General features: G+C 42.3%; 1 protein-coding gene across 1 annotated transcript; it reads right to left on the reverse strand.

The window, feature by feature from the left end:
* Positions 1 to 14,181: 14,181 nt before the first annotated feature.
* desma (desmin a) lies at positions 14,182 to 56,114 on the reverse strand. Its single transcript, XM_020924557.2, has 11 exons — positions 55,855 to 56,114; positions 52,144 to 52,524; positions 41,783 to 41,843; positions 40,464 to 40,559; positions 36,590 to 36,751; positions 35,176 to 35,301; positions 33,757 to 33,867; positions 29,836 to 29,945; positions 27,383 to 27,435; positions 18,979 to 19,070; positions 14,182 to 15,784 (listed from the first exon to the last, which is right to left on the reverse strand). Exons 1-11 carry the CDS (start codon positions 56,043 to 56,045, stop codon positions 15,743 to 15,745), a joined length of 1,425 nt encoding a protein of 474 aa, XP_020780216.1. The 5' UTR covers positions 56,046 to 56,114; the 3' UTR covers positions 14,182 to 15,742.
* Positions 56,115 to 57,003: the final 889 nt, after the last annotated feature.

The following is a 57,003-nucleotide window of genomic DNA, read 5'->3' on the forward strand; positions in this document are numbered from 1 at the left end:
GTGTGACGGGCGAAACTTTCTGTAGCTACAAACTGTGCCATTCAAACAAAAAGGTGCGCCGCAAAAACGGAATATTTACACGAGTTAAAATCACTTGAATTCGAAATCTTACTCCAGATTTTTTTGAAGGATTCATCTATTTTATATTTTACATTTTTAACACTTTATCTGACTCCACCAATTGTTTTTTGTTTGTTTGTTGTTTTTTTTATTACAAAATCTACTGTACCTAAAATAACAAGTCACTACTGAATTCAAGACATTTTATCAACATGTGCCGATATTCTTTTTTGTACTGTAACATTTAAAGATGCACTGTGTAACTTTTCTGGTGTGTCCGTCACCCGCTCATCCCGTGAAAAAGTTATTGCTTCACCAGGAATGTTCCACAGTACGGTAAATTTTGCTGTTTAATCCCACAAAATGACTTGGTTTTCATCGAGTTACCTGCTTGTTTCCATGGAGATTTTTAAAGATGCACTACGTATCTTTTCGGTTAAGGGTTCTTGGGATTAGGGCTGAGTATCGTTAAGAAATTGCCGATACGATACACTTTCGGTTCGGTACGATATGTTTCAAATCAATTCGATACGGTTCAATAAAAATAAAGGCTAAATTTTGTGCTGCTCGATTATGAAAAAAAATCATTATCACGATTATTTTGGTCAGTATTGAAATCACGATTATTCCGACGATTATTTGTTTAGTTACACGATGCATTTATTCAGCATTTCTCTCTAAAAAAAGCACTCTAGTATTGATAATTTACGCAAAACTTTCAAACTGAGGACCATGTGTGGGTAAAAACGACAAAAGTATTTTATGGGAAGTGCCTTTCGTTTGGACGGCGTTTTTTGGGACTTAAAAACACTCAAAAAAACTAACAATTAAGTAAAATTTACCATAAAATACTCTTGGCCATGTATAGATACAGCAGCCCACGATATCGATACTGTATCATCACATTAAATGATATAATATTTCGATATTTTTGCACATCGCTCTGTCCGGAATGTTCCGCAGTGTGACATTAAACAGCTCAAACTTACATTTATACAATTACAGGTGGTTTTACAGCTCAAAAATACCCCGAAAAACATTGATTTTGACTGTGAGCGGCGTCGCCTCTCCACAGATCTGACCTGTAACTTGGTCTGGTTGGGTTTCCGTGACGATAGAAAGGTTTAAAGCCATACTGTGGAACATTCCAGAGAAAAGAACAACATCTCCCTGGGGAAAAGCAATGTGCAAAAATATCAAAATATCGATACACCAGTCCATGACATCGATACTGTATCATCACATTAATACGATATTTTGATATTTTTGCAAACCCCTACTATGGATACGTCTTTCCTCTGTCTGGAATGTTCCGCAGTATGACTTTAAACAGCTCTAACTTACATTTATACAATTACAGGTGGTATTATAGCTCAAAAATACCTTGGAAAACATTGATTTTGACAGTGAGTGTGGTCGCCTCTCCACAGATCTGACCTGTAACCTAGTCTGGTTTGGTCTCCGTGAAGATAGAAAGGTTTAAAGCTACACTGTGAAACATTCCAGACAAAGTAATAACCGTAAACTCCATGGAGAAAAGCGTTTGACGAAGTTTTAGGCCATTTTGTGAAACATTCCGGGCAAAAAACCCCAAAAACGACATCTTCTTGGTGAACAGAAGGTAACGGACCCTTCATCTAAAATGTTACACAGTGCGTCTTTAATACATGAAAAACTCCAGTCTTCAGTCGAGTCCATGACCTGTTTCTAAGTGCCCTCTTCTGTAAATGTCGCCGTCTTTGTGTTTTTGTCCCGTCCTCGTGCGTTCTGACGGTGAAAAGTGCAGTTTGAAGAGAGCGTCTGTTCCCGTCTGTGAGTGGACCTGATGTTCGGGCCTACGGCAACGTGGGCCGTACCAAACGCTGTCGAAAGACGGGGGTGTTCTCCTGTGAATGTGAATGTAGCACGCGCTGGAATAACGTGGTTTCAAATGCAAAAAGTGTGGAAAAAGTCAGACTCAACACTGGACGTTCAGGTAGGATTCTACGGCGGTATTTTTGTCTCATAAATATTCACAAACGCACAGATGTGTTTTGATCCACACATGCAAATTTAATGTCTGTAACTTGTATTTTGGGATTTAAAAATAGATGTGTATTTGTAAATATATCTTTTTTCACTTGCAAAACAGTAATTTCATTTGTAGAACTGAAAATTCTGTTTGTAAAATGTGATTTGCATTTGTGGGTCATCAGTTACACGAATTCAACAATTTCCAGTATGACGTAATTTTGAGATACTCGTTTTGAGGAATCCACAAACTCAGTCAGAGTCACAAACTTAGATCCACAAATTCAGATCCACAAACTCAGTCAGATCCACAAACTCCGATCCACAAACTCAGATTCACGAACTCAGATCCACAAACTCAGATCCACAAACTCAGATCCACAAACTCAGATCCACAAACTCAGTCAGATCCACAAACTCAGATCCACAAACTCAGATCCACAAACTCAGTCAGATCCACAAACTCAGATCCACAAACTCAAGATCCACAAACTCAGTCAGATCCACAAACTCAGATCCACAAACTCAGATCCACAAACTCAGTCAGATCCACAAACTCAGTCAGATCCACAAACTCAGTCAGATCCACAAACTCAGACAGATCCACAAACTCGGTCAGATCCATAAACTCAGATCCACAAACTCAGATCCACAAACTCAATCAGATCCACAAACTCAGTCAGATCCACAAACTCAGATCAACAAACTCAGATCCACAAACTCGGTCAGATCCACAAACTCACATCAGATCACAAAACTCAGTCAGTCCACAAACTCAGTCAGATCCACAAACTCGGTCAGATCCACAAACTCAGTCAGATCCACAAACTCAGATCCACAAACTCAGTCAGATCCACAAACTCGGTCAGATCCACAAACTCAGATCCACAAACTCAGTCAGATCCACAAATTCAATCAGATCCACAAACTCAGTCAGATCCACAAACTCAGTCAGGTCCACAAACTCATCAGGATCCACAAACTCAGTCTGATCCACAAACTCAGTCAGATCCACAAACTCAGATCCACAAAACTCAGTCAGATCCACAAACTCAGATCCACAAACTCAGTCAGATCCACAAACTCAAGAAAAAAAAAGAATTTGTGTAACTGATGATCCACAAATGCGAATCACATTTTACAAACAGAATTTTCAGTTTTACAAATGAAAACATTTTTTGCAAATGAAAAAAGATATATTTGTAAAGACCAAAATACAAGTTATAGATATTAAACTTGCATCTGTGGATATCAAAATAGATCTTTGCATTTGTGAATATTACTGAGACAAAAGTACCTCCATAGGATTCGGCATTTCACGGGTCTTGGTTTAATTTATGAGCAGTGGTTTCAGCTGCGTCTCGTTTCTCTTTCCTCGCTTCCTTCTCCTTGATTCCTAGGCTCGATTCTCGTCAAATGTGTCATGTTAAATGTCATCCCAAAGAAAACCGAGGAAAGAAAGAGGAAACCTGAGGGAGTCTTCAGGAGCAGACGCCAGAGAAAAGAAAGATAAAGCATAAAAAAGATCTTCTCTCCTCTCTGGGCGCGTCTAATATCTCCTTCCTCACTTCCTTCTACTCAATTCTGCAGGAAATGGGTGAGGAAGTCCCGGGAGGATCTAAACTCCTCACTGAGACCGAAGTTTGATTCTTTTCTCTGGCGTCTGCTCCTGAAAACTCCTTCAGGTTTACTCTTTCGTTCCGCGGTTTTCTTTGGGACGACACTTAACTGACAGCTGAAAAACGGAGAATCGAGGAGAGGAATCGAGGAGAAGGAAGCGAGGAAGGAGAAATGGGACGTGGCCTTCAAACTTTTAAAGCAAAGTGGACGCACTGGAAAAACAACACAAAATTTTGTATTAGGTCAAGTGTTCAATCTAACGAAGAATAAATAAAACATTGCAGTCAATAAAATAAAATCATAATCTGTTTTTTAAGATTTTTCCTGTCTGAATTTAGATTATTATTTTTTTAAATAGCTAACCTAAACCTAAATCACCACTAAAATAACATTAACACTTTTTGACACTTAATGATAATGCCTAAAACTAATAAAGACTTGACTAAAACTATGTTCAGACTGCAGGGCTTAAGGCTCACTTTAAACGTCACATTTAATTGGAAATGTGGACGACCTCGCGAAAAAATCTGATTTCGCAAAAAAATCCAAATTGAGCATAAAGAATTACTCAGACAAAACATAACTCCAGGTCTGTTTTTGAGGAGATACAAACTTTCCAACATGACTGAAAGCGCACACGAGTACATTTTGCGTAATATGGGACCTTTTAATGACTTTGTATTTGAGTTTGTTTTAAATCCACGTTCTTTTTTTACGCATTAATGTTTATTTTCACGCACAATTTCGCTATGTTTACTCAGAATCGTCCTTTTACCTGAGCCAACGCAAAACTGCCGATCGTGTTCCACAAAACGACGATTATAGAAAACATTCCATAACAAGGCCGTTCATGTCGAAATGAAGTCGCCAATTTTCCTGTTTACAGTTCCAGAACTCAAGGGCTTGGAAAAGACGTTCGGAAAACCACTCCTCTGCTGTAATTACACGTCATATCTCTTTTCGTCTGTTCGTTTCGTCCGTGCGTTTCGTAGTGCAATTTTGAATTTTGGGATTTTCGCCAACGTCCGTGTCCGTTTGTTTAAGCTGTAGATATTATCCTGTAAATATTTTCGATTGTAAAATTATTGTTTACGCCAATGCTGTTACTGTAAATGACCCTTTTGAGCTGTTTCACTGCTGTAGTTTAATTTTTTTATTTCAATTTTTAATGACTTTTAATGATTTTGTTGTGACTGTATGTGAGATTTTTTTGGCTCGTCAGCAGAGATCGTGTATAGAAATGGACAGAGGTGACCCGCTCGCCGTTTCAAACAGGAAGTGGGCATGGGCGCGCGTTCCGGCTCCATCGACTCTGGCTCTGGTTCGCTTTCTACTGAAAAATCGTGGTTCCTTTTTCTGCAACTGCTGCTGTCAGGATTCTTATTTTGGTCTTAAAATGTTCGTATTAACTCGCTCTACACGATCCTGGCGTTTTTATTTTGCTATTTTGCCCGTGAATCAATGCATGCATCCTGAATTTTGAACTTCAGGTCATGGCGCAATGCAAACTGGGAAGGATCCTCTGAAAAAAATGAGCATCAAACCTCCATGTTTGTTTTCCCAGTGGATTGACAAAGTCGATCTTTTCAAGTCTTTTGAACCATATCACTTTTGTTTCTGGTTCTGATATTGTCATATTTTAGTTTTGGGATTCGGACATCGTTAATTGTGTGGTTGTTGGATCCTAACAGCGGAAAACGGCTCGAGAAAATGTGTTTTGGAAGTTTGCGAACTCCATAAATGCAAAAGGGAATCAGATGTGTGTGACGTCAAACCTCTGTTCAAACTGTTTCTCTTCCCAACGGAATTGAAAAATAGTGAAAGGTGAAGGTGATGGGCAGGATTGATCCACAGGAAGAACCAAAAAGGAAACATTTGTCTGCCTAAGAAATCATCCTGAGTTTGCAAAGAACATTTTGTACGTGGAGCAACGACAAAACAAAATCCTGATCTCTCGTTCAACCTCGGTTACGAATTTAAAAAAAGTCATCGTCAAAGCGAAAGGCTCCAACTGTTCACCAAGAAACACCTTCCACTGCAAAGAGAGAAAGAAAGTGCAGCTCAGTCTGTTTGTCTTCTGCTCCTCTCCATTAACAAACGGGATTTTGTTTTGTTGTCGCTCCACGTACAAAATGTTCTCTGCAAACTCGAGATGATTTAGTCAGACAAATGTTTCCTTTTTGGTCCTTCCCGTGGATCAATCCTGCCCATCGCCTTCACCTTTCACTATTTTTCAATTCCGTTGGGAAGAGAAACAGTTTGAACCGAGGTTTTCAGTCACACACATCTGATTCACTTTTGCATTTATGAAGTTCGCAAACAGATTTCTCGAACTGTTTTCCGCAGTTAGGATCCAACAACCACACAAAACTAAAATATGACAATATCAGAACCAGAAACAAAAGTGATATGGTTCAAAAGACTTGGAAAAGATCGACTTTGACAATAGACACATCCCACTGGGAAAACAAACATCGCAGTTCGATGCTCACTTTTTCTGTTTTACTGCTGTCAGGCTCCTCATTTTGGTCTTAAAATGTTCGTATTAACCCGCGCTACACGATCCTGGCATTTTTATTTTGCTATTTTGTCCGTGAACCAATTGCTGTTCCTAAAATGGAGCTCCAAAATCGCCCGTTTAACTGCAAGCCTCGCTGAGCTTCGTTTGACTGGAGCCGAGCGTCACATGATCTCAGTCCGTTTCTTTACACAGTCTGTGATCTGTCAGCAACTGCACTTTTTCCTCAGCCTTTATTCCATTAGCTCATTGTACTGTACTTAAAACTGGTACTAAGTTTTACAGTTAAAACATTATTATTATTATTATTATTATTATTATTATTATTATTATTATTATTATTATTATTGAAGCATGGATTGTCATGGACCTGTCAATAAACGTTGTGATTCTACAGAGGTCTCGTGGTCTTGTCATAACGAGGAAGATCAAATCCTGGAACTCAGACTAGAGCCGCTGCTACAAAACTTTTTTTTTTTTTTTTTTTCTGGGTGGAGTTTGCATCTTCTTCCTGTGCATGGGCGGGTTTTTCTAAGGTCCTGACCAAGACTAACCCAAGATCTGGAGATAGGAAGGAAGGGAGAAAGAAAGGAAGGAAGTCTGGAAGGAAGGAAGTACGTAAGTAAGAAACGAAGACCGGGACCAAACCAGGAAAGAGACCGGGACCTGGTTCAGTCCTGGTTTAGACCTGGTTTAGTCCTGATTTAGACCTGGTTTAGTCTTGGTTCACTCCTGGTTTAGTCCTGGTTTAAACTTGGTTTAGACCTGGTTTAGGCCTGATTTAGTCCTGGTTAAGACCTGGTTTAGTCCTGATTTAGACCTGGTTTAGTCCTGGTTCAGTCCTGGTTTAGTCCTGGTTTAGACCTGGTTTAGTCCTGATTTAGACCTGGTTTAGTCCTGGTTCAGTCCTGGTTTAGTCCTGGTTTAGACCTGGTTTAGTCCTGATTTAGACCTGGTTTAGTCCTGGTTTAGATCTGGTTTAGACCTGTTTTAGTCCTGGTTCAGTCCTGGTTTAATAACTGTCTTATTCTCTCTCCTGAACTTCGGACCACTCATTGTTTTATCCTCCTCCTCTTCCTCCTCTTCCTCTTCTTCCTCTTTCGTCTTTATCAGTCTGACATTTCCAGTTCAGCGAAGGCGGGACTCGCTCTTATTTCTCTGTGTTCGGTTCAATCTGCCGCTCGGGCCACAAAACAAAGCGCGGCCTCGACGAGCTCGTTAGGGGCCATTGTTCAGTCCGGTCTGCGGCGGCGCTCCTCTGATAACACCACAGATACACTCCGACGACGACTCCTGCGGCTCTGGGGAAACATTTGTCTCCTGAATGTCCTTGTGCCGTTGTTTTATAAGAACGACGTGTGTGATCTACAAAAGAAAGTGAACTAAACAGCAGGAGGACGAAAGCGAGAGAATAGACATGGTATTTCACTGCATATACTGTATTTTTCAGACTACAGTCCCTGACAAAAGTCTTGTCTCTTATCCATTTTGTAGAAACAAAAGTTTATAACCTGACTTTAAATTAATCGATTGGTTTTAGAAATGTCTCATATGAAGCTAAAACCCTCCCAAATTATGCTCAATATACTAAAATAAATTTGCTTCACTGAAGAAAGATTGATCATTTAATGAACACAGAAAGGTCAGATTTTGGCAAGACAAAAGTCTTGTCGACTTGTCATATGATGCACCAATCCTAGATTACAGCTTCACCTGTGATCAGTTACTGATCAATCAATTAGTGGGTGTGTATAAAAAGAACCTCAGCACACCAGACCTTCACATCAACTGCAACTTGACCTCTGACAACATGCCTAAGATCCACCCTGAGACCAAAGCCTTAATTATCAAGAGGCTGAAGACCAGATCCACTGCTGAGGTGGTGACACCTTCAATGTGTCTCAGCGTCAAGTACAAAGAATAAGAAAAAGATCTGAAATGACTGGAGATGTTTTTGACAAGCCCAGGTCCAGCAGACGCCGCAAGACAACTGCTCGGGAGGACCGTTTGTTGATTCCAAAATCCAAGGCCCCTTTTCCACTGCAGCAGACTCCACCAGGCCTGGTCACCTCAAGTCCCTGTGTCAACCACAACAGTTTGTAGAATTCTGTCTGGAAATGGCCTCCATGGTCGAATCAGTGCACAGAAACCAGCACTAAACAAAAGGCAATTAAAAAACCGTGTGGCATTTGCCAAGGCCCACAGCCTGATAAAAGGATGGACACTGGAAAAGTGGCAGAAGGTGGATTTATGGGGGTGTGCGAGACATTTGCAGGGTGGAAGGCAAATATCAATAACCTAAAATATCAAGAAGTATTAGCTCCTCTTACATTTCCAACCATAAAAGGGTCAGATTTTGCAGCAGGATGGTGCTCCATCACATACTTCTATCTCTACATCAAAGTTTGTCAAGGTGAAGAAGATCAAGGTGCTCCAGGACTGACCAGCCCAGTCACCAGACATGAACATCATTGAGCAGGTCTGGGGTAGAATGAAAGAGGAAACATGGAAGACAAAACCAAAGAATCTTGATGAACTCTGGGAGGCTGTAAGACGCTTTCTTTGCTATTCCTGATGACTTCATCAACAAATTGTATGAATCATTGTTGAACCGCATGGATGTGTCCTTCAAGCTCATGGAGTCATATAAGATATTAAATATGGATCTCACAGCACCACTACTTCATTCACTGACGTTATGCAACATATTTTTGTATTTGAAGTAAATTATTTGTTCAATTTTCTGTAGGCGACAAAACTTTTGTCTTGCCAAAATCTGACCTTTCTGTGTTCATTAAATGATCAATCTTTCTTCAGTGAAGCAAATTTATTTTAGTATATTGAACATAATTTGGGAGGGATTTAGCTTCATATGAGACATTTCTAAAACCAATCGATTAATTTAAAGTCAAGTTATAAGCTTTTGTTTCTACAAAATGGATAAGCGAGACAAGACTTTTGTCAGGGACTGTGTACGTGTGACTTTTTTTCATGGTTTGTGTGTTTCCTGTGACTTATTTTCCGGTGTGACTTCTATATTAAAATGTTTTTGAGTGAAGTGTGGAGAGGCTCTAGTCTTGTGTGTGAGTATCTGCTGCTCCTGTTCCTCCTGTACCACTGTCACTTGGCTCTACTGCGCATGTCTCCTGCAGAAAGAGCCTCTGTCCTGTCTGTAAATCGTGAAATATTCAGCCGAAAACGGTAATCGAGCAGCAGAAAGAAAGTTTGGAGTGAGCGAGAAACCTGTGACACCGGGAGGATGCACCATGAAACTTTCCTGAAGTCACTGGATGGATGGACAAAGCCTGGACTTCAGTGACACCGAAACCATCCTGTCGGGATTCAGAAAGACCCAATAATTCTAACTGGAACTGATGCTGAGTCTGACGACAGCGACACAGAAGAGGAAGCGGCGCTCTGTTTACCTCCAGATTTCGGTGGATCTATAATAATTTATTATAATTCTATGGGAGTTGCTCAGAAGTGACACCGAGGATGAAGAACTGAATGGATTTATCTGCAGGAGAGATGCGCAGAAGAGCCAAGTGTTTTGCCTTACTTATGGTGGCTTGTGTTGTTGCCAGATTGAATGTTTTTCCACTAAATATTAAAGACTCTTTACAGTGTGCAGCCGGGTTTCTGCCTGGAACATGAAAGAAATCTGACACCCTATTGATCGAAGTTAAATAGAAGCGCCTGCTGTTCACAGACACCAGAATGAACACGGTCACAGTTCATTCATCAGGCAGGAATACAGTGTGTTCAGTTCAGGTTCACCCAAAATATGAATGAAGGATGTTGAAGGACGTCTTCCTTTTTGGCATTTATTTATTCAACAGCAGCCAGTTTCAATCATTGCTATCGCAGCATCGCAGGTGCAACGTGGGTGGGATTTGTGGTGATGCTTTCATCTGTGGCAGCCGAGGGTCCGAAATGAGGACAAAATATCAAAAATGAGGACGTGTAACAGAGGTCCGGACAGAAGGTTCTACAACTGTACCAGTGGTCGAGCTTGTCGAAGCCTGATCCCGTCAGATCAGACCAGACACTGGGAAAATCAGGAGCCACAGGAGGCGCCAGAGCAAAAACTGTCATTGTGTCCTTAGGCAAGACACTTCACCCATATTGCCTATGTAACGTCGGTTGACCGTGAGCGGCTTGGGGTTCAGTGAGCAAGGTAAAAAAAAACAAATCCAGACACAGACCGGTACTTGTGGTCCACAGTTTACTTTTGGTTTTTTTTCAATGATTACAAAAGTGCAAGTGCAAAAAGTGCAGGGTGCAAAACGGAGGCAGGCAGCAGTTTCCTCTCCAGCAGCAGAACACAGACTGATCTTGAAGGCGCCTTTTATGCCGGTCCTACTGATTGGATAAAACCACTATGCTAAAACAGGGATGGTTAAAATTATCATTAGCGTAAAATTAAAACCTAAACCTCCATAAAACAACCCAAAACCCAGATAACTATTAAAACCACCAACTATATACATAAAACCCTAAAACCATTACACCAATTAAATGTTAAAACCCATAAACCAATAAAACACCTAACCTAAAACCCCTGTACAAAATGTTACACGTGGTCCAGCCCGGAACCATAAAAGAGGGAGCTCGTTTCCGGGGGACTCTTTTCACACCTGGACAGAAGATAAAAAGGGGAGGTAAGTAAAAGCAGATCACACCGTTCATTAAAACACAATAAAATACACTAAACACATCAACACTTCAAACATTCTAAAACAGATATTGCACCATATTTATTGCACAAAGTCAATTTAAAATGTAATTTGTTATTGTCTCCCTTTTCCTCCAGGGACAAGCAACTTCCAATTAAAGTGCTGTGCCTCAGGAATAAAAAATGGTTAAAGGAAAGACAATAAATATTTTTTAAAACCAATTGTGTGCAATTTATTTTGTGATGTGCAAATATGTTAAAAGTGCTGTGTGCAAGGAAAGTGCAGTGTTTTAAAGTGCTCTAGTGAAGGGTGAAGGTGCTAAGTGTGGTTCTAGGGTAACAAATAGTGATGGGCAGATGAAGCTTCATGAAGCATTGAAGCCTTTCATCCAGTTGCTTCACTCTGGTGCAAAGCTTCCTGAAGCTTCATTTGCTCTAGTAGGACGTCTACTGGATGCAAAAAATATCAGTTGACATGAATTTGAAGTGTGTTGCATTTTGCAGAAAGCCTGTGAATAAAACTGTCAGCAAAGTAAAGAAGTATGCAAAACATGTATATTGTAGTGATGTATACTGTGTGTGTATATATATATAAATATATATAAATATAAATACTTTTATATATGTATATAGTATGGAGAATTATTATTTGGAAATTATGAAAAAGCTAATGATCATTTCCAGTGAGGTGAGGGGGGTTGGGGTTGGAGTTTGGACAGTGATTGTGCTTTTGTAACGTTGGGTGATTATGGTTCAGGGACACATCATTGGTTTTTATTTAAAAACAACAGTTTCTCCACTGTGGCAGGTCTCAGGCCATTTCTTTTTTTTTGACAATATTTCTCCTGCTTTCGAAAACACGAGCTCACAGGGCACAGATGAGGCAGGCGGACACAAGAATGCCACTGCTAATTTATATAAATGGGGATAGACATATTTCTGTCCTCCAGCCTTCCAGTATTTGGCTCCATCATGCACCGTTGGACCTCAGTATGTGCGTCTGCTATTACATTTTGTGTTTGTGTCTGTCTGACTCTGTCATTCCAGGCGACGCCACAGGTTGTTACCTAAGAAATAAGAATTGTTTTTTTGTGAGTTTAAACTGTCTCCAAACTTCCAAACTCTCACTGATCGCAACTCTCCATCAAACACCCACATTTTGAATGAAGACTGAGCAGTTTATGTCGCTGTTAAAACTCGCGGCAAAACCCGAACCACTTCCTGAATCAGTCACGTGGTACAGCCGGGCAGCGAGGCTTCGGACGTCATCATTTTCAGCTCCTCCCCTAAATGAATCAAGCCTCGATAAGCGCTTCGCGGAAACGCCCCCTCCTCTACTCGACACACGCCTCGAAGACTCGACACGGAACGTCACATCACTAGTAACAAACCAGCCTGTTTGTTACAGCCTAGTATGAAAGTGGTGTGTGTGTGTGTGTGTGTGTGTGAGTGATGGAGGTGATCGGAGGGGCGCAGATTGGCATGGCAGCGGCGCTTCGTTAGTCTGCCCCAGGGCAACTGTGGCTACAATAGTAGTTTACCACCACTGGGTCTGGAGTGAATGAATATTGATCTGTAAAGTGTCTTTGTTCAAATGTCAGTGAAAAGTCCTATATAAATAAAAGCTTAATTTCTTACTTAGTTACTTAAAACTGGACTGTCGGGCCAAAATCTGGATGGACGGTCACCCTAGGTCCACAAATATGGATTAGACAACAGTATTAAACAGTCTGCATCATTATCCATGTTTATAATCAATTGAAAGCATAAACTGATGGATAAAGATGGTGTTTGACTGAGTACAGCTGATGTTCTTCTTTTGTGTGTTGATCTGAACATACAAACCCATATACAAATAAACAGACACAAGTCAATTCATTATTTTATATTTAACTAATCTAAATCCAGTGTCGGGGAGTAACAGATTACATGTACCAGAGTAATCAGAGTACAAATGATGAGTAACTGTATTCAGTTACAGTTACTGTTTCAGTGAGTGGTAATTGGATTACAGTTACTTTGTTGAAATAAATGGATTACACAGAGGGATTTAACTGTTTTCACATTTGGGGCTAAATCCAAAATGTGATTTAAACATTTTTTTTCTCAGTAATTCCACTCATTGCCGGACACTAAACCAGGTCTAAAACCAGGTCTAAACCAGGTCTAAACTAGGACTAAACAGGACTAAACCAGGACTAAAACCAGATCTAAACTAGGTCTAAACTAGGACTAAACCAAAACTAAACCAGGACTAAAATCAGGTCTAAACTAGGTCTAAACCAGGTCTAAAACCAGGTTTAAACTAGGTCTGAACTAGGACTAAACCAGGACTAAACCAGGACTAAAACCAGGTCTAAACTAGGACTAAACCAGGTCTAAACCAGGACTAAACCAAAACTAAACCAGGACTAAAATCAGGTCTAAACTAGGTCTAAACTAGGTCTAAACCAGGTCTAAAACCAGGTCTAAACCAGGACTAAAACCAGGTCTAAACCAGGTCTAAAACCATGTCTAAACCAGGTCTGAACTAGGACTAAACCAGGACTAAACAAGGACTAATCCAGGACTAAAACCAGGTCTAAAGTAGGTCTAAAACCAGGTCTAAACCTGGTCTAAACCAGGTCTAAAACCAGGTCTAAACTAGGTCTAAACTAGGTCTAAACCAGGTCTAAAACCAGGTCTAAACCTGGTCTAAACCAGGTCTAAAACCAGGTCTAAACCTGGTCTAAACCAGGTCTAAAACCAAGTCTAAACTAGGTCTGAACTAGGTCTGAACTAGGACTAAACCAGGACTAAACCAGGACTAAACCAGGATTAAACCAGGATTAAAACCAGGTCTAAACCAGGACTAAAACCAGGTCTAAACCAGGTCTAAATCCAGGTCTAAACTAGGTCTGAACTAGGACTAAACCAGGTCTAAACCAGGTCTAAAACCAGGTCTAAACTATGTCTCTAACAGGATTTAACAGGACTAAATCCTGCTGCGTGGACCATGTCTCTTCTATCCATAATATTTTGAATTTGGTTCAGTAAAGTTTGGGCTTTTTATTTTCTTTTATCAGACAAAACATTTAATGTTACTATTTCCTCGAGGGTCTTTGTTTCTCTACAGCAAATCAAGTAATCCAAAGTAATCAGATTACATCACTCACTTTAAGTAAATTAATAGGTTACGTTACAAACTACATTTTGGGGTGTGTAATCTGTAATCTGTAGGGAAATACATTTTAAAAGTAAACTTCCCAACACGGTCTAAATCGAGCAGATGACCAAAGACGACACGGAGAGTTTAAAGTTATTATCAAATGTGTTTATTTGAATTGGGGCAGTGATGCAGCGTCGCGTGGACTCACACAGACCACGTGCTTAGAGTCACGATCGTTTCCATCAGCGGACAACGTCAAGCTTCAACTCGAGACCAACAACATCGTACAACCTTCTGTGTTCAACCGTTTAAAGCTGCACTGTGGAACTTCATGATCTGGGGTCCGTCATTTGCTCGTTTCTGTGGAAAAATCACTGCAATGCCTGGAATTTACAGCTGGTTTTATCGCTCAAAAACACCTAGAAAAACGACATTCTGACTGCGCGCGGCGTCGCCTCTCCACAGACGCGACCTGTAACTTAACTTGCTCTGGTTTGGTCTCCATGGTGACAGAAAGGTTTAACTTCCCTGTGGATCAAATAAACTCCGTCTAAGTTTACGCCGAACTGTGAAAAATTCCGGACGAAGCGACAACATTTCCACAAAAAAAAAAAAAAAAAAAAAAGCATTTGACGGACCTTCCACCAGAAAAGTTACACAATGCAGCTTTAATAATCGCACAAAATGACATCGATTTTCTACATTGTTTATATTTCTTTATAACTGACATGAAAAAAAAATAAAAACAGAGAACTTTAAAGAGTTTTTTTTTTTTTTTTTGGAATGCCCTTATTTAAAACCGTAGTAACCGTAGTAACGCCTCCTGCTCGTACATACCGTTTGCATTCACTTAAAGGTCGTATGGAGGATTTTTTTTTTTGTTTCAAATTGTCAATGAAAGTTTAAAATACCATTAGAGACGCAACAGCCTTGTAATTATGATGACCAAAAAAAGAAAATCTCTCAACTGTGGACGTAGTGAGGCCAGATAAACATCAGCCAATAGAAAACGAGGCTGTCTCATTTTCTATTGGCTGTTAAGTTGTCAATCAAACTCCTTACGTTTCTAGTGTAACTGACTCGTTGGCGCGCTGGTAATTACGTGGTTTACGCAGCGGTTCTTAGAGGCTTTTTCAAACTGTAGCTTCCTCGCAGTTCGCACAAAGTTTGTTGCGAAGGCGGACGAGAATCCACGGCCGGTTCGCCGCAAAAGAAAGTCTGTTTTTGAGGTCGCTGAAAGAAGAAGAGAAGGGGAAAACAAACTGAGGTGATTTTTGGAGATTTCTTCCAGCGATGGCGCGACTGAAGCAGACGAAGAGTCTAAAAACTGATGTTACGTAAATTACTTCTAGACAGGTCACTTCAACAGTGATTCTGAATGTGCACTGGATGTAAACAAGTGTGATTTCTAGAGTAAAGAGGCGGAGCTGTGGAGGAGGAAGGTGGTGTGACTTATGCACAACATTTGAAAAAGAACGTCGCTGTATTTCTCTTCCCTTAAAAAATCCTCTATACAACCTTTAACGTTTCTTATTCGCATGAGATAAAACGCCTTGGACTGCGGCCCTAAACGCTAAACATGTCGTCGTCTTTACATAAGGGGGATTATCCGAGGTTCTGTTCTGTTCTGTTCTGCGGTGGGATTTTGAAAACGGACGTGGGCGGAATATGCATTTTTATTCGGCTTTTGTCGGGCGGCCATCTTGTTTGTTTACATGATGTCCTGCTGGTGCTGCGTGGACTCGCTCACCACCTGAAAAACAAAAATAAATACGGCGTTAATTTATGGAGGTTTTTTGTTTTTTTTAGGAAGGGTGCGCGGGTTTGTGCGTGGGCAGTCGGAAAAAACGTGGAATTTAGTGAACCAAAGCGACATTTCGGCCGCTGGAAATACAAAAACGGCCTCATGTCGCTGTCATTAAAGACGGGGTGTAACATATTTAGATCAACTTGTAATATTTAATAAGATTTAATAAGATCGCAGGCCGGAAAATACCAGATAATAGCCTGGGCGTGTATTTGTTTCAATCACGTAACAGACCAGGCTTTTATTTGAGACCAGGCAGCAATTTGGAGCTGGCGATTAAATCCTTTCTCACAAAAATCCTTCTCAGCAAAACTGGGAAAATATTGAACTCAAATTCCTTTAACCGGTATAATCCGTGTGTCATTCGTTTATTCGTTTTTCAAAATAAAATCAAAAATAAGAAAATGAAAAAAACAACAATTTTCTTCATTATTTGTCTCCAAAACCAAAATGAAAAAAAAATAGATAATGATTTGTTTTTTCAGTTTTTGATTTTGTGTTTAAATGAAGAATGGAAAAAAATGGATAACGGACTGAACCAGACCAGAACAATCCGTGTATCATTCGTTCATTCGTTTTTCAATATAAAACTAAAAATAAGAAAACGAAAAAACAACAGTTTTCTTCGTTATTTGTCTCCAAAACCAAAATGAAAAAACGGATAACGATTCGTTTTTTCAGTTTTCGATTTTGTGTTTAAATGAAGAATGGAAAAAACAGATAACGGCCGTTTCCCGTTTACGTGACTTCCGTGACTGTGATACCGAACTTTTGCACCGGGTACGGACTGAACCAGGACTGATCCAGGTCCGAGACCAGAGCGGGACTGAGACCGGACCAGACCGGACCAGAGCGGGACTGAGACCGGGACCAGACCGGGACCAGGGACCAGGCGGACTCCGAGCTTTGACTCCGAGCCTCCACGGGGTCCGAGCCTCAGCTTCGAGCTCCGGCCCTGCCATGGGCTCTGAGCCTCCGGTCTGGTCCCGGTCTGGTCCTAGTCTTGTCTCGGTCTCGGTCTCAGGCCCGCTCTGGTCCCGGTTTGTGGGCGGAGCGTTGCACAGAATCGTACTTCTAATTTTAAGGGTGAGTTGTAAATGTAAAACCTTTTCCGGTGTGTTTTTGATGAGTGATTTTTTGTAATACCCCGTTTTTAATAGTTTAAGAGTGAATAAAGTGAAGTTGAAAACATAAACAGTGGTTCAGAGGTGAATAAGTGAAACGAGTGAGTTAGTTTGAGAATAACACGCAGGGCCGGTTCTAGTTTTCTGGGGGTCACCATTTTAAAAAACTACAATGACAAGATTCTTACGTAATACAGTAAAACTCAAAAACAGTGGGAGGCTTCTGGTTCTGCAAAATTGACCAGACTTTCCCCTCAGACTAGTGGAAAAAATGTAGAATAAGAGTTTGAATGTTTGAGTCCACAATTCATGACAAACAACAATTTTAATTTTTGTTTTGGGTTGATTATAATCTTTCTTTATATTAAATATTTTTGTATTTTTATGTGTTTATTTTTAACATGGAAAAAAACTGGTTTTAGTCCTGATTTTAGTCTGGTTTAAACCTGGTTCAGTCCTGGTTTAGTTCTGGTTTAGACCTGGTTTAGTTCTAGTTTAGACCTGGTTTAGTCCTGGTTTAGTCCTGGTTTAGTCATGGTTTAGTCCTGGTTTTAGTCCTGTTTTAGTCCTAGTTTAGTCCTGGTTTAGTCCTGGTTCAGTCCTGTTTTAGTCCTGTTTTTTTCCCCTGGTTTAGTCCTGCTTTAGTCCTGGTTTAGTCCTGCTTTAGTCCTGGTTTAGTCCTGTTTTAGTCCTGTTTTAGTCCTGTTTTAGCCCTGGTTTAGCCTGGTTTAGTCCTGGTTCAGTCCTGGTTTTAGACCTGTTTTAGTCCTGGTTTAGTCCTGGTTTAGACCTGGTTTAGACCTGGTTTAGTCCTGGCTTAGACCTGGTTTAGTCCTATTTTAGTCCTCTTTTAGTCCTGTTTTAGTCCTGGTTTAGTCCTGGTTCAGTCCTGGTTTAGACCTGTTTTAGTCCTGGTTCAGTCCTGGTTTTAGACCTGTTTTAGTCCTGGTTCAGTCCTGGTTTAGACCTGTTTTAGTCCTGGTTCAGTCCTGGTTTTAGACCTGTTTTAGTCCTGGTTTAGACCTGGTTTAGACCTGATTTAGTCCAAAATCTGTTCCTCCTGAAGCTGAATATTTCACTGTGGCGCCCCCTGGTGGTTCGTGAGGCTCGGTGCATGAACCTGGAGCTAGAAACGGCCCTGGAGACAAACTCGTGAACTCTTTTATTTTTTTTTATTTTTTTTAAAATTTGTTTTCATGTTGTGTCCGTAGTTTTTCAGTGTTACTCTCAGTGAGGATGGACTTACAGCGTGGGCACCCTGGCTCACAGAGTACTTCATCTGACGGGCACAACACACGGGCATGAAGAGGAGGGCATGAGGGGGGTATGGGGGCAGGTTCTGGTCCTGGTCCTGGTCTGGGTCCTGTTCCAGCTCTGGTCTACTTCTGGTCTGGTTTTAGTCTGGTTTTAGTCTGGTTCTGGTCCAATACTGGTCTACTTTTAGTCTACTTGTGGTTTGATTCTTGTCTGGTCCTGGCTTGGTTCTAGTCTGCTTCTGGTCTGGTTGTGGTTTAGTCTAGTCTAGTTCTGGCCTGGTTCTTGTCTGCTTCTGGTCTGCTTCTAGTCTAGTTATGGTCTAATCTGGTTCTGGTCTTCTTCAAGTCTGGTTATGGTTCTGGACTAGTTATCGTCTAGCCTGATCCTGGGCTACGCCTGACTTGGTTCTAGTCTGGTGCTGGTCTAATTTTAGTCTGGTTCTGACCTGGTTCTGATTCTTGTCTGGTCTTACTATGGGTCTGGTTGTAGTCTAGTCCTAGACTGGTTGTAGTCCTAGTCTGATCCCAGTGTAGTCCTGATATAACCTTGGTTTGCTTCAGTTCTAGTCCTGGTTGAGTTCCAGGTTTAGTCCTGATGTAGACTCAGTTTAGTCCAGTTCTAGTCCTGGTTTAGTCCTGTTGTAGACTCAGTTTAGCCCAGTTCTAGTCCTGGTTTAGTCCTGTTGTAGACTCAGTTTAGTCCAGTTGTAGTCCTGGTTGAGTTCCAGGTTTAGTCCGGGGTTTTGGGGAGCACACACACCTCTCCGTCGCGGGTCTCGATGGTTTTGATGAGCACAGTTTTCTTGGAGTGAACCTCAGAGGAACGCTGCTTCTGGGACTCTGGACTAGTCTCTGCAGATACACACAAAACACACACAAACACACACACAAAACACACACAAACACACACAAAACACACACACACACAAAACACACACACACACAACACACACACACACACACACACACAAAACACACACAACACACACACAAAACACACACACACACACACACACAACACACACACACACACAAAACACACACAAAACACACACAAACACACACACACACACAACACACACAAACACACAAAACACACACATACACACAAACACACAAACATACACACAAAACACACAAACACACACAAACAAACACAAAACACACACAAACACACAAACATACACACAAACACACAAACATACACACAAAACACACAAACACACACAAAACAAACACAAAACACACACAAACACACAAACACACACAAACACACACAAACAAAACACACACAAACACACACAAAGACACACACAAACACACACGTTAGAAAATCTGGTCTGAGATGACATTTCTAGTTATAAATCTAATATACATGAATAAATATTACACTTTTTTGTATTTAGATTTAAAGGTGCACTGCGTAACTTTTTGACTGGGGGTCCATCACCTGCTTGTTTCTATGGAGATGTCACTGCTGAGCCTGGAATGTTCCACAGTGTGACATTAAACAACTCTACTTTACATTTACACGTCCTAACTTGTCTTGTCATGTTGTCCTAGTGTTCTCCAGTATACGCATTATTGGTTGTGCACATGCAAGGTTGTAGGGTCAAGCACAGTCATTGCATATTCTGTTTTACATAAGGTGTGTAACAGGTGTTACGGGAGTATTATTGCACCATGTCCAGACCGTATCCTGAGAAGTACCAGATTCAAATACTTGCTCGGCTACATATGGTGTACATATCAGAGATGCATAGGTAACAAGGATGGTATTAAAGCTGCGCCTATCGATATCATGATAACACGTACCTATAATGTGAGTTAACGGATAATGATCTTTATGGTCTCTACACTGTACTATATTGAACCTATATGTAGACAGATCTCAGCATAGTTCGCCTCATCTATATATACAAGCATTAACCTATCAGTTATAGAACAGTATCTAATACTCACTCTAAACTTTGTACACGCACGAACTACTGTAACCCAGTTAAATATCATCTCACAACTACATATAGACAACAACACTTAGTGTAGACTAGAATAATATTCTTCCTACAAATCTGTACAATCAAACTCTTAGATTTTAATCGATTGAATACTTCCGCTACTACTGTTACAGCACAGACAATCTTATGTATTCCGTTATTAACAGTTGGTCGTCACCTTATCTTGGAGCGTGTTATGCTAGTAGCAACCTTATGTATTGTACGAGAGTTAATGGACCTTGTCCTCGTGCTACAGTGATCTTGTTACACAGCTCTTATGTGTTAAGCTAGATAGATACTGCTCGCGCGTACGAGTACTGGTACTATACATTCAACTTGTATGTATACAGTTAGAGATCTCTCTGATCATCTTGTTGATTCATGAGCGATTCTATACTTTGAGTTATAGCAGATAGAGACTCTTCGTGAGAGTGTGTGTATTCAGCGAGATTCACTACTATGTTGTATATAGATTAGTTCGTCTTCTACAGTGACATACATTATTGGTAATTCGAGTGATTAATATCGTGTGCCTCTAAGTCATTACTGTTAGCAACAATTGTGTTTTTCTACAGCTTAGTGTAATGCATGTTATAGTAGTGTGTATCTTTTTGCCTATCAGACTATATGGTTTGGTGTGCATACAATTTGCACTAGCTCACTTATGTAAGCTAGATGTGATATATTTCGCCCGTAGCAACTGTTATTCAAGTTTCACGTTTAGTGTTTCAACAGATAATGAGCTTCCGCTATGATATCTGTTGAGAGCGTTATACTCGCTCTTTGTAGTTTTGTTTCTGAGTGTTTATTTTAAGCTTTGGTATCATTTTATTCATTTAATAAATGAGTTGTTATATTTGACGAAATTTTTTTGCTAGCTGTTATTTTAGTGAGATGTTATTTACATTTCGTTCTGTTTTGTGTTATTAATGTTTAGTTGGTGTTATGTATTATGCGTGAGGCTTACTTGTGTTTCTAAGTGAGTATTTTGATAGTTTTTAAATTGTGTGAGCAGGTGGGTTTTTATTGCTCAAAAACATACCTAAAAATACAAACAAAACCAAAAATAAAAAAATGTAATGCCATACTGTGGGTTTTTTGTGTGTGTTTGATCATTGATAGAGACATAAGCAATATACAGCATACTCTGAGGGAGAGAATGCGTTTGATAAGTAGGAGCTCTCCTACCAAGAATAAGTTAGCGCTATGAGATGCACTTTTAAAGCTGGTAGTATGTGTAGACTTTTTCACTGTGCATAGATTAAGAGTCGGGTCGTGGAGAGGCAAGCCGATACATACAAGTAATCATTTAATTGAACTATGAATAAATTAGCATGTTTTGTTGTGTAAAATCAGACACGATGCTGGTTATCCTAGAACCCTCGCGCCTTCACACGAACGTCCTCCCTGTGGTCCACACCACCGACGAGACACGCCATGCGCAGGACCGTGACCAGTGTGCCAAAAGTACAGGTCATTTTCGAGTTATCATTTAGACTTCAGACATGTATGATGGGGATGCACACAATGTAAAAATAGATGCCTGTGTTGGTGGAGACTTTCACGCGGACCTTCATGGTGATAAACCTGACTAGTAGCAGACTGCGCTGTGTATAGCTTTAAGTGCAGCAGGCCACAGCCAAGACGAGAAAGGAGATCAGCGCACGAGATTGTGCTCAGCGTCGTTTGCTCACTCGCTCTCACTGTAATCCGTTTTAGAACCTAGGTTTTAAGATTTTAATTGCTATTAATGTCCTGTTGTCAAAAGCACTTTTGAATAGGAACCCACAATGGATACTATCAGAAAACCATCATCCAGCTCGTGCGGCGTTACTAGGCCCATTTTAACTAGCGTTCGATTTCCTTCCCAAATCGGTTTTTTCCGAGAAAGTTTGCCTAGTGACACACACGCCGAACACGAGTCCTCGGGGAAAAAACGTCACCGAGCAAAGATTCTGAAGATCAGACTCCAGGCTGACTGCGCCCACATGTGACGTGTAAAGATATGAAGGTGATTTTGCCATGTGTGTTTGGACACTTTGGTTGGTTATAAATGACTATTATCACACTGAGGTACTTTCTGGAGTACTCTATTACCAGAAATCTGTTATCACTCAGTACTTTACTGCGGTCTGTAATCACTGCAGTACTTTAACTGCGTCTGTGATCACGTATGTACTTTTACCACACCGGACTCGGGATTGTCTGTATCACTGCAATGTAGCTTATAACTCTGGGTAATACGTGTCTGGTATCAGTCTGCAGTACCTATTAACCCAGCGTCTGTTCATCGGACTGCAGTTTACTAACTATTTAACCCTGGAACTTCTAACCAAGGACTCATGAACTGAAGGCGTTCTCGTAATATACTGCAGTAATAACTGTGGTCTCTCGTGGATTACTTGCAGTACTTACGCGTCTGTTATTAGAAGCTAGTTACCTTATACCGGCATCTGTACCTAGCATTAACTCATCTACCGCATCGGGAGTGAGGTTAGTCACGTAACTTTAGTCCGCGATCTGCTCTAATTACTGCGAGAAATACTCTATTACCGTCTCCGTATTAACTGCAGTACTTTACATGTGCTCTGAGTATGCGGACTGCAGTACTACTTAGAACGATCTCGCTATACTTACTGACAGTACTCTTAACTGATAGTCTGTATCACACTGCAGTAAAGGTTTACTCAACGTCTGTAGTTACTGCAGCTACATTGTACTGTGTCTCATCTATTACTGCAAGATTACTTTACTGACGTCTATCACACCTTGGAGCTAGTACTTTACGTGGTCTGATATTACTAGCAGTACATGACCCTTAACCAAGACATCTGTATTACTGCAGTAAAGCTTTACTGTCAATCTGCTCTAATCAACTGGAGCACGTTAACTTTACCGCGTCCCTGTAATCAAAATGACGCAAGGTGACTTTATCCAGGGCACTCCTGTATCATACTGACAGTACCTATGTACCCGATGCGTCTCAGTATTCTCAGAGAAGTACATTTAAAACCAGATTGAAGAGAACAGAGCATCCTTATATACATATTAGCAGTACTTTACCGCGATCTAACTGTAAAGACAACTTAGGCAGTACTTTGATACACCAGGATCTGTATCCACTCGCAGTATAACTGCTTAGACAAGAACAGGCCCAGAACTAAGACTAGACTTAGCAGCTCTGTATCACTGCAGTTACTTTACAACCCAGACCAGAAGCAGACTAGAACCAAAGCCCAGGACAGTACAATATACCCAATCAACGTCTAGTATCACTGCACAGGTACTATGTTAACCGGAGCGTCTGTAATAAGAGCAAGTACGTATTACCGCATCTGTATGCAATATGCAGTACTTTACCGCGTCGTGGACTCAATCACTGCGAAGTAACATATTATCTCGATAAACATTACTCACATGAGCATGAGTACTTATTAACAGAGGGAAGAGCGTCGTGTATCAGTGCAGCTCGACTATATAACCGCGTCTGTGATTAACTAGGCACCTCAGACCAGGCAGGACAACCTTGCCCCTAATACACACACCCCTCATGCCCCTCTCTTCATGCCCTGTGTAGTTGTGGCTACAACGTAACAGATAAGAGGTACTATACCCACTTCTGTATCACTCGCATGTACTTTAGACCGCGACTCTGTATTAAGAGCAGTACTGGTTGACTGCCATCTCGTGCATCTGTAGTACCTTGTTATACCAGGTCCCGTACTGTACTCACAATACAGTTAACTGAATTATCACAGTGCTGTTAATCACACCTCTGACAATAAACTCTTTATACGGAGATCTAGCTCTTAATTGCACTGACTAACTTTTACCGACGATCTGTATTACTATAGCAGTTACTTTACCACATCTGTATAATATAGGCGTACTATATTACCGGCGCTTGTAACTGCACTGCAGACGTATTTAACCTGCTCCTGTTATCCACTGACAGTAGCTTGTACCCTTTCTGACGGTCTGTATTCAGAGCTGCACGTAATTTTACCTTCGTCTGATCACCTGACGTACGATTACCCGCATCTGTTACTCTCGAGAGAGTACCAACTTCTCACCGCATCTGGTATGTACTGCGCGAGCGTCATTACCATCACGTGCGTGTATTAACTGTCAGTATCTTTACTACGAGTCTGTATCAGGAGGAACACTAGCAGTACTTTGGATCTACCAAATCGCGTACGTGATACTAGCAAAGCTCAAGCGTTGTCATACACACCACGAGTGATATTACTAAAAGCGTACTAGTACTAACCTTAAGGCACCTGAGAGCGTCTGTATCAAGCTGCACCTGATTACCATTATATCGTGAGCGTGGTAATTTAAACTCGAGCACGTAGACTATTCACCGAGCGCTGTATTGAGCACTCTGCAGTAAGGCTTTACCATGTCTGTATTTACTGAGCAGATCACCCTATAACGCAGCTGTCGTGATTACACTGAGAGGTACCTAAATATTACACGTTCGCATCCTAATCTACTGCAAGTAACTGACTTACCGAACGAGAGCGTAGAACCATGTATGAGCCTAGTAACTAAACTTACCACGTCTGACTAAATTAAGACGGTGCAAGTCACTTATACCGCATCTGTTATATAACAACGTGCAACAGTACTTATACCAACCAGGTCTAGGCGCCAGGACTCAAATGGCCTATGGGTTCATACAGCAAGTACTTTAACCACGGGTCTCGTTATGACTGCAGTCTATTACACGCGTCATTAGTATTACAATAACAGTACCTTTAACGCCGCAGCACGTTAAATTAAACTCCAGGTTCTAAAAACAGGACTGCAGAGTACTTTCACCAGGGCGCTGTATATACTTAAGCCAGCTAATTGTTACGCAGCTGATATTACAGCCACGTAAGCGTTCACCTGAGTCTGTAATATACCAAACTTGCAGTACTTTACCGCATCTGTATTATGCAAGTACTTTACCGCGTCGTGTATTAACTTGGACAAAACGTACATGGTTAACTCGGCGTCTAGTAACACTGAGCAAGTGGAAGCTTTCATCGCGTCTGTATTACACTGCAAATACCTCAATTAGCCGAGCGAAACGGCGAAATTGGACTGAGTACTTAACGCGCCTCAGATAATTACGCTACTGAGACAGTAAGCTTTCAGCCGACTAAAACCAGCGTCTGTATCTACTGCAAGTACTTTACCGGCGCTCTAGTATGGGAAAACTGAGAGATAGCAGTACATTCCTCAAAGGACGTACAAATAGTACTCATGAGCTTGCACCGTAACACTTGGATCACCGCCGTCTGATATATCCAATGCAGTACTTTACCACATCTGTATTACTGCAGTACTTTACCGCGTCTGTATCACTTCAGACTTTACCCGTCTGATCACTGCAGTACTTACCGCGTCTCTTACTACTATCAGTACTTACTTTACCGCATCTGTATTATCTGCATTAAACATCTTATCACGTCTGTATTACGCATACCGCTACCTATATCTTACTCTTTAAACTAAGGACCACATCTGAAGGAGTACATAAAAAAAACACACCAAGCAGTACTTATCGGTCTGTAACTAAAAAAAAAAAAAAAAAAAAAAAAAAAAAAAAAAAAAAAAAAAAAAAAAAAAAAAAAAAAAAAAAAAAAAAAAAAAAAAAAAAAAAAAAAAGCCAGTACTTTACCGCGTCTTATCACTGCGTACTTTACCGCGTCTGTACTACTGCAAGTACTTTATCTGTCTTACTGCGTACTTCTGTATATCTGTATTACTGCAGTACTTTAACTTTACGCGTCTGTATTCACTGCAGTACTTACTTTCGCGTCTGTAGTCTTTACTGCAGTACTTTATCGCGTACTGTACTTTACCGCGTCTGTATACTGCAGTACTTTATCGTCTGTACTGCAGTACTTTATCTGTTACTGCAGTACTTTACTGCGTCTGTATTACTGCAGTACTTTATCGTCTGTCTGCAGTATTACTGCAGTACTTTACTGCGTCTGTATTACTGCAGTACTTTACCGCGTCTGTATTACTGCAGTACTTTTGTATACTACTATTACTGCAGTACTTTACCGCGTCTGTATTACTGCAGTACTTTACCGCGTCTGTATTACTGCAGTACTTTATCGTGTCTGTATTTCTGCCTGTGGGTTTGGTCTGTGTTGTGGTGAGGCCAATATCCCTAAGGACATAATGCTGAAAAGAAATCATAACATAAAATAAAGAGCAAATTTCAAAAATCTAATTAATTAATTGGCAGCGTTTTCATAAAATGAGGGAATATTCATGATCATGATCCACGCAGTCCGACTCGCCAAACATAATATTACACTTCAAGCTCGGACGTGACTTCAAACTCCGAGGTCTAAGTGGGAGTCGGAAGAAAATCGAACGCAGGATCATTTCTTTTCTTGGCTGTCTTCATTTCTGCTGTGAGAGCCCTCGCAGATGATTGGTGGACTGCTCTCCTGACTGGTCCTGATTGGCCGTTGGATTCTGGCCCGTGATTGGTGGGGCTTGTCTACGCCCGCCTCACCTCCAGGCTCCTCCCCCTATTTAAGGAGAGTCCCAGCACCTGTTCAGGGCCGTGGTGTTTGTGGTCAGTCTGACATTTTGTGTTTGTGTCTCTTTCGCGTCAGTCGTTTTGTTTTCGTACTAGTTCGTGTCTGACGTTTGTTTGTTTGTGCTGAGACACTTGTTTAGTTTAGTTCTGTTTTGTGCCTTTTTGTTTTGTTTTGTTTTTACTTTGGGACACTTGTGATTTAGTTTTGTTGTATGTCCTTTGGTTTAGTTACTCGTTTTTGTATGTCTATGTGATTCGTTTTTGGCCCAAAACTTGTTATTTTTTCTTTTTTTCATAGTTTAGGTTATTTAATGTGCATATTTAGTACATAGTTTGTTAATTTACCCTTTTACATTCTTTTTAATTAAACATTACTTAATTTATACTAGTTTCTACCTTGTGTTTTTGTTACTTCTTTAAGTCTCGTGAGTTTTGTGGTCCTCTGTGTCTTTTATTTAACTTTTTTTCTTGATTTTGTTCATTTTTTTAAATCATTTTGTATAGCTTTACGCACTTTAACACTTTTTATTTATTGATTTACTTATGATTTTGTGTCTTTTATTGCACTTTGGAAAGCGTCACGTTTATAAAAAGTGGACTGGGTTGAGTTTTACCTCTGAAGCCGATGGAGGAGAAGGCGGACGGCAGGGGCACTGTGGTCGTGATCCTAGAACGTAACACAATTATGTTTACAGGTCAGCAAAAAGTGAACAAAAAGAATAAAACAAAACAAAATAAAGTCATGAAGTTGATTAAAACGATAATTATAATTTTCTGAAATGAACGTACACTCAAGAAAAACAGTGTAAGCGATTATTATTATTAGTGTTGGGAGTAACGAGTTATAAAAGTCACGAATTACTGTAATGTGTCGCTTTTTGCTGTAATGCAGTAATGTTACGGCATTACAGGGGAAAAAAATATAATATTTTACTCGGTACAAATGTCAGTATCGCGCGTTACAATGCATTTTAAACCTGGATTGAAGTGGTGGGTTTTTCGTTTTTCTTCATACAAATTTGCTAAAATCACGGCGATATCAGCAGCGGTGAAATGTGGGAGGTGCGCCCACGTAGACCGTCAGGTGACCGCGGGCGAAAGGACCGACGCAGAACTCCACACTACACTGGGCGAAGTTTAGTTCTGGTTTAGATCTTGTTCAGTTCTGGTTTAGTCCTAGTTTAGTCCTGGTTTAGTCCTGGTTCAGTCCTGGTCCAGTCCTGGTTCAGTCCTGGTTAAGTCCTGGTTTAGACCTGGTTCAGTTCTGGTTTAGTCCTGGTTCAGTCCTGGTTTAGTCCTGGTTTACTCCTGGTTCAGTCCTGGTTAAGTCCTGGTTCAGTCCTGGTTCAGTCCTGGTTTAGACCTGGTTCAGTTCTGGTTTAGTCCTGGTTTAGTCCTGGTTCAGACCTGGTTCAGTCCTGGTTCAGTTCTGGTTCAGTCCTGGTTTAGTCCCGGTTCAGTTCTGGTCCAGACCTGGTTTAGTCCTGGTTCAGTCCTGGTTCAGTCCTGGTCCAGACCTTGTTCAGTCCTGGTTTAGATCTGGTTTAGTCCTAGTTTAGACCTGGTTCAGTTCTGGTTCAGTCCTGGTTTAGACCTGGTTTACTCCTGGTTCAGTCCTGGTTTAGTCCTCGGTTCAGTCCTGGTTTAGACCTGGTTCAGTCCTGGTTTAGTCCTCAGTTCAGTCCTGGTTTAGACCTGGTTCAGTCCTGGTTTAGTCCTGGTTTTCTCCTGGTTCAGTCCTGGTCCAGTCCTGGTTTACTCCTGGTTCAGTCCTGGTCCAGACCTGGTTTAGTCCTGGTTCAGTCCTGGTTCAGTCCTGGTCCAGACCTTGTTCAGTCCTGGTTTAGATCTGGTTTAGTCCTAGTTTAGACCTGGTTCAGTTCTGGTTTAGTCCTGGTTTAGACCTGGTTCAGTCCTGGTTTAGTCCTGATTTGGCCCTGGTTCAGTCCTGGTTCAGTCCTGGTTTAGACCTGGTTTAGTCCTGGTTCAGTCCTGGTTTAGACCTGGTTTACTCCTGGTTCAGTCCTGGTTTAGTCCTGATTTGGACCTGGTTCAGTTCTATTTTAGACCTGGTTCAGTTCTGGTTCAGTTCTGGTTCAGTCCTGGTTTTAGACCTGGTTCAGTCCTGGTTTACTCCTGGTTCAGTCCTGGTTTAGTCCTGATTTGGACCTGGTTCAGTTCTATTTTAGACCTGGTTCAGTTCTGGTTCAGTTCTGGTTCAGTTCTGGTTCAGACCTGGTTCAGTCCTGGTTTAGTCCTGGTTCAGTCCTGGTTTAGACCTGGTTCAGTCCTGGTTTAGACCTGGTTCAGTCCTGGTTTAGTCCTGATTTGGCCCTGGTTCAGTCCTGGTTCAGTCCTGGTTTAGACCTGGTTTAGTCCTGGTTCAGTCCTGGTTTAGACCTGGTTTACTCCTGGTTCAGTCCTGGTTTAGTCCCTGATTTGGACCTGGTTCAGTTCTATTTTAGCCTGGTTCAGTCCTGGTTTACTCCTGGTTCAGTCCTGGTTTAGTCCTGATTTGGACCTGGTTCAGTTCTATTTTAGACCTGGTTCAGTTCTGGTTCAGTTCTGGTTCAGTTCTGGTTCAGACCTGGTTCAGTCCTGGTTTAGTCCTGGTTCAGTTCTGGTTTAGACCTGGTTCAGTCCTGGTTTAGTCCTGGTTCAGTCCTGGTTTAGTCCTGGTTCAGTTCTGGTTTAGACCTGGTTCAGTCCTGGTTTAGTCCTGGTTCAGTCCTGGTTTAGACCTGGTTCAGTCCTGGTTTAGTCCTGATTCAGTCCACATACGGTACAAAAGTTCACCATCTTCGCAGTTATTTTGCTGAGAGTAAATTAAAAGTGCTGCAATAGTCGCGTCACGTTTTATATTTTAAACGCAGTAATATTGTAATGAAACAAATTAATCTGAAACGACTTGCCCACACTCGTCACACCCGAACGTTTACTCATATTTCATCGAGTCTCCGGGTAAGAAACAGTTTTCGAGGAGAAGGAATCGAGGAGCGAGGATTGCGACGCGGCCCGTGAACGCCACAAAACGGGGAAGCGTGGGGGGGGGGGGGGGGGGGCGTACCTGCTCTCCTCTCCTTCCAGCAGCTTCCTGTAGGTGGCGATCTCGATGTCCAGAGCCATCTTCACATTGAGCAGGTCCTGGTACTCCCTCAGGTGACGCGCCATGTCGTCCTGGAACGGAAACAAAACACGCGTCAATCCACGATCACGCCGTTTAAGCCCCGACGCGCGATAAATATAAAACGGCTCGTCCCACGCACACTTGTGATGGTCTTTTCTTAGACTAACCTTGGACCGAAGCCACTTTTCAGAACGTTATTCGTGAAGATAAACGAGAAGAGTTTAAAAGAGTTACACCTGGCTTTAGACCTGGTTTAGTCCTGGTTTAGTCCTGGTTTAGACCTGGTTTAGACCTGGTTTAGTCCTGGTTTAGACCTGGTTTAGACCTGGTTTAGTCCTGGTTTTAGTCCTGGTTTTTAGTCCTGGTTTAGTCCTGGTTTAGACCTGGTTTAGTCCTGGTTTTAGTTCTGGTCTAGACGTGGTTTTAGTCCTGGTTTAGTCCTGGTTTAGACCTGGTTTAGTCCTGGTTTAGTCCTGGTTTACCTGGTTTTCCTGGTTTTAGTTCTGGCTAGACTTGATTTTTAGTCCTGGCTTTAGTCCTAGTTTAGACCTGGTTTTAGTCCTGGTTTTAGTCCTGACTTTAGTCCTGGTTTAGACCTGTTTAGACCTGGTTTACCTGGTTAGTCCTGTCCTGGTTTAGTCCTGGTTTTAGTTCTGGTCTAGACGTGGTTTTAGTCCTGGTTTAGACCTGGTTTAGTCCTGGTTTTAGTTCTGGTCTAGACTTGGTTTTAGTCCTGGTTTAGACCTGGTTTATTCCTGGTTTTAGTCCTGAATTTAGTCCTGGATTAGACCTGGTTTAGTCCTGCTTTTAGTTCTGGTCTAGACTTGGTTTTAGTCCTGGCTTTAGTCCTAGTTTAGACCTGGTTTAGTCCTGGTTTTAGTCCTGACTTTAGTCCTGGTTTAGACCTGGTTTAGACCTGGTTTAGTCCTGGTTTAGTCCTGGTTTTTAGTCCTGACTTTAGTCCTGGTTTAGACCTGGTTTAGACCTGGTTTTAGTCCTGACTTTAGTCCTGGTTTAGACCTGGTTTAGACCTGGTTTTAGTCCTGACTTTAGTCCTGGTTTAGACCTGGTTTAGTCCTGGTTTTAGACCTGGTTAAGTTCTGGTTTAGACCTGGTTTAGTCCTGGTTTAGACCTGGTTTAGTCCTGGTTTATTCCTGGTTTTAGACCTGGTTAAGTTCTGGTTTAGACCTGGTTTAGTCCTGGTTGTTGTTCTTAGACTAACCTTGGACCGAAGCCACTTTTCAGAACGTTATTCATGAAGTTAAACGAGTTTAAAAGAGTTACTTCCTCCGTGGCGCTGATGTTACAGGAAGCACAGAACTCGCAGCAGTCGCGTCTACGGTTACAGAGATTCATGCCGAAGTCTTTCTATTCATATCATAACATAAACACGTTACACTCTGAGGACACACTCGTCAGTCTGGTCCCCACAGAGATAAAGAACATGACCTCTGTCCAGAGCTTTAGGACAGGAGTCTCCAACCTCAAGCTCTGGAACTAACGGCAGCTTTCCTCCCAATCAAAGAAAATAAAAAAATTAAGTGCCGGACTAACACCAAAAGTAGATTTTTATCAGTTAGAGGAGCAGATCTATGGAATAATCTGGATGGCAGGTTAAAAAGATCGGTATCAATTAAGGCAGGGGTGTCAAACGTACGGCCTGGGGGCCAGATTCGGACCTTCAAGACCTTTAATCTGGCCCTGGGCTGATTTTCTACTAAAATATTTTGATTATATTTTCTGCGGTGCTGAGCAGAGCAGCGTCTCCAGCGTCTCTGTACGTGGCCCCTCCCACCCAGCGTCTCCAGCGTCTCTGTACGTGGCCCCTCCCACCAGAGCAGCACAAATGAAGACTTGTCTCTTTTCAAACGCTCTTAACCCTCTCAGGCTCAAATTAAATTTTAGTAACAGGAAAAAATCTGATATTTGGGGAAAATGATCATGTGGGGTAGTGATATACAATCCTGACTTTTTTTTTGAGAGACCTTCACATCCAGTGTGTCTGGGATGTTTTAGATTTGCAACATTGGTTCAGTGTCGTAAATTAACACTGAAGACTGAAAATGACATGAACACTAACTTTATGTGTAAACCACTTTTCATAACAATGAAAACATAAAGCAGAGTGTAACAGCTTTACAAATGCAGAACAAATCACTTTTTCAAGAAACAATTTTTATCCTTTGTAAAGCACAAAAGTATTTTGCACTTCTGGCAGGTCGTTTGTGTGTAGTCGTTCTTGCACAGTTTGCATCGTCCACGTTTATCAGCATGGATGAGAAAAAAGGCTCCTGAGTAAAAAGAAAAAAACTCATAAAATATAGATGTGGAGTAAGTAGGTAATTGGCATTTAGCTGTTGCAAATCTACAACGTCTGCCTGGAGAGGGATAAAGGACGATCGTTTTGACTGTTGACCGTGACACCCTCGTCAGAAAAATGTCCAAAATAAGAAAAGTGGAGCCGAGTGCAGAATTTTACAACAAAAATGGACTTATTCCTATTTACATAAAAGTTCATGTTAAAACTTTGTGTTGAAATTGTATTTTTCTTAAACTTTCAGGTTGTTCATAATATTATAATATTTTGTAAAAGAAAGAGTTCATCAATTAAAAAAGATTTCTGTAATAGATTTGTGTTTCTCTGCACAAATATTTGAACTTATTGTTATTTTTGGGGTTTATATGACATGAGTTTTCTGATCTGGCCCCTTCCCGATCAAAGTTGGTTGGATACGGCCCCCGGACCAAAATGAGTTTGACACCCCTGAATTAAGGCATTTAAAAAATTACACATTTAATTCTGTAGACAAACACAGAGCACTAGAATGATTTAAAGACATATTCTTATTACACAGAGAAATAATAAGGCAAAGCAACAGAAGCAAGTCAGTGTACAGGACTAATGTTGATGATTTTGAAGGAATAAACATGTATATTTTTTCTTAAAGGTTGTATAGAGGATTTTTTAAGCAGCTCCCTCAGTAGAAACATCCCCTCCCGCCTCTTTACTCTAGAAATCACGCTTGTTTACATCCAGTGCGCTTTCAGAATTACCGTTGAAGTGACCTGTCTAGAAATATTTTAGCGACCGACGCGTCAGTTTTTAGACCCTTCGTCAGCTTCATTCGCGCAAGTTTTCGCAGTTCGCAGTTTGGCATCGCTCCTTTTCCCCTTCGCTTCTTCTTTCAGTGATTTCAAAAACTGACTTTCTTTTGCAGCAAACGAGTTGTCGATTCTCTTCCTCCATCGCAACAAACTTTGTGCAAACTGCGAGGACAGTTTGAAAAAGCCTCTAAGAACCACTGCATAAACCACGTGATCCCCGCACGCCGACGAGTCAGTTACACTAGAAACGTAGGGAGTTTGATTGACAACCTGACAGCCAATAGAAAATGAGGTAGCCTTGTTTTCTATTGGCTGATCTTTATCTGGCCTCACTACGTCCACAGTTGATAGATTTTCATTCTTTTTTTTTTTTTGGTCATCATAATTACAAGGCTGCTGCATCTCTGTAATGGTATTTTAAACTTTCAATGACAATTTGAAAAAAAAATAAAAAATCCTCCATACAACCTTTAAGTGTAGGAAGTAGAATTGAGGTTTTTTTTTCCTTTTTTCTCTGTGTTATCCAAGTAATAATAGTAATAATAATGATGATCATTTTAATATAAAAACATTAATGATTAATTGATAATCGATCTTTAATTCTTCCGACGATCGATTAAGAAAATTTCATCGAATGCCCGTCCCTAGAGTGTGAACCGTCCCATATTTAATAAATAAACATAAATATTCATATGTACGTTACACCTTTGGTCACGTCGGAGTAAAGAATCAGGGAGTTGGGGAGACGTTTGTACCTTCATCTTGGCGATGTCCTCCTCCAGGCGAGTGATGGTTTCCTGGTACGATCCAGCCTCACGTCCCATGCGGTCCTCAAGATCCCTCATCTGACGCAGCAGGGACTCGTTCTGCTCGGACACAGGAGGTCAGAGGAGGTCAGAGGAGGTCAGAGGAGGTCAGAGGAGGTCAGAGGTGGTCAGAGGAGGTCAGAGGTCAGAGGTGGTCAGAGGTCAGAGGTCAGAGAGGTCAGAGGTAGGAGGTCAGAGGTGGTCAGGTCAGGAGGTCAGGTCAGGAGGTCAGGTCAGGTCAGGAGAGGTCAGAGGAGGTCAGAGGTGGTCAGAGGTGGTCAGAGGAGGTCAGAGGAGGTCAGAGGTGGTCAGAGGTGGTCAGAGAGGTCAGAGGTGGTCAGAGAGGTCAGAGGTGGTCAGAGAGTCAGAGAGGTCAGAGGAGGTCAGAGAAGGTCAGAGAGGTCAGAGGAGGTCAGAGGAGGTCAGAGGTGGTCAGAGAGAGGTCAGAGGAGGTCAGAGGAGGTCAGAGGTGGTCAGAGGAGGTCAGAGGAGGAGGTCAGAGGTGGTCAGAGGTGGTCAGAGGAGGTCAGAGGAGGTCAGAGGTGGTCAGAGGAGGTCAGAGGAGGTCAGAGGTGGTCAGAGGTGGTCAGAGGTGGTCAGAGAGGTGGTCAGAGGAGGTCAGAGGAGGTCAGAGGTGGTCAGAGAGGTCAGAGGAGTCAGAGGTCAGAAGGTCAGAGGAGGTCAGAGGTCAGAGTCAGAGGTGGTCAGAGGAGGTCAGAGGTCAGAGGTCAGAGTCAGAGGTCAGGAGGTCAGAGGTCAGGTCAGAGGTCAGGAGGTCAGAGGAGGTCAGAGGTGGTCAGAGGTCAGGTCAGAGGTGGTCAGGTCAGAGGTCAGAGGTCAGAGGTAGAGGTCAGAGAGGTCAGAGGTCAGAGGTCAGAGGAGGTCAGAGGAGGAGGTCAGAGGTGGTCAGAGGAGGTCAGAGGTGGTCAGAGGTGGTCAGAGGTCAGAGGTGGTCAGGAGGTCAGTCAGAGGAGTCAGAGGTGGAGGTCAGGAGGTCAAGAGGTGGTCAGAGAGGTCAGAGAGGTCAGAGGTGGTCAGAGGTCAGAGGTGGTCAGAGGAGGTCAGAGGTGGTCAGAGGTCAGAGAGGTCAGAGGTAGGTCAGAGGAGGTCAGAGAGAGGTCAGAGGTCAGGAGGTCAGAGGAGGTCAGAGGTGGTCAGAGAGGTCAGAGGTGGTCAGAGGTCAGAGGAGGTCAGAGAGGTCAGAGGAGGTCAGAGGTGGTCAGAGGAGGGAGAGGTCAGAGGAGGTCAGAGGAGGTCAGAGGTGGTCAGAGGAGGTCAGAGGTGGTCAGAGTGGTCAGAGGAGGTCAGAGGAGGTCAGAGGAGGTCAGAGGTGGTCAGAGTCAGAGGTGGTCAGAGGTGTGTACTCACGGTGCCTTTGAGGGAGTCGATCTCGCAGGTGTAGGACTGGATCTGGTGCCTGTACTCCATGCTCTCCTGCTTGGCCTGGCGCAGGGCGTCGTTGTTCTTGTTCACAGCCTGGTTCAGGTCGGACACCTGCAGCAACAGCACAAACACTGTGGAATTTAGAGGATCAAATCTGACCTGGGACCCCACTTTGGACAGCGCATTTATGTTAGTCCAGGTTACAGTAGTTCCTTGGCCTCCTACTCTAGATCTGTGTGATACTCCAGGTGTCTGTACTTAAGGCCACGTTCAGACTGCAGGGCTCAATGCTCAATTCAAATTTTTTTGTGAAATCCGATTTTTTTTTATGTTATTAGGTTCTTTTTTCAGAGCAAGAGTTTGTTTTTCACACTTGTTTGTCTTTCTCAGAGTCTCGTGATGTTGCTGTGACGTGTTCGCTCAGATGAAACACCTTCGCTGGATTAAAGAGGCAATCGAAATACGGAAACGTGCCCAATGGACGATAAACCGGGACGAGGGGCTTTTTCACTCTCACACACCTGGGATACCGTCCTGAGGAAGTGGAACTGCAGGTGGCGCTGTCGTCCTGCCTCCACCGGTAGGAAAACAGCGCCAAAACCTGTTTAAATCAGCTGAGCGACACGACACAGAAACATCACGAGACTCTGAGGAAGAGCGCACTGTCAGCTATGAAAAACAAACTTTTGGTCTGAAAAAAGAACAACATAAAATGTCAGAAGACCAAATTTCCAATTAAACGTGACTTGTACGTGATCTCCAGTGTGAACTTTAAAGTGTCCCGCATGAGCATTGGAGGACACGACGACGTCACACACAGAGAGCATGTTCAGTGTTTACGGAAGTCGCCTAAACTCTGGGCTTGTCCCCCAAAATCTGGTCCAGTTGTTGGTAAAATGTTCAGGTCACACGTCCACGGCCGCTTCGTTTGTTTGAGTCTTTATCCTCCTTGTTTTTGTGTCGCAGGTTCTTTATTTTTTCGTTGACATTGGAGCCAGGTCCGTCTGTAGCCGCGCTCGGACATTTCTTTGACAATCATTTCAAAAAACGCGTGGTTCCGATTAGACTCCTCCAATTTAACCTGAACACATCGATCCCCCCAAATATGAATAAACCCTCTAACTTCATGACGAGACTCTGAGCCTGACGTGTAGGTGGGATGAATGTGACCTGACCGTTCAGACTGAAGTCGCATGTCAAAAGATCAGATATGTATCGGTTTCAGGAGGAAATATCCAAGTGTCCTGGGTCACATTTGAAAAAAAGTCATTAAAAGATCAGATACAGGAACATAGGGGCCAAAAAATCGGATTTGGGTCACTTCAGGCTGCAGTCTGAACGCAGCCTTAGACTCGTACCAGTCGTCTGCGTCACACCGTAGATCTGTGATAGTCTTTACCTTAGACTTGTACCAGTCCTCGGCCTCTGCGATGTTCTTGGCGGCGATGGCCTCGTACTGGACTCTGATGTCTCTGAGGGCAGCGGTCAGGTCGGGTTTGGACATGTCCATCTGGACCTGGATCTGAGTCTCCTGCATCTGGCTCTGCAGCTCACGGATCTCCTGCACGGACACAACATCAGGTTTGTAAACTTGTCTACTCACACAGGATTAGAAACTCACACCGCTTTTTTCAAGAAACTCTTTTTTAAATTGAGAAAAACATTTTATTACAACATCACAAATAATTAACTCTGTATATATTTTTTCATTTTATTTTTTTATTTTAATTGTAAACGTCTTACATTTCCCGTTTAATTTCCCCCATAGACTTTATTTTAAAAAATTATATTGGAAGTTTAAAATCTTGCTTACGTCTAACGAAAACGCGCCTAATGACCACAAGACCTATGATTTTATTTGATCTGTTTAGGGAACTTTATAAAATGTGAAGTTATTGAAACATTTTGCTGATTTTCAGTTAGTTCACATATCGCTGGTTGGCTTCTGTCGTGCCTTTAAACTCTATGGGAAAACTATGGGAAAAATGAATGGAGGTTTATTAATTTTTCAAAATAAAACCAAAAATAAGAAAACAAAAAAAACAAAAAAAAAACAAAACTTTTTTCTACATTATTTATCCCCAAATCCAAAATGAAAAAATAGATAACGATTTTTTGATTTTGTGTTTAAATGAATAATGGAATAATGGACAACTGATAACTTTTCCTGTTTCCGTGACTTAATCTGCGATACTGAACTGAACCAGGACTAAACCAGGACTGAACCAGGTCTAAATCAGGTCTAAACCAGGTCTAAACAAGAACTGAACCAGATCTAAACCATAACTAAACTGGTCTCAGTCCTGTTCTGGTCCTGGTCCGGTCCTAGTCTAGTCCCAGTCTCAGTCCTGATCTTGTCCCGGTCTGGTCCCAGTCTCAGTCCTAAACCAGGATGAAACCAGGTCTAAACTGGTCTCAGTCCCAGTCTGGTCCTGGTCTAATCCCAGTCTCAGTCCTGATCTTGTCCTGGTCTGATCTTGGTTTCAGTCCCAGTCTCAGTCCTGGTCCTGGTCCCAGTTTCAGTCCTAAACCAGGACTAAACCAGGACTGAGTGTCGGGACGGGCCCGGAGGCGCGCCCGCTTAGACCGTCAGGTGATCAGGACTGAGACCAGGACCAGACCGGGACTCAGACTGGGACCAGACCGAGACCAGACTGGGACTGAGACCGGAATTCAGACCGGAACTCAGACCGGGACCAGACTGAAACCAGATTGGGACTGAGACCAGGACTGAGACCGGTTCAGTCCTGGTTTCGACCTGTTTTAGACCTGGTTTAGACCTGGTTTAGACCTGGTTCGGTCCAGCATCACAGTTTAAGTCACGTAAACGGGAAACTTCCTTTATCCGTTTTTTTTTTCGTTTTTCATTTAAACATAAAATCAAAAACTGAAAAAACAAATCATTATCTTTTTTTTTCATTTTGGTTTTGGAGACAAATAATGAAGAAAAGAGTTTTTTTTTTTCTTTTTCATTTACATATTTTTGGTTTTGAAAAACAAATAAACGAACGACACACGGTTTTGTTGAGCTCCATAAGACGAACTTGACTTCCTGCTCTCTACTCCCCCTGGTGGAAAACTCTCAAACTACATTCTGACCATTTTATCGGCGAGTCCAGGAGTTGGGCGGCGCCTCGTTCCCGGGCTCGTCCGCCTCTCTGTCTGCAGCTGTCCCTCGGCCTTGTGCTCACCGGTTTAAAAATACCCGTGCATCTGCTCACACGCCCTGCGGATGACAGGCCTCTTCAGCCAATCGCGGCGCGCATAGCTCCGGGGTCAAGGGTCGACCTCCAGCGAGACAGAGGCATGTGTCCTCGTCCAGAACTCGATACGAGCTTTGATGAAACTCAAATATTTCGGTATGTGTCAACAGTTCGCCTCCCGTGGCCTCGTTTAAAATACACGAATAGAATTTTATGAAGTGACAAAGGAAGAAAAAAAGCGTGAAACGGTTCGCTAATGGATCACACTTTGAATTTATCTGATCTGGTCCAAGATTTAAAAAATTATCATCAGGTTATTCGTCTTGTTTTCACGTTTATTATCGACTTAAATCTGTGTGTCGTTTGTTTATTCGTTTTTCAATATAAAACCAAAAAAAGAAAACGAAAAATCAACTGTTTTTTTTTCATTATTTGTCTCCAAAACCAAAATGAAAAAAAAAAAACAGATAATGATTTGTTTTTTCAGTTTTCGATTTTGTGTTTAAATGAAAAATGGAAAAAACGGATAACGACCCGTTTATGTGACTTAAACTGCGATGTCGGACTTTTGCGCTGCATACGGACTGAACCAGGACTAATCCAGGTCCGGGACCAGACCGGGACCAGAGTGGGACTGAGACCGAGACCAGACCGGGACTAGAGCAGGACTGAGACCAGACCGGGACCAGACCGAGATCAGACCGAGACCAGACCGAGACCAGACCAGGACCAGAGCGGGACTGAGACCAGATCGGGACCAGACCGGGACCGAGACCAGACCGGGATCAGAACGGGACCAGACCGGGACCAGACCAGAGGCTCAGAGCCCAGGCCAGGCCCCACGGAGGCTCGGAGTCAAAGCTCTGGTCCCGATCTGGTCCCGGACCTGGATCAGTCCTGGTTCAGTCTGTATGTGGCGCAAAATTCCGGCATCGCAGTCACTGAAGTCACGTAAACGGTCATCATCCGTTTTTGGAGACAAATAATGAAGAAAACCAAACCAGAGTCCTGACCCAGCGGGAGCAGCTCTGGTTGCTGCTGTTTTCTGAGTTCATGTTGATAACTTGACATGAGGACGTCCCGCGGTTTTAAAGGGGAACATAGAAAACTTTTGCAAGAGGAGGAACATCTTTCATCTTTCATCAGGCTTTGTAGGGGTGTGATGGGTTAATCGGGGGGACACCATAAATCGGGGCATTTATGACCCAACCACAGACAAGCCATGTCACTAGAATGCAGCTACCGTCATTGAGACCGTCAATACAGCGGCCAAAACAAAAACGGTCACATGACTGCAGGGTCTACAGAGATTCAACACCACAACTCACCATCCTGCTTTAATTAAAGACAAAACAATCCTAAAGCTGATTTATTCTTTATAGAACTTTGTCACAACAGCCGGAAGTGCCGCATTGTAGAGTAAATGTCATTTTTATTCGTGTTTTACACATTGTAAACTTTATGGTTTGTTTAAACTGTTTACCACAACAGCGTCACATGACCGATGTCACGAACAAGCGAATCAGAAAGGAGCGAGTCACAGTGACGTGGTCCAATAAGAACACGACTCGAGCTCCTACGTCAGAGTATCAGTGTTTTCAGGTGTCCACACGGTGCTGGATCAGATCTGTACGAACATGAATTCGTGGGAGCTGGAGGCACCAGATCGTTTTGTCTCTGGAGCCGTTTTCCATCGGATTAATGTGAACGAACACTGCACCCACAACAAAAACAACTCAAATACGACTAGTGTGGACGGGCCTGAGTCTGACAGAAGCTGAACCGCATCAGCGCACAAGGAGCGAGCGCTTAATTCAACATTATTGATATTGCGCCTTGTAGTCCTAAAAATACAGTATATGATCTTTTAGTGAATTCCGCTGATCCATAACGCTGATGTACATCCCATACTAAACCTCCAGCTCTGTCTCTGATAATTCCCTGGTTTGTAGAGTCGGTTTTCAGGAGGGCAGCTGCTGTGGGGGCGAGGAGGTCCGTCCTGGATAATTGCCCCGAAAACGAGCCCTTTATATAAACACCGAGTCTAACTGCCCCTGACGCACGACCCACCTCCTCGTGGATCTTCTTGAGGAAGGCGATCTCCTCCTGCAGGCTCTCGATGCGTCTCTCCAGGTCCAGTCTGGCCAGAGTGGCATTGTCCACATCCTGGAAGACAAAATAAACACTTTTATCACCTTGTTTTTCAGTTTGTTGGTGTTATATTCTAATGCGTGAGATACTGTGGAGTCAGACTGTGGAAAAACCTGAAGCTGTGCCCAAATATTCACAGCTTCAAAAGAAATTATGAAGAGATTTTGCTTTTGTGGTAAAACTTTGACAGTGTCGGGGAGTAACAGATTACATGTACCGGAGTTAAGTAATCAGAGTACAAATGATGAGTAACTGTATTCAGTTACAGTTACTGTTTCTGTGAGCGGTAATTGGATTACAGTTACTTTGTTGAAATAAATGGATTACACAGAGGGATTTTCCTGTTTTCACATTTTGGGCTAAATCCCCTCTTTTTTTTTTTTTTTTCTCAGTAATTCCACTCATTGCTGGAAACTAAACTAGATCTAAACCAGGTCTAAACCAGGTCTAAACCAGGACTAAACCAGGTCTAAACTAACTAAACCAGGTCTAAACCAGGTCTAAACCAGGTCTAAACCAGGAAAACCAGGGTCTAAAAAACTAAACAGGACTCTAAACCAGGTCTAAACTAGATCTACTAAACTAGATCTAAACCAGGTCTAAACCAGGACTAAACCAGGTCTAAACTAGATCTAAACCAGGTCTAAACTAGAACTAAACCAGGTCTAAACCAGGTCTAAACCAGGTCTAAACCAGGATTAAACCATGACTAAAACCAGGTCTAAACTAGAACTAAACCACTAAACCAGGACTAAACCAGGTCTAAACTAGAACTAAACTAAAACCAGGTCTAAACCAGGACTAAACTAAACCAGGACTAAAACCAGGACTAAAACCAGGTCTAAACTAGAACTAAACCAGGACTAAAACCAGGTCTAAACTACTAAACCAACTAAACCAGGTCTAAAACCAGGTCTAAACCAGGACTAAACCAGGACTAAACCAGGACTAAAACCAGGTCTAAACTAGAACTAAACCAGGTCTAAACCAGGTCTAAACCAGATCTAAGCAGGACTAAACCATCCTCGTCTTTGCTTCACTACAGAAAATCAAGTAATCCAAAGTATTCAGATTACGTTACTCACTTTAAGTAATTTAATGGATTATGTTACAAACTACATTTTGGGGGATGTAATCTGTAATCTGTAGGGGATTACATTTTAAAAGCCACCTTCCCAACACTGAACTTTGAGCAACAGCATCTAAAAAACCAAACTGTCTGTGTACGTTCTACTCACAGCTCTGAAGGCAGACAGGTTGTTCTCAGCTTCTTCTTTCTGGTGGATTTCCTCCTGCAGTCTGCAAACAGAGGGAAAAATGAATTATAATAAATATTTTTAAAAGCGTAAACCACTTCTGTCACATAATATTCTGTTATATGTGCATTTTTATCCAGGTTTTGCTGATTCCAAACTGGTCAAATGGAAAAAAAAAAAAAGTGTAATGACAATAACGTTAAAACACACACAGGCCTTTCAGTAAAATGTTTTTATTAGTATTTTATATTTTCCTATTTTAAATTTGCTTTAGGTGTTTAGCAGGAGGGTTGGTAATCATGGTGCCTCGGTTTTAAGGTCACGGTTTTAAAATAACATAAAAAATAAGAAAACGAAAAAGCAGCTATTTGCTTCATTATTTGTCTCTAAAACCAAAATGAAAAAACAGGATGATTTGTTTTTTCAGTTTTCGATTTTGTGTTTAAATGAAAAATGGAAAAAAACAGATAATGGACTGAACCAGCACTAAAACAGGACTAAAACAGGACTAAACCAGGACTAAAACAGGTCTAAACCAGGACTAAACCAGGACTAAAACAGGTCTAAACCAGGACTAAAACAGGATTAAAACAGGACTAAACCAGGACTAAAACAGGACTAAAACAGGACTAAAACAGGACTAAACCAGGTCTAAAACAGGACTAAAACAGGACTAAACCAGGACTAAACCAGTTCTAAACCAGGTCTAAAACAGGACTAAACCAGGACTAAACCAGATCTAAACCAGGACTAAAACAGGACTAAACCAGGACTAAACCAGGACTAAAACCAGGACTAAACAGGACTAAACCAGGACTAAAACAGGACTAAACCAGGACTAAACCAGGACTAAAAACCAGGACTAAAACAGGACTAAACCAGGACTAAAACAGGACTAAACCAGGACTAAATCAGGACTAAACAAGACTAAACCAGGACTAAACCAGGACTAAAAACAGGACTAAAACAGGACTAAAACAGGACTAAACCAGGTCTAAAACCAGGACTAAAAACAGGACTAAACCAGGACTAAACCAGTTCTAAACCAGGTCTAAAACTGGACTAAACCAGGACTAAACCAGATCTAAACCAGGACTGAAACAGGACTAAAACAGATCTAAACCAGGACTAAACCAGGACTAAAACAGATCTAAACCAGGACTAAAACAGGACTAAACCAGGACTAAACCAGGTCTAAAACAGGACTAAAACAGGACTGAACCAGGACTAAAACAGGACTAAAACAGGACTGAACCAGGTCTAAACCAGGACTAAACCAGGACTAAACCAGTTCTAAACCAGGTCTAAAACTGGACTAAACCAGGACTAAACCAGATCTAAACCAGGACTAAAACAGATCTAAACCAGGACTAAACCAGGACTAAACCAGGTCTAAACCAGGACTAAAACAGGACTAAACCAGGTCTAAACCAGGACTAAACCAGATCTAAACCAGGACTAAAACAGGACTAAAACAGATCTAAACCAGGTCTAAACCAGGTCTAAACCAGGTCTAAACCAGGACTAAACCAGGACTAAACCAGGTCTAAAACAGGACTAAAACAGGACTGAACCAGGACTAAAACAGGACTGAACCAGGACGGGGAAACAGGGAGGGCGTTCAATACACGAAAAAAGGAACCTAGAACAGAATGCGAGAAGGAAACAGAGAAGATGTGCACACGAGCAACAAAACACAAAGCAGAACTGGAACAATTCAAATCGGCCGTTTCTGACGGACGGAGCAAACATCATTGGGACAGAGGAGAACAAACATGGCCGCTGGATTAAAGAGGCAATCGAAATATGGAAACGTGCCCACGGGACGATAAACCGGGACGAGGGGTTTTTTTACTCTCACACACCTGGGAAACTGTCCTGAGGAAGTGGGACTGCAGGTGGCGCTGTCGTCCTGCCTCCACCGGTAGGAAAACAGCGCCAAAACCTGTTTAAATCAACTGAACGACACGACACAGAAACATCACGAGACTCTGAGGAAGAGCGCAGGCAGCAGTCGAAACTGTCAGGGATGAAAACAAACTCTTGGTCTGAAAAAAGAACCTAATAACATATATGAGACCAATAAAGTTTGATTCTTTTCGCTGGCGTCTGCTCCTGAATTCTCCCTCAGGTTTACTCCTTCATTCCGTGGTTTTCTTTGGGACGACACTTAAAGGTTGTATGGAGGATTTTTTTTTGTTTTTTTTGTTTCAAGTTGTCAGTGATAGATTATAGATGCAGTCGCCTTGTAATTATGATGACCAAAAAAAAGAGAATAAAAATTCATCAACTCTGGACGTGGTGGGGCTAAACATTTGCCAATAGATAACGACACTGCCTCGTTATCTGTGAGCTGACAGGCTGTCAATCAAACTCCCTACGTTTCTAGTGTAACTGACTTGCCTGCGCCGCCGGTACGTGGTTTACGTACGACTGTCACGCAGTCCACAGACGCAAGACGCACAGACGCTGTTTACTCCACCAACGCAACAGTTCTTAGCGGCTTTTTTTGACCTATATCTTCCTCGCAGTTTGCACAAAGTTTGTTGCAATGGCGACAAGAATCCAGGAGCAGTTTTTGAAGTCGCTGAAAGAAGAAGACAAGGGGAAAAGCAGCGAAGCCAAACTAAGGTGATTCTTGAAGATTCATTCCAGCGATGGCGCGACTGAAGCAGACGCAGGGTCTAAAGACTGAAGCACTGGTCCACAAATTACTCCTGGACAGGAAACTTCTGCTTATTATGAAAACGTACTTTATTTCCAAGAGCGAGACAAACGTTTTTCAGGACACGAAAGCGATATCCTATGTCTGAAAACGTCATTTTCAAGGCAAAGAAAGAGTCCGCTTGCTGCTGCGTGTTGTAGCTAGTTCATTCGCACTGAATCTCCGCGCAACCTTCTCTGCACCCCTTTCCTGCTCCTCTCCCCGCTGCCCGATCCACTCTTCCCCCCGCTCCTCACTTCTCCGGGCACAGAATCTCCGCTCCTCTCTCCTCTCTCCCTGCTCCCTGCTCCTCACTTCTCGTCCTGCGCACGAAATGTCCGCACACCCCTCCCCCCCGCTCCTCACTTCTCCGTCTTGCCGTAACCAACACGCTGTAGTTGGAGTTGAAAAATTAAGGATCGAGGAGAAGGAAGCTCGCAAAGAGAAACGAGAAACGGCCGAAGTCGCAGACACGCGAAGCTGAGCATTTCGTCGGCTCGGAAGGCGATGACCTCACAGATCCTCGGCTGATTCTGAACACCACGTGACCTTTAAGGACCGTAAGGGCGGACCTGTTCACCCCGGGGCAGGTCTGACCTCGGACCTGACGCCCTTTAACTTCGCCGTTGACTTTTTAAAGCGGAGTGTGCAGCTGCCGTCCGCGCTCACATTCTGACCAGGCCGATGCCATAACAGTAATAAAGACGTCCGCTCCTGATTTTACAGGTTCCCGCTGCCGGACTCGTCTCGCCCTGAGCCAAAAACCCGTCTCATTTCTCTTCCCTCGCTTCCTTCGCTCTCGATTCCTCTCCATTTTCAGCGACCAAGGCCACGTTTATATGATGAGCAGAAGATGAAAAAGGTCCAAGGTCCAAGGTCTCGTCCATAATCCGTGTGTCATTCGTTCATTCGTTTTTCAATATAAAAGCAAAAATAAGGAAATGAAAAAACACAGCAATTTTCTCCATTATTTGTCTCCAAAACCAAAATGGAAAAACAGATAAAGATTTGTTTTTTCAGTTTTTGATTTTGTGTTTAAATGAAGAATGGAAAAAACGGATAACGACCGTTTACGTGACTTAAACTGGACTGAACCAGGACTAAAACAAGACTAAAACAGGACTGAAACAAGACTAAAACAGGACTAAAACAGGACTGAAACAGGACTAAAACAGGACTGAAACAGGACTAAAACAAGACTAAACCAGGACTGAAACAGGACTAAATCAAGACTAAATCAAGACTAAACCAGGACTAAACCAGGACTAAAACAAGACTAAAACAGGACTAAAACAGGACTGAAACAAGACTAAAACAGGACTAAAACAGGACTAAAACAGGACTGAAACAGGACTAAAACAGGACTGAAACAGGACTAAAACAAGACTAAATCAAGACTAAATCAAGACTAAACCAGGACTAAACCAGGACTAAACCAGGACTAAACTGGTCTCAGTCCCGATTTCAGTCCTGATCACCCGACAGTCTACGTGGGTGCACCTCTGGGTTTGTTCCGATACTCCTGGTTCAGTCCTGTTTTAGTCCTGGTTCAGTCCTGTTTCAGTCCTGTTTTAGTCCTGGTTCAGTCCTGTTTAAGTCCTGTTTTAGTCCTGGTTCAGTCCTGGTTCAGTCCTGTTTTAGTCCTGTTTTAGTCCTGGTTCAGTCCTGTTTAAGTCCTGTTTTAGTCCTGTTTTAGTCCTGGTTCAGTCCTGTTTAAGTCCTGTTTTAGTCCTGTTTAAGTCCTGGTTCAGTCCTGGTTCAGTCCTGTTTTAGTCCTGTTTTAGTCCTGGTTCAGTCCTGTTTAAGTCCTGTTTTAGTCCTGGTTCAGTCCTGGTTCAGTCCTGTTTTAGTCCTGTTTTAGTCCTGGTTCAGTCCTGTTTAAGTCCTGTTTTAGTCCTGTTTTAGTCCTGTTTAAGTCCTGGTTCAGTCCTGGTTCAGTCCTGTTTTAGTCCTGTTTTAGTCCTGTTTCAGTCCTGTTTAAGTCCTGTTTTAGTCCTGTTTTAGTCCTGTTTAAGTCCTGGTTCAGTCCTGGTTCAGTCCTGTTTTAGTCCTGTTTTAGTCCTGTTTTAGTCCTGTTTTAGTCCTGTTTAAGTCCTGTTTTAGTCCTGTTTTAGTCCTGTTTAAGTCATGGTTCAGTCCTGGTTCAGTCCTGTTTTAGTCCTGGTTCAGTCCTGTTTTAGTCCTGGTTCAGTCCTGTTTTAGTCCTGGTTCAGTCCTGGTTCAGTCCTGTTTTAGTCCTGTTTTAGTCCTGTTTCAGTCTGTTTAGTCCTGTTTTAGTCCTGGTTCAGTCCTGTTTTAGTCCTGGTTCAGTCCTGTTTAAGTCCTGGTTCAGTCCTGGTTCAGTCCTGTTTTAGTCCTGTTTTAGTCCTGGTTCAGTCCTGTTTAAGTCCTGTTTCAGTCCTGTTTTAGTCCTGTTTCAGTCCTGTTTTAGTCCTGTTTTAGTCCTGGTTCAGTCCTGGTTCAGTCCTGTTTTAGTCCCGGTGACCCGGCGTTGTCTCTCTGTCTTGGTGAATGTGGATCGTGAATGTGAATGTGGTTGTTTTTTTTTTATTTCCTATGAGGACGACTCAAATATACTTTGAGTAATAATGTGTTTAATGCAGCTTTGACACATTTGTTTACGTTTTACAGAAACTAAACTTAAAACCACATGACTCATTTGCATAAACTATAAGCGATGAAAAAAACAGCTCTTTCCTTGTGCGCTGATGCGGTTCAGCTTCTGTCGGACTGAAGGACACGACTCAGTGGAATATGAGTGTTCTTTCTGTGGCAGAGGATGTGCTGCTGATGGTGAGTCTGTTCTTTGTGCATGTATCACTATTTTCTATTTTTGTATTTTTTATCACCTGATTACAGCAGCCATAACGCTCCGACAATCCATCAAACGTTGCGGCTTTGTAGTTTACCAAAGTCGTACTAAAACATTTTGACAGATTTTGGAGCGCCGTGTACCACAGAAAATCGGTTGGAGGTCAGTAAACACGAGCCAGGATGGCACCGCTCAATTTCATTTCTCTCCAGTGACTAGATCAGGAATCAGAATACACGTCCAAACTATGGCCCGTGAGCCAAATGTGGCCCTCAGACAATTTTTTCTTGGCCCTCAGGCTTCCAGAAGAATTGACCCAAATTACCTTACCTCAATTAAAAACGAACTTTTTACAACAAGTTTTTTGAAACTCGACCTTGATGAATCTAATATAGAATATTTAGTTTGTGGTTTTAAGGATCTGAGCATGAATAAAGACTGATGTTTCATTCTAACGTGTTAAACATGCACATGTTTTAATTATTCAGTGTATTGAGCATCAGTCTAAGGCCCTCGTTCGGCCCTCTGCTTCGTCTGTGTTGAGAGATGTGGCCCTTGATGAAAAAAGTTTGACACTCCTGCACTAGACGGTTCGCAAAAACCCCGGAAGTGCGAGTTCAGGGATCAGACAATCAGAGAAGAGACAGACATTCTGTGTTGGCAACGATTCCTGAGATCGAGGATTTAAAGTCGGAACAAAGAGAATGTTTGGTGAATTTTATCGAGGGGAAACACGTTATTGTCCTTCTTTCTACGGGATTTGGTGCATTACATACGTCACGACCAAACAGCAGTGATTGGTTAAATAAAAAAAGTACCCACCTACTGTCGAGCGAACGAATCCTAACGCTGTGAGGTCACACAGTTTCTACGAAGTGAAACCGTCTGATGAAGCAGGCTAAGTAAACACAACCAGAATTTATACATAAGGCGCACCAGATTATAAGGCATTTTTTGAGTAAATTAAAGGATTTTAAGTGTGCCTTATAGGCGAGTTTCAGCTGACATCATTGTTATTAAAAGCCCGCGTTGCTGCTGGGAAATATTTTGGTCAGAGGCAAGAAACACGGTAGCGTCAAACACAGTGCGTAACCTCGCTTATTTATCCCCGATAATGGTAAATTCCTGCTGCATTATCGGACGCACAAATAGAAGCACGGAAGAAGGAAAATGTCTTTTTCATATTCTGAGTGAAAAGAACCGCTAACGGTGAATTAAACGACTTTCAAACATCCGCAGAGCAAACGTAGAAGATCCTAACAAACCGTGGACTCCAACAAGTTCAACAACACATCAAGACTCTTGGAGGTTTTCATCTTTTCTGCTGTGAATGGCCCAGGAGTTTCCACCAAGTCACTGTGGATATCGCCCAAGTGAATATTTGTCCAGGTAGTTGGAGATTCTGACCAGAAATTTGGTTTGGTCCACCTTTTGTCGGGGTTGAAAAGGGTGATTTGGCTCCGTCGATGCTTATGACCAATTTCTGGTCACATGGTCTTGGGTCCTCTGCCGTTAGAGTGGATAAATAACCGGGATCAATACCCTTTACGTGCTTTCTCGCTCCGTCCATCATGTTGAATTAGTGTTTCTTGCCGCCGACCAAAATAATTCCCAGCATGCAACGCGCGCTTCTGTCAACAATGAAACTGTCAATCATGAATCTTGGACTTCGGTTTCTGGTTCTGATATTGTCATATTTTAGTTTTGGGATTCGGACATCGTTAATCGTGTGGTTGTTGGATCCTCACAGCGGAAAATGGCTCGAGAAAATGTGTTTGCGAACTCCATCAATGCAAAAGTGAATCAGATGTGTGTGACTCAAACCTCCGTTCAAACTGTTTCTCTTCCCAACGGAATTGAAACTTGTCAGCAATGAAACTCGCCTTATACTCTGGTTATAGTTTTAAAACACAGTGGAGCACTTTCGGAATTACAGCATGACAACACAAAGTCGACTGTTTTCTATTTGAGAGAAGAACTCAGCCTAAATCTGAATATTTTGTGCGTTAAACGTGGACAAATGAAAACAAAAAACAACTCCAGGTCTGTTCGTGTGGAAACTACTTTAGAACTAGATTTAAAATAACGCGACACGGGCCCTTTAAGCGACATCCGAATCGTCCGATGTCTCATTTTATCGAGCACGTCTCATTCCGATTGGTCATCCGCCGCTCGCAGCACAAGTTAACGTCCATTTAGTGACAAAGCTGCGTCCGGCTCCCAGGCTTATCGTGGACATTTGCGGTGATTCCGTGCGAGCGCGGCGCAGCTGTGTGAGTATTTTGAGCCGGCGGCAGCAGGTGCTCTGGCCGCTGTTCACTCGACGCCGCGTCGACATGTGCGACGTGAAGGAGACGGCAGATGCCACGCGAAGTTCTGACGGGACACACTTCAGATCTGCCTGCGTCTCGTTTGAAAAGCCCAGACGACGCCGTTTTCTGATCTGCAGCCTGTTTATAAAGTTGTACCTGTGCTGCAAATTTCTCTGATCGGGCCGAGATTTTAAAACTTAAAATCAGGTTATTCAATAGAGATGTAACAATAACTGAAATAATGTGATATCGTTTGGTTTAGTCCTGGTTTAGACCTGGTTTAGACCAGGTTTAGTCCTGGTTTAGTCCTGGTTTAGTCCTGGTTTAGAGCTGGTTTAGAGCTGGTTTAGAGCTGGTTTAGTCCGGGTTTAGTCCTGGTTTAGATCTGGTTTAGAGCTGGTTTAGTCCTGGTTTAGACCTGGTTTAGTCCTGGTTTAGAGCTGGTTTAGTCCTGGTTTAGACCTGGTTTAGAGCTGGTTTAGAGCTGGTTTAGTCCGGGTTTAGTCCTGGTTTAGACCTGGTTTAGTCCTGGTTTAGAGCTGGTTTAGTCCTGGTTTAGACCTGGTTTAGTCCTGGTTTAGACCTGGTTTAGACATGGTTTAGTCCTGGTTTAGACCTGGTTTAGTCCTAGTTTAGTCCTGGTTTATTCCTGGTTTAGTTCTGGTTTAGACCTGGTTTTGTCCTGGTTTAGTCCTGGTTTATTTGTGGTTTAGTCCTGATTTAGTCCTAGTTTAGTCCTGGTTTAGACCTGGTTTAGTCCTGGTTTAGTTGTGGTTTAGTCCTGATTTAGTCCTGGTTTAGACCTGGTTTAGTCCTGGTTTAGTTGTGGTTTAGTCCTGGTTTAGACCTGGTATGGTCCTGGTTTAGACCTGATTTAGACCTGGTTTAGACCTGATTTAGAGCTGGTTTAGTCCTGGTTTACTCCTGGTTTAGTCCTGGTTTATTCCTGGTATAGTCCTGGTTTTGTCTTGATTTAGACCTGGTTTAGTCCTGGTTTAATCCTGGTTTAGACCTGGTATAGTCCTGGTTTTGTCTTGATTTAGACCTGGTTTACTCCTGGTTTAGTCCTTTGTTTCGTCGTGATGTAAACATACAATCAGTTGTAGTTGAAACTCATCTTTGCAGAAACACAAAAGCTGCATTTATATCAAAAGTCCGAGTGTCCTGTAAAGAAATAAAACACATAAAGTCTAAAGCGGAGTGTGTCGGTCTGGAGCTGTGGCGCACGAGGCCGACCACTGGACACAAATAGACCGTTGGGTAACACTCCCGCTTGTGTGTGTGTGACTAATGCGCTCTGTCTCGTCCTGTCCGATAACGCCGGGCTCAGATCCACAAATAAACTGATTCCACTGAACAATCGGCCCGAGCCTCTGTATCTCTGCGTCCTCTGCGACCGCACGTGACTCACCGCTGGAGTTCAGGTGGGTGCAGGCTCACGCAGATCGAGCTAAATATGGACAAACGTGCGATTTCTGTCTGCGTGAGAGAGGGAAAAAAAACAAAAAACTGCGTAAATCTGCCGGGTTTGTGAGTTAAACGTGTGAATGAAACAAAAAAAAAAAACAAAAAAACACGACTCCAGGTCTGTTTGTGACGAGGAAACATTAGACATTAGAACAGAGATTAGAAAATAACACAGTGTATTTTCTGAGGGTCACTATTTTAAAGAACGACAATGGCAAGATTTTTAGGCCTGGTTTAGTTTTTGTTTAGTCCTGGTTTTAGTCTTGGTTTAGACCTGGTTTGTTCCTTGTTTAGACCTGGTATAGACCTGGTTCAGCTCTGGTTTAGTCCTGGTCCAGTCCTGGTTCAGTTTTGGTTTAGTCCTAGTTCAGTCCTGTTTTAGAGCTGGTTTAGTCCTGGTTTAGTCCTGGTTTAGTCCTTGTTTAGTCCTGGTTCATTTCTGGTTTAGTCCTGGTTCAGCTCTGGTTTAGTCCTGGTTTAGACCTGGATTAGTCCTGGTTTAGACCTGGATTAGGCCTGGTTCAGTCCTGTTTTAGAGCTGGTTTAGTCCTGGTTCAGACCTGGTTTAGTCCTGGTTTAGTCCTGGTTCATTTCTGGTTCAGTCCTGTTTTAGAGCTGGTTTAGTCCTGGTTTAGTCCTGGTTTAGTCCTGGTTTAGACCTGGTTCAGTCTTGGTTCAGACCTGGTTCAGTTCTAGTTCAGTTCTGGTTCAGTCCTGTTTTTGACCTGGTTTAGTCCTGTTTTAGACCTTGTTTAGTACTGTTTTAGTCCTGTACGGCGCAAAAGTTCAGCATTTTCACAGTTATTTTGTTGAGAGTAAATTAAAAGTGCTGTAATAGTCGTGTAATGTTTTATATTTTAAACACAGTAATATTATAATGTAAATAAATCCCTTTGAAATGACAGAAATAAATCATAAAAAACACATTATAGTTTTAAAGTCACTTGCCCAACACTGTTTTTATGTACAACCACGGAATATTTGTCTACCGTTCGTAGCTTTAGATCTATTAAACGCTTCATGCGGCAAGGTTGTCCGCTTAGCCCACCTGAGTTTGAGCTTCTGGAGATCATCAGCCAGGTTGTCCCTCTCCACCTCCACCCTGGCTCTCTGATTGGCCAGCGCCTCGATCTGCCTCCTCAGCTCCCTCATCTCCTCCTCGTACATGTCCGCCACGCGCCCGGGCCCCTCCCTGACCCTCAGCTTCTCCACCTCGGCGGTCAGGGCGGCGTTCTGCTGCTCCAGGAAGCGCACTTTCTCGATGTAGCTGGCGAAGCGGTCGTTGAGGTGCTGGAGCTCGGCCTTCTCGTTGGTCCGGGTGTTGAGGAAGTCCTGGTTCATGGCGTCGGCGAGGTTGAAGTCCAGCTTCTCGCCGGAGAAGGTCCTGACGGCGCCGGAGGAGCCGATGCCACCCCCTGCGCCAGACACCCTGCGGAAAAAAAAAAAAAAAAAAAAAAAGGAACATTAAGATGGATTTTTTTTTCTCCAAACTTGAAAACAAATCTGCTTTAAGAAGTTGGATGATAGTGACACAAACCCAGGAATTATTAGAAAACTTACAAGCCATCGTCAATTTTTAAAAAAGCCTTAAAAGTGAGTAAGTTTTTATTTTTTTAGCACTTTTCACAGACATTTGTCACGCTTTCCAGAGCATTATTCAGTCACTCCAGACCCGGTGGTGGAAAACTAGTATTGTAGCCACAGCTGCCCTGGGACAGACCGACGGAAGCGTGGCTGCCGTGCCAATCCGCGCCATCAGAACCTCCCACCACCAACATCACGATACGATATCATCACGGTATGAACCTCACGGTACGATATTTATTGCGATATCGTGGGAAAGCTCACGATTAAGGATGTAACAATATCGAAATCTCTCTGTACGATATTTTCACGATATACATCTCACGGTACGATATGTATTACGATATTTTGTCGAGGCGAACAAATACTCTTTCCTCTTAAAATGCCCTGACAAGACTTAATCCAAAGAACTAAGACTTAAAAGTGTTAGAACTGTTATTTCTTCTTGTCGTCTGCACTGAAACGGAGCAAAGGATCATGGTCTATGTAGTTCCCTCTGTCTCTTTAGAAATCACTGCACCTCTAACTAACTCTGAATTTAAGCAAAGAGACTTGTAATTCGATATATTGTGATGGTCCACGATATTATTGTGAGAACTCTGACGATACGATATCACGATATTTCGGTTATTGTTACATCCCTACTAATGACAACAACAGTTTTTTTTTTTTTTGTTTTTTGTGACTGGCGCCCCCTTGTGGCTCCTGATTTTCCCAGTGTCCCATCCAAGTCCTGACCAGGCCCGACCTCTGAGCTTCTGAGATGTGACGGGATCAGGCTTTGACAAACCGGTTTCATTTAATTTCAATTTATTTGCATTTTCTATTTATTTGAACAAATTATTGATAACAAGTAAGTACAATTTACTTTGTGTGTGAAATGTACTTTACAAATAACCTTGCCTTGCCTGTGTTACACATATAATGGGATCTGGTCAAGCAGAGTTGTTGAACTTGTTGGAGTCCACGGTTTGTTAGGATCTTCTACTTTTGCTCTGCGGATGTTTGAAAGACGTTTAATTCACCGTTAGTGGTTCTTTTCACTTGGAATATGAAAAAAGACATTTTCCTTCTTCCGTGCTTCTATTTGTGCGTCCGATAACGCAGCAGGAATTTACCATTATCGGGGATAAATACGCGAGGTTACGCACTGTGTTTGACGCTATCGTGTTTCTTGCCTCCGACCAAAATATTTCCCAGCAGCAACGCGGGCTTTTAATAACAATGACGTCAGCTGAAACTCGCCTATTGATCTGTGCATCCAGATCGATTTTTCCTTTTTTTTTGTGACATTCAAGTTTGATCGTCTAATCCAGGGGTGTTGAACTCATTTTGGTCCGGGGGTCGTATCCAACCTACTTTGATCCCAAAGTGTCCAGATCAGAAAACTCATGTCATATAAACCCCAAAAATAACAATAATTTCAAATATTTGTGCAGAGAAACACAAATCTATTACAGAAATCTTTTTTAATTGATGAACTCTTTCTTTTACAAAATATTATAATATTATGAACAACCTGAACCTTGAAGAAAAATTCAATTTCAACCCAATGTTTTAACATGAACTTGTATGTAAATAGGAATAAGTAAATTTTTGTTGTAAAATCCTGCACTCGGCTCCACTTTTCTCATGTTGGACATTTTTCTGATGAGGGTGTCACGGTCAACAGTCAAAACGATCGTCCTTTAAGAGCGTTTGGAAAGAGACAAGTCTTCATTTGTGCTGCTCTGGTGGGAGGGGCCACGTACAGAGACGCTGGAGACGCTGCTGTGATAAACACCACAGAAAATTAACAAGATTTTAATAGAAAATATAATTAAAATATTTAATAGAAAATCACCAAAGGGCAACATTAAAGGTCTTGGAGGGCCGGATCTGGCCCCCGGGCCATATGTTTGACACCTGTGGTCTAATCTGTACATATATAATCTACCTCACTGAACTATTGTGATTTTTTGGGGTTTTCTCACTGACTGGTCATTCATTCATTCATTCATTCATTTATTGTCTTTTTTTGTCTTTTGTCTATTTTAACACATGGTACCAGCAAAACAGTTCAGTCTCTGCCTCCTCTCTCCCTGAGCCGCACCTTGTCTTCTGATTATTAGCCCATAATTATTCCACTGTGTTATTAACTCGTAATTACACAGTTATTACATAGTATAAAGGTAAATACAGCAGCCTACGTCATTTATTACTCTTCTACTCAGCGTATTTCCAACCTGTAAGTCTCCACCCCCTTTCAAGTCGCTCGCCAAGGAATTTCAGAATTACACGTATTGTCCTGAGTAACTCAAATTTGCTGAATTAAATGGCTGTTATTAATCTATCATTTTGATGCCTGATTTTGTGCACCCACAAAGTAATAATCCTTTATCTCACAGGTGTCAAACATAAGGCCCGGGGGCCGGATCCAGCCCTCCAAGACCTTTAATGTGGCCCTCGGCTGATTTTCTACTAAAATATTTTAATTATATTTTCTATTAAAATCTTGTTAATTTTCTGTGGTGCTTATCACAGCAGCGTCTCCAGCGTCTCTGTACGTGGCCCCTCCCACCAGAGCAGCACAAATGAAGACTTGTCTCTTTCCAAACGCTCTTAAAGGACGATCGTTTTGACTGTTGACCGTGACACCCTCATCAGAAAAATGTCCAACATGAGAAAAGTGGAGCCGAGTGCAGGATTTTACAACAAAGTTAATGTTAAAACATTGTGTTGAAATTGCATTTTTCTTAAAGTTTCAGGTTGTTCATAATATTATAATATTTTGTAAAAGAAACAGTTCATCATTTAAAAAAGATTTCTGTAATAGATTTGTGTTTCTCTGCACAAATATTTGAACTTATTGTTATTTTTGGGGTTTATATGACATGAGTTTTCTGATCCGGACACTTTGGGATCAAAGTAGGTTGGATTTGGCCCCCGGACCAAAATGAGTTTGACACCCCTGCTTTATCTTTTATCGAACTGTACCTCATCTAAGTCTTGCCAAAACTCTTGTGTACACTTTATTTCCACCGACCGCTAAAATTAGAATCTCTCTGGAATTTTCGTTTTGTAAAGACAGCTCACCCGAGGAAAAAGGTTGGAAAATTTTGGAAACCAGCAATACTAGATCAATTTCAAGTCACATGCGATATTTAGACCAAAATCCCTGAAGTCATCGTGGTACCTGTAGCTGGAGAAGGCCGGGGAGCCCAGGGTTTTGACCTCGTAGACCCTGGAGGACATGTGGCTGGAGCTGCTGCCGCGTCCTCCCATCGACGAGAACATGGAGGACATGGGAGAGGAGCCCACGCCGGAGCCGAAGGTGCGGCGGTACGAGGAGGCGCTCTGGGCCGAGGCGGAGTACGACTTGCTCATGTTGGTAGTTGGTTGGTTGGTGTGGAGGGCACGACGGTCTGGAAGGTGCTGAGACCCGAACGGGCGACTGGGAAGTGGGGTAGTGACGGCCGGCAGCTGTAAGGACGTCTATTTGTAGCCACACCACACCCAGGGTCCGGGGGGGGGTCCGTACACACACACACACGAACACACACAAGCCCAGAGGGGTGGTCCACACTGCAAAAAGCAACATCTAGACAACTTAAAATAACTTAAATTAAGAACTTTGACTTGATTTGAGTTCCATTCAACTTCAACAAATCAAATGATCCACCAACGGAATAAGTGCAGTTTTTTTTAAATTCAAGCAACACTAGAGTCTTTTTCTAATTTTAAGTGCTGTTATTTTTCTTATCTTAAGTGTAACAAGATGTGTTTTTGTATTTTAAGTACCACTGGGAGATTTTAACAAGTGAAATTTACTCAAATCACGATAAAACTTTCTTCTTCAAGTCATTTTAACTTGATTTGACTTGAGTTTAATTTGAGTTTTTTGCAGTGCAGCAGGGGGGGTTTTCACACACACACACACACCAGACCCCCCCTCCGCCACTGTACGGGGGGACTGTGACTCAAAGCTGTTGGTTCACGGTGTTGCTTTTTACACTGAGCTCTGCATCACATGTGGGTTAAGTTCCTGTGATTAATCATGATTAATCACATGTTATTTGCAAAACTGATTAATGAATTCAAAAGTAGTGTATAGTGACTTTTATTGGAAATGCAAACAAAAGTGTCGGAACAAAGAGAATGTTTGGTGAATTTGATGACATATGTCACGACCAAACAGCAGTGATTAGTTAAATAAAAAAAGTACCTGCCCACTGTTGAGTGAACGAATCCTAATGCTGTGAGGTCTGATGATCCGGCTGATGAAACCGGCTGATGAAACCGGCTGATGAATCAGGCTAGTAGAATCCATGCATCCATTAATTTG

This window comes from Boleophthalmus pectinirostris, unplaced genomic scaffold (genome assembly GCF_026225935.1).
Source record: "Boleophthalmus pectinirostris isolate CB_2022bp ecotype Guang Dong unplaced genomic scaffold, ASM2622593v1 HiC_scaffold_1, whole genome shotgun sequence".
In the NCBI taxonomy this organism is placed as follows: Eukaryota; Metazoa; Chordata; class Actinopteri; order Gobiiformes; family Gobiidae; genus Boleophthalmus; species Boleophthalmus pectinirostris.

Bases quoted from the DNA above. Each gene is read 5' to 3' on its own strand.
- desma (XM_020924557.2), bottom strand. From the start codon at position 56,045: ATGAGCAAGTCGTACTCCGCCTCGGCCCAGAGCGCCTCCTCGTACCGC. The intron at 36,752-40,463 runs GTGGGTCGTGCG...GTGTCCGTGCAG, and splicing joins TCAAGAAGATCCACGAGGAG to GAGATCCGTGAGCTGCAGAG. The intron at 15,785-18,978 runs GTGTGTGTGCTC...TTTGTTTTTCAG, and splicing joins TCGAGACCCGCGACGGAGAG to GTGGTGAGCGAGTCCACGCA.